The sequence below is a fragment of the Amblyomma americanum genome, chromosome 5 (genome assembly GCF_052857255.1).
Source record: "Amblyomma americanum isolate KBUSLIRL-KWMA chromosome 5, ASM5285725v1, whole genome shotgun sequence".
NCBI lineage: Eukaryota > Metazoa > Arthropoda > Arachnida > Ixodida > Ixodidae > Amblyomma > Amblyomma americanum.
In genome coordinates, this window is record NC_135501.1 from 57,385,549 (window position 1) to 57,457,637 (window position 72,089).

At 46.3% G+C, this 72,089-nt stretch overlaps 1 protein-coding gene across 1 annotated transcript; it reads right to left on the bottom strand.

Moving 5' to 3' along the window:
- Positions 1-6,414: 6,414 nt before the first annotated feature.
- LOC144134716 (uncharacterized) lies at positions 6,415-32,041 on the bottom strand. Its single transcript, XM_077667562.1, has 5 exons — positions 31,913-32,041; positions 17,426-17,577; positions 16,627-16,694; positions 8,995-9,081; positions 6,415-6,618 (listed from the first exon to the last, which is right to left on the bottom strand). Exons 1-5 carry the CDS (start codon positions 32,018-32,020, stop codon positions 6,485-6,487), a joined length of 549 nt encoding a protein of 182 aa, XP_077523688.1. The 5' UTR covers positions 32,021-32,041; the 3' UTR covers positions 6,415-6,484.
- Positions 32,042-72,089: the final 40,048 nt, after the last annotated feature.

Sequence of the window (72,089 nt, forward strand, 5' to 3'; positions counted from 1 at the left end):
CGCAAGCATGGCGTCCATGAGCTCCTCAAATTTTTCGTTGAGGGTGGTGGCAAGGTGATTCAATGTTCCCTAAAGGCGGGCGACTAGCTCTTTTAATTTTTCGTCAAATTTCGGTTCGACTGCGCCAATTTTAGCCTCTGTTTATGGGGGATAGGACAAGCGCGGAAGGTGATCAAAATGAAACGCATGGCGCCCATTCGGCGGGCGTCCACAATGCGCGTTTCCGGATTCCCGATGACGAGGTCATGAGGGAATGCTATCGGGGTCTTCGTCTAGTACGGATTGGCGATGATTCCGCGTACTGCTCTATCCGGCGGGGCTATTCAAGCTGTGACTGCGAAGTCCTAGGCCTAGTATTGGATGTGGATTACGCAAACCAGCGCGAGCACATCAGCTTGTAGGGGCGTGCGTATTGCGCATATATTGTTGAGCGGGTGTACCCTGACATCGGTACGCGTTGGTTCCTGAAGCCTGGACGCCGCTTGGAGGATGGCCTCCCGTAGCAGTCGAGGCAGAACCAGGTCCAGCTGCAGCCCTCCTCGGGATCTGACGATGATCTTGTAGTCAGCAGACGGTATCAGCGGCTGCTGCCGAGACTCTTGCGCAGCTATGCGCTTTGCTCGCAGGTGCACTGACTTGGCAAGGCATGAAGCAGGTGGTATGGTGGCACCGATTGCAGACGCTGCGGGTTCTCGAACGGTGGCCCTTAGAGTGGGCAGGTACACTAAGGATGTGAGTCCATTTCATTGGATTATAGTTAGGTGTAGAGTCTTCCTGCACCTGCACTTCCCTGCTGGCGTTGGTGGCAGAAGCCGCCGTCGGAGTATGCCTAGCTCAGTCAACGCAGTGATGCAGGGAGGAAAGGTTACTCTGAGTGTCTGAAAAACGGCGCAGGCGGACCAAAAATTGATAGGCGTGCGGCACTCACCTTCATAGATCAATGGGTGGAGAAAATTGGGCCGATAATGTGGGCGATTGGCGAATTCCGCCGTCTTTGTGGGGAGCTGATGAAGGGTTCATCCTCACTCTATGGCCTCCTAGCAGCCAATCTCTCCCTGGAGAGTTGAGAGGCGTGTTTTTAATAATTATTTATTGAAAAAATAATCAATGCTCTCATCTGGGCAAGGTTTTTATTTCTATTCCACCGTTTGCTTTGGAGTGTTATAGTGCACTGAAGCTCAACAACGTCATATTCTATCTTTCGCACCTTGCGAACCTATGATTCTGAAACCACGAAGCCGACATCACCATGTGGTCAGCCTTCAAGGCCAATTTTTCTGAAGTATTCGGCAGGCGTGCGGTGCACAAGCTGCGCGCGGGACAACGCCTGCGAAGTCGGGGGCAGCTGGCTGGCGAAATGTTCACCAGCTACATAGAGGACGTTGTGAACCTTTGCAGACGCGTGGATGCGTCTATGTCTGAGAGCGCAAAGTTGACCACATTATGAAAGGCATTGACGACGATGCTCTCCAGATGCTTGTGGCACGCAGTGGCACAATCGTCGCCGTCGTGACCCATTGCCAGAACTACGACGAACTTCGGAAGCGATGCATCCTCACCCATTCTCCGCTCTCGCAGCAGGAGTCTCTTGCTGCCCTCATGTCTGACACCGACATGGCGTAACTTTTAGCGCAGACCAAGCAGTTTATTCCGGAGGAAGTTAGGCGTCAGCTATTATTGATGCCCTTCAGTCCCGACACTGCGTCTCCTCTGGCGGCGCCATTGCAGGACGTCATCTGCCATAAAGTTGCCGAGGCTCTTCAAACTGCACATCAAGTCCCTTCGGTTACTTCATTCACCAACCACCTCCGATACCTGTCCGGATGACCTACGCAGAAGTGGCGGCGCCCTCTGTGCCCATGGCTATTCCGCCCCGTCAGCCTGTCCTGGGCCCGGCCCCGGCTCTACGACATTCGCCGGTTTCTCCTCCGTCCCCGCAGCGGCTTTACACCCCGTAGTGCACATCGGATAACTGCCCAATCTGTTACTCCTCTGGGATCCCGGGAGACATCGCCCGCCACTGTTGTCATCGCATAGTGGCCTAGCCAACCATCTCAACCACTGTGCATCCATCTCAGACGCTTCATTAGGCTCCTCCATCCTTGCCTCTGGACGCGTACACCAGCGACCGTCGTCCTTACGAGACCCGACGTTCTCGATCACCACGTCGCCGCTCACTCTCACCCCTGCGCCGTCGCCCTTCCTCCATTGAAGAGGGAAACTAAGTTCCGCAGTTCCGGAGGCATGAACTGCGGGCTGTTTGATAGGCTCAAGGCCTCGTTTTCCCCATGCAACATCCTTGAGATCATCGTCGACGGAATGCAGCTACATGCGCTTATCGAAACGGCTGCCTCTTGGTACAGTGATTCATGAAAAACTCTGCCGCTCTTTGCGCGAAGTCACGACCTCATTTCCGTGTCTCTTGCTCCGCACCGCTAGTGAACAGCGCATTTCCCCGCTGGCCTGATGCACAGCGCCGGTCGTAATTGACAATATATTATAAACAGTCGAATTCTTGCTGCTGTCCTCACGCTCACATGATGTAATTCTCGGGTGGACTTCCTGTCACAAAACAACGCTGTCAGCAATGCCGCCCGCGCCGAAGTTCGCAGACGTTCTGTTCCGTTTTCGAATGATTCCATGAGCCTTTAGGCCGTACTTCAACCGTGGCTCATCGCATTGAGACCGGCTCTCCCACCCACCTTTTCGGCAGCAGCCCTACCGCGTCTCTGCGGCTGAGCGTCAAATGATAAGTGAGCAAGTTGAGGACATGCTGCACGGTGGCGTCATTCGTCCCTCTCACAGTTCTTGGTCTTCTCTGGTTGTGCTGGTCAAGAAGCAAGACGGTTCTATCAGATTTTGCGTCGACTACCGGCGACTCAACAAAATTACCCACAAAGACAGTTATCCGCTCGCCCGCATCGACGACGCTCTTGATTGTCTCCAAGGCGCAGAGTACTTCTGCTCTCTTGGCTTGCGTTCGGGTAACTGGCTGGTACCGATGGCTGCCGCTGACCGAGAGAAGACCGCATCCGTTACACCTGACGGCCTTTACCAGTTCACCACTATGCCATTAGACCTGTGCAACGCGCCAGCCACATTAGATATAATGATGGATAAAGTCTTGTGCAAGCTAAAGTGGCACATGTGCCTCGGTTACTTGGATGACATCGTTGTATTTTCAGTCGATTTCTGCACTCACCTCACGAGCCTGCAGCAGGTTCTAACTTGTCTCACCAACGCCTGCAGCTTAGTCTGAAGAAGTGCCACTTCGGCGCCCGGGCTCTCACCATCTTGGGTCGCATTATGTCTAAAGAAGGTGTTCTCCCTTTCTTAAGCCTAAGGAGTTTCCTGAGCCGACATCAGTCATACACCTTAAGTGCTTTATCGGCCTGTGCTCCTACTTTCGGCGCTTCGCCCGAAATTTTGTGTTGATCTTTGCGCCACTCAAAAAACTGCTTTAAACAGACAAGCGCCTGTCCGTTTGGTCACTCGAATATGAAGACGCGTTCACCACGCTGCGCCATCTTCTCACCTTGCCGCACATACTTCGCCATTTCTTTGAAAGAGGTCAGCGCTAAAAAAAAGGCCAACACACAGCGAGAGAACGACCACACGACAGAGATTAGCGCTACTAACAACTGGTTTTATTTTTCGCTGCAGGGTACATATTTAAAGCCTTGTCACATCGCATCAGGCGCACAACCATGGGGCGTCAACTATTATCATATCAAAGGTTAAGATACATATGTTGAGCATCACGTAACAGCAACCCAAAAAGAATGATAAGGAACACCAGTAATCGACGCAATGAATCAGAGGAAAAAAGAAACGAAAAACAAAACATGCTCAGTTCTTTCTTGAACGCATCTCAAGAAATGCCCGCTCCGTGGAATATAACGTTAATGAAGCATTGCTTAGGCACTGCTCTCGTTCTTTATTTATGTGGAAGGTCTCCAGCAAGATTCTGGAAACTCTACTTGCGCTTATGCCTAGAACCTTAGCTTCGTTCAACCGTGGCCCACATTTGCACTCTAAAACATGCGAAACTAAGTTCGCAAGCTCGTCTTTCATACTGAAGTTTTTGCGTGCTCCCTTAAACGATCGTTAAGGCAACCCCCCGTCTGCCCGATATAGCACCTTCCGCAGAAAAGGGGGATCTTATACACCCCTCCTAGCGCACATCCGACATAGGCTACTTCATGTTGAGTTTTGCAACCTCTCTCATGTTAGCCGCATATGCGTGGACACAGTTTCGCCAGCTTATTGGCGCCGAGAACAAAAGTGGCAAGTTGTACCTGCTGACCACTTTTTTTAGGTTATGCGACACCTTATGTGCATAAGGCATCACCTCAGGCATCATCTTTGCGCGTTTCGTGACAGCCATTTTCTATCGGGGACCAAACTTCTTTAGGAGTGTTTCAGCAATAGCCATTAGGATCGAGCAAGGGAAGCCTGCAGCCAAAAGGCGGTTTACCTGATTATTAAAGCTAGCATGCATTTGGTGTGGACACGACCTACGAAGCGCAGCTTCCAGACAGAGCGAAGCAATAGGTCTTTTAACAGTCTTAGAACGGGATGAGTGAATGGGCAAAAGCTCTGTGTTAGCACGCAAGAAATAAGCCCAGCAGGTATGTCTTTTGCACAACCTTTGGCTCAGATCCAAGAAACGTATTTCGTTGTTGTTCAGAATTTCATTGGTAGAAAACAGGCCTTTACCATGTTTTTCAAATGTTCTTAGGACCTCTTGGACATAGTCTGAGAAAGTGCAGTCATTAGTGGCTTTTAAAAGGATTAAAAAATCGTCTACGTATTTAAAGACCTTTAAAACTGGGCCGCCGATAAAATATTGATCCAAAAGGATATCAATGTATGCTAAAAAATTGTGATGCAAAACGTGACACACAACAGTCTAACTGGGACGCTGTCTTTTTTGTTATGTACGAATACAATACCGCCACCCGGTCAACCACTGAATTTTTCCCTTTGTACCTGTTGTATGCGCGTGAGCCGTCCTCCACAATGGACACAATTTTTCCGTACGCTCTGGATGCCTCGGAATGCACGCCTCTTTCCGAACTCGCCTAGCACGCCGAGGAATGTCGCCAACTGGCCCGTTCTTTCACCTCGGAATTCCAAGGTCGCCGAAAGCATGAACACGATTCTCATCACACCCCGCATGTTTTCTCTCCTGGATAATTAGTTTGGCTATGGGTCCCTTCCGCTACACCGGGACAATCTTCGAAATTTCGCGCAGAATATCATGGCCCTTAGCGCGTTTTCAAGTAAACGTCCGCCGTGAATTATATTGTAGAGCCGCTCGCACCCTCTTCGTACCTGCGTCGTCGCAGTCGTGAGCTTGTCCATGTCAGTCGCCTCAAGACTTATTACGACCCCCGCCTCTTGCCATCGCCTTAGGTCGCCAGGATGGCTCCTCTTCATTCCCGGGCCATTGTAGTGAACTATGATGAATGCGCCTGATGTTGCCCACATGGCAGACGAAGTGCCGGCGCGCGGCTTCAGACCACTGCCTCTGTAGACGAACTTTCGCTTCTGCTGCCAGCTGCTCAGCTGTTTGTGAAGTGTATTGCCGGGTTCACTGGTGCGCGAAACCTCTTTCAGTGTATTTATTTTGGGCACAGGTGATAGCAGTCACTATATATCCCAGGTGCTTCGGGGAAGCGCGCCACTTTGACCCTACCTTGAGTCGAAGATACCTTATGCCATGGCACTCTTTCACCACAAGATGCCATTGCGACATGAATGTATATCGTCATTCTCATCATCGCTAGTTTTATAAATTGTTTTTTGGAGGAAAAGTGAAGCTTTCTGCGGTATAATAGTATCAGTGCTGGCGGACGTCAGGTGAATCCCGTTAACTAGCAAAGTGATTAACTTAGTTGTAATTGTTTTTAACTAACATATATGGTAACCTGAATTAAATTAGCGACTTGCAGCCAGCCGTTATTAATAGACGTATCTGTTTTTAAAAATTCCAAAAAGCCGCTGTGGCTCAACAAATTTGGGCCGTTTCTCCGAGGTCCATCAAATCAGCACATGCGTGACGCACGTGCCACGTGATATTATGCGTCCTACCCACAAAGTAATTTGTGAACGTAGAATGTTCGGGTAAAGAAACAGGCCGCTAAGACAGGTAAAGTGCAGTACTTTTTACTCTCGTTTCGCTTAATGACAGTTCGGCGTGATGGGACTGAATTTCGTTGCTGGGTGCTTGGATCTGCAGTAATAATAATCACGAAGCGTAAATATATTTCATGCTTCACAGGGCGTGTCGGATGATAAAATTATTTCCACTGCACTCAAGAGCACAGAAGCACAGCTCTTGAGCGAATGCTTCACAAAGGTCCCAGTCTAGCCATGGAAGCATTATAAAGTGTAGATATTTTGCCGCCAAATGTATTTATTACCCAAAATTTAGTGCTCATAGGCACACACATGCGCGAAATGGTTTTCAGCACAATGACTATTTGTCGGGGTCATCGATGCACGTATCACTTGTGTATTCCGGAACTTTAACATCGCAGGTATCCTCATACTGATCAATGCAGTCTTCAGGGATGTCGTCAACCACTTCTTTACTAACCCACAACATGCACACTGAAATTGCAAGAAAACGTAACTTGAAAATCTCTGACATAAACGATTGGAAGAGATGTTTTACCATTATTAATACTTCGAAGGCGACACGTCACATGCAATATTCTTATTATTTTAAAATAAATGCTACACTTTATAACGACAAAAAGCGCAGTTAATCAAAAGCTGATCCCCCGATAAGGACGAGGAAATGTTTCATGAATAACACTTTGACCTAACAGAAAACATTTCAGAAATGTACGATTCTTTCAATGTTTCTTGTAATTCATAGTGGCTATTGTTCATGCAGCTCATTCAAGGAATTCTACGTCAGCATAACCCTCCAATGCCTAGCAGCCCAATTCATGACATACAGATTCACGAGCGTCTGCTATTCTCTGCATGCGCGTCCAAACAATTGATGTTATTGGTTTCCAGTGGTCTTTGATTAGTTAGCAAATCGTTGGCAGACTGGGAAGAGGCTGTGGGAAGGCACATGAGGCAAGAATTGACGATATTCAACCACTGTTCAAACCTACTTTTCCTTGTTTCTTCGAGCGCTTCTGTAGGAAAAATCGGAGAAAAATCGTCACATTCTTGGGCCCTTCAAGCTTCCTTCCACTGAAAGCAGACGCTTCCATGTGGAAAAACAATAGAATTTTTTTTTTGTTGCAACAGCACACTTTCCTCTAGCTTATTGGGACCTGACATCATAAGTTCTTCTAAGTACAAGATTTTGTTTTGTATTCTGGAGTCCCCTGTCGTAACTAGAGAGCCAGCTCAGTCATGGCAAGAGATACCTTCTCAATAATACAGAAAAATTTATCGCGTAATCGGACCGGCTCTGTCGCATTTTTCGACTTGGTTAGAATGCCTTCAACAATGAATCGTTGATCTGCGTTGTTGCTAGTTCGCGACCACTGCGATTTAGGGAGCATTGTATCTGCCATATAATTAAACTCATTCCTCTCCAGAATTCGTGTTTCTCGGGTTCGCTGTGTTCATTAGGGGCTGTTTATTATCCAGCAGACTAAAGGCCACAATTGTTCTAAAAAATAATGAAACAGCGCCTCCATGAAGCGGAACATTTACACTGAGGATGGAGCGGTAAACCTGAATCGGCCCCTAATAGAACCTTTTTCACCTTGAAATTAGCAATTCGCGAGACGGCATGCCCTCTTCTCCACCTGTCACCCCCTTTCCCACAGAAGCCTCCCATTTTCTTCATTTCGCTCCAAATTGTATTTCTAGCAACGAGGCGCCTACCAGATCCCCAATAAAGTCAATTTTTGCTTACCGAGATAGAGACGAGTCTTATACCAAAACACTATCATTAGACTACGGTCTGCCCCTTTCTGCCCCTTGCGCTGCAGCTTGTTCTTGCAGGAGCATCTTCCATTCGGAGATGCTGCACTCGTGAACATGACAGTAAAGGCCCTGACGTCATGCTCGTTTCGGATAGTTTGCAATCACTGAACATATTTGGGAACATTTGCGGCCTAATGAAAAGTGCCAAATGCTCACTAAACTAGGACGATTCGAAAAAAATGAATTTTATGCGAATGCAACACACTTGTGCTGAAACGTGCGCTGGTTCAGCGATGCTTATTGAAGAGTGCACTCCTTTCTTACAACGCATAAATTGTGCTGTTTTAAATCTGCGGCGACGCGTTTGTTTTTCTGAAAGCAGAAAAGTACATTTCGTATAAATGAGAACAGACTGCCCTGAAAGTTTTGCACTTTAAACTTACAGGTTGATCACGACGCGACTGCCCTGGCAAAGGGGATTCCCATTACTACAAAGTACATAGCCATACTCTGTCCACGCAAGCACAGCTGCTTGTACGACAGATTTCGCGAATAAAAATCCTGGAGCTCGCTTTCCACTTATTTAAGGCTCACTCAATGAAATGAGCCGAATGGCTATCGTCGCGCATATTCTAAATAACATTTTCTGAAACTTCACTGCATTAATTATGATTTTACAAACAACATTTAAATGTAGACACATTAGTTAGATAATGCAGACGTGGTAATTTATTTCGTTTGATTTTTCTTTAATTTTATGGGCATTGAAGGGTTAATTGCTTTGCTAGCTAAAAAATGCACAACTATTATATCTGTGCATTAGAGCTCACCCTTAAAAAATGATATCAAGGAAAACTGCCGTTAAACGCAAGAAAACATAGGATGTCAAGAAGCTAGAGCATGATTTTATATTTCTTCAAATGCCTTTTTTCCCGCTTTTCTCGTAGATGTTTAGAACCATGTTAAATAAAACTGCTTTGCATGAACATTGATAGAATAGTCAAGAAGGCTTACATACACGTCTATACTATGGTCTACATAAGAATCAATGGAATTTAAGAGGCCAGCAATGCAACGCGGAATGCTTACGGTCTTCTCCATTGTAGGGTATTGTAGCCACGAGACAGTTTTTGTAGTTGCTGTAGTGGTAGTGTGCCGTGTACCAATCTTTATCGTCTGTAAAAGACAAACCCTTGTTATTGGGTCATGAAGACAATTGAAGCGAAGAGCACAAGGCGTAATACAGGAGAGAAACTGCATTGCAGAAAAGATTCCGAAATGTATCAAAATAATTAAACTCAGATACTGCCGTCTTTGTTTCCCGAAGCCCAGCAAACGATGTGCAGACGTTTGATCGTTAACCGTTTTTGGTGCAATTACAGCTTTATGACCCATGCCGATAGCCACAAGACCGATAATCTCCCGTTCACAGCAATAATTAATTTTTTTTCTTGGCCGCCGCGGTGGCTGAGTGGTTATGGCGCTCGGCTGCTGGCCCGAAAGACGCGGGTTCGATCCCGGCCGTGGCGGTCGAAATTCGATGGAGGCGAAATTCTAGAGGCCCGTGTGCTGTGCAATGTCAGTGCGCGTTAAAGAACCACACGTGGTCGAAATTTCCGGAGCCCTTCACTACGGCGTCTCTCATAGCCTGAGTCGCTTTGGGACGTTAAACCCCAATAAACCAACCCAAACCAAATCTTCTTTTAATTGGAATATAGAGTAGAACCAATGCGGAAAGCGCAACAATAATTTAAATTTTATGGATCGAAGGCGACTTCAGCCAGCCGGTGTGTTTTTAAAATGTGGGCCGGAGAGTGGTTGGCTCTCGCGTTTATGCAACTGCAGTTGCGACGCAACCGCGCCTTAGCTCTCGAGAATGTCTTTCACCATGCGTGCTGCAGAAGTGACGTGCATTAAGTGTTTATTAGGAGATGGGGGCCTCGTTGTTTGTGGTTCGCATGACGTTGGTGAGGGGTTGCATGACGGAATGCGTGCGGCGAATTGAATACCAGCGATGATGACGCCATAAATTTTCCCAAGGAGGCCGTATGCATACCTTCGCGAACAAACGTAAGTGATTATTAATTATCATGCGACATATTTCCTTTCTTTACACAAACATTCCGCTTCTTTCGGAAACGAAAAAGAGCAACACTGCTAATTTGTTTTCTTTATCTTCGGTGGCTTTTGCTGCTGTTCGAACAACACAACAGTTTCTATTCAACGCGGTCAACGTGTTACGTAAAGTAAGCGCTCGAAGTGGCCGCCATTAGCGCTCACTATACAGTTATGACAGCCTGTAAATGCGAGAAACAGCGTCGGCAGCTCTTCCAACATTTCGTGTTGTGCTCCAGATGGACTGCGAAGCTCGCGTTCACACAAGTGCATAAATAACCGCTTTGTTGTACACGACACCAGATGATGTACTCTGCCGACGTCCTAATTAGCAACCAAGAATACTCCGCACACCACATTCACAGTAATCAAGGTAGCATGTGATGGTTTATTGAATATTTATTATTGTCGGGTGACAAATGCGACAGAATAATTCGGAATATATTATCCTACGTTAATCGAATGCGCCACTTTCACTTTCCTCGGAATCACAAAAAGTGCGAGCCGCTGCTGATAGTAATGCCAGGCGTTTTGTGCAGCGTTAAAGCGCCGCCTGATATCACTCCATGCGCGCTTTGCAGTCCACCCGATGCTTCTCATCAGTTGGTCTCCTCTTTTATATGGATGCTTCCAGTAATTATCTCCATAAGCTGTCGAGTGGTGATGTTCATTTCGCCAGAAAATTATTCTTTATTTCTGGAAAAAAGTAGCTTGATTCAAAAACGATAATCCCATTATGCGGGCCAACGTGATTTACCCTTAGCGTCCTTATAGCCTTTGGAATGATCATCGCTCCAGCCAGTACTGTTCCGAAAGTTGAAAAGTTTTTAAAGAGCACACAATATTTATTAGAGCACAAAAAATGCTAAACTAAAATGTTTGTTGTTGCGTAACTAGATTCAGCGATTTACAGATTTCGAGAGCCCAGAGAGAGAACAGAACTTTAACTGGAGAAAGCAGTTTCGGACGGAGAGATGAAATCGTCAAAATTGCTGCGATATGATGAATTTGGCTGCGCCATGTAAGAGCTAATGCAGGAAAAGTCTTGCACTGCCAACCAAACAATTTATTTCGAATCAATCATGCTTTTGCTTAGATTAGAAAGAAAATCTGCTTGGTTCTACGCCCCTCGTCTATTGCTCGAGAAGAGGGCTCTGCCAAAGTGCTGAATTACAGTATGGGCCAATGCGAAGAAAGCATACGTCAAGCAGCACACAAAAGGGTTTTCACCGACGTTGTTCTCGCGATAGTAGATTTTATAGAAGAATAGAAGAACGCATAGGCACTATTAATATGCTGCAGTAACTTGCAAAAATGTATTTATTTATTTATTTATTTATTTATTTATTTATTTATTTATTTATTTATTTATTTATTTATTTATTTATTTATTTCAGTTACCCTCTTGGCCCAGAGGACATTACAGAGGGGAGTGATACAGTAAAAAAAAATCAGTGCAGCAGATGCAACGAACAGTGGGACAAAAATGTAACAGAGGCTAATGTCATGGTAAAGTATTTGGAGAAAGCGGGATAAAGAATGAAGAAAAAACGACATGTACAAAAAAAAAGAAATAGGCGAATCTGAATACGGGCAAGAACAGGGGATTTTTCTCGTTAGAAAAGCACATGGTAATGCGGGATAATAATCTAAATACTAAACAAGAAACCATAACATCGCATGGAAAACATAGCTAATAAGTCGCAACACTCGTCAGTTCGTCAGTGTCGTTAAAAACAGAGAAAAAAAGTAGAACACAATATCAAACCGCATAAAACACGCAACAATATAACACAAAACTGGAAAACTAAAAAAACGAAGAAAAACGTCTATACGTTATAATGCAAGCATTGATTTTTCTTGAATACTTCGATATTGTTTGTAAGCACTAGCGTGGCAGGCAGACACCACTCTGTTAGTGTTTTGGAAATGATGTAATGAATATTGACAGGATGTAGTGTGGAAGTGGGGGATTCCGACTTTGCACGGATTATCGACGCGCGACGACACGTATGTGGGTGACGTGGTCAGTGCATTTTTCAGAATTGGATTGGTGTGGTTAATTTTGAAGAAAAGACACAAGCGGGAAATTTTTCGGCGCAGCGATAAGGCTGCTATTGATAAAGTTTCTATCATGAGAGTTGCGCTTGATAAACAACCATAGTCACCAATAATAAATTGGGCCGAGCGATTTCGCATCGCTTCAAGGGCATTGGTTAATTCGTAGTTATGTGGGTACAATACTGATGCGGCGTATTCGAGTTTAGTGCGAATAATTTTTTTTATAAAAAATTAGTTACACAGATTGCGGTGCCATAGAAAAAAATCGCGTTTAATATAGCCTAGCATGCGGTTAGCGTTTGCTATAATAGAAATAATGTGCTCATTCCAGGTCTGGTTCGACTTTAGAATAACGCTGAGCTGCTTATAAGATCTTACTGATGTTAGTGAAGCATGACTAAGGCAGTAGGAGGGAGGTCATACTATTCCGCGGTGTGAAAAATGCATTAGTTTACATTTCGTCGCTTTAAGTGTCATATGCTATGCTAAGCACCAATCGGAAATAACATTAAGATGACTTTAAAGTACAGCCGTATCGTTACTAGTCCTTATTGCCCGGTAGATGACACAATCATCAGCAATAAGTCTGACTGAAGATTTAATATTGTTTTGTAGATCGTTAATGTGGATGAGAACTAAAAGAGGGACGAGCACGGAACCCTGTGGGACACTTGAGGTAACAGAAAGTGATGACGACATGTAACCATTAGCGCGCACGAAATAGGAGCGGTTATTTACAAAGCATTAAATTCAGGCTAGTATATTCTGGTCAATATTTAGTTTGCTCAGTTTATAAAGAAGTCTGTGGGACACTTTGTCATAAGCTGGACGAAAATCCATATATATGCAAATAATTTCGAACCCCTCACAGAGTAAATAATTAATCTGGTTTGTAAACGCCACTTATTAAGTTTCACTAGGAATGTTTTCTAGGACCATGCTGAGAGGAAGAGGAAAATGACATCGATTCTAGATAGCTTGCTATGTGAGAGAAGATGACGTGTTCCTTGATTTTGCATGATATAGAAGTTAAAAATATTGGTCGATAGTTAGCTGCAACGTGTTTATCAGCGGATTTATGAAGCAGTACAAAGCTGCCAATGTTACAGTCGTCAGGCAACATCCCAAGAAGAAGCAACTGTGCAAATATCTTGGATAATGCAATCACGGAATGTCTTTGTGCCTTTTAGCACGTTGCCACTGATATTTTTTGGGCCACAAGAAGAAGACAATTTTAAGCGGTCTATTACATTCAACAAATCATCATAGTCCAATATTATTGCATCCATCGGAAATTTAGAAGAACTGTTGCGGATGAGAATAGGGGAATTAGGGTCATAAGAAAAGGCTTCGGCGAAGGTTTCATTTGTACTATTTTGGACTGTGAGTCGAGCAGTGATAATGTCGGGTTGTGTGGTTGCTCGATAATGCTCCAGAATTTTTTGGTATTGCTTGATAGAAGCGATGGCAGTGTTATGTTAAAAAAATTTGTTTCGCCTCCTTCAGTGCTTTCTTATAATTACAGACGGCTGTCTTTAGAGCCGACCAGAGGTCCAGCCTTTTCGAATATTTTGCTTTCGAGAAGAGCCTTCTCACGTTTCAGCGTCTGGTTGTGCTATCGGGAGTGCCGGATAGTAACTATAATTTTACGAGAAATGTATATGTTTATTCGGTAAAGAAGCTTATTTTTGAATATCACCGAGTTCTAATTAAAAAATTTCTCTTCAAATTTGTCAACAGGGCCCAAAAAAAAAAACGTCGAGATCATGGTTAATTGCGGAAATATTCGCCTTAGAAAACTTGGAGATTGTCTTCTTTTTGTTTCGCGATGTAGCTACTTGGAGGTTTAGCGTAATATGCAAGAACATATGGTCACTTATTCCAGGCATATACCTTATACTAGAAACCAGATCGGGAGTAGTGGTAAGCTCAGTTTCTAAATGCCTGCATGAAATTTTGCATTACTCTACTTCAATCTAAAGAACATACGCGAAAATTTTTGGAGTGAGGCCACCAGGAAATAAACAAATTGTGTATGCAAAGCTTTTCCTTGTGCAAACAAATTGCGGGTCCGTAGTGCGCATGTAGAATTCGTTGTGAAAATCTTTACGGCTAGCGTGCTCACGTTATTCCAGACTTAAGTGTTAAAGCCTTTGCGGGCATTCCGTGGGTAGAGTTGGCAAGAAGGCTGTTGATCAAATACATCGTCATTCATTTGCTCGAGAGCAAACGTGCAGAGACATGTCAATGTCGAGAGACATTCAGACGTCTAGCTCAGAAGTAGTCATAACGTTTTAGACAGGTTAATGATTTTGTAGTTGAGAAGTGTAACGTTGGCATATCATCAACATAGGACCCATACCGAAAGATCCCAGATTGCTTTCTTTCTGTCTCACTTCATTTTTTTTTTGTTTTGAATATATCATCTTCGTAAAATAAAGCTTCCTAATTCACTCGTATTACCTCTAAATCATTGCTGAAAATGCTCTTCCGGACCATCCATGGTTCAGCTATTGAAGGTCACTGCCACTAGATGACGCCACAGAAGCTGGAGGGACGTTTCAGTTCTCACGATAAACTAAATGTGTCGCTGATATGACTAAAGGCAGGGTGCCTGTGCCTTTAAGTTGCGAAAGGAGAAGTTGACGATCTGCTGTGCACAAATGACTAAGGTTTTACAGCGAGAGCTGCTAAAGTCCCGGCGCCTATATTAAGCATCGGCGCTTGTAGCTGTAGTAGAAGTAGCTGGCGTGACCGGAGTGCGCTAACCGCCATAAGCACTCACCGGATCATCATCATCATCGTCATCACCAGCCTGACCACGCCCACTGCAAGGAAAAAGCTCTCCCATATCTCCCCAATTTATCCTGACTTAGGCCACCAGCGGGCACGTTACTCCATAAACTTCATAATTTTGTCCCACCACCTTACTTTCTGCCTTCCCATGCTGCGCTTTCCGTCGCTCGGAATTAATTCCTTTACGCTTAAAGAGCATCCGTTATCTTGCCTTCACATTACATGCCCTGCCCAAGCAAATTTCTTGCTCTTGATTTCAACTAGGATGTCGTTAACACGAGTCTGTTCTCTCACCCACCCTGCCCTCTTCCGGCCTCTTAACACTACACCTATCATTTTCCTTTCCATGCCTCGCTGAGTGTTCCTCAGTTTTGGACCAACTCTTTTCGTCATCAAGATGAGTTGTTGGCAGGTTGGTTCATTGTAGCGTAAAGATAAGTTTCGCAAAAGGAATATTCACATGAGAGAAGACGGGACAAGCGCAAACTAACAACTGATTTAGTCAAAGAACAAAAGCGCTAATTAAAGAACAGACTTTTTTTTAGTTTACACTCTTTATGCTTGTGTTACCTTTTTGTGCCTGCGTTCATATGCATGAATTTATATCTCTGTTATTTGAATAAATCACTTGTTTGGCCTTGTCCCGTCTTCTCTCTTGTGAATGTTCATTTTGCACAACCCTTCTTTTCGTTATTCTCCACGTTTCTACCCATAGGTGAGAACCGGTAAGGTACAGCTTTTATATACATTTTTCCGAAAAGATGTTGGTGAATTGCCCTTCTTGAGCAGAGAGAATATGCCAAATGCTCTACACCCCATACATGTTATTTCGTTCTCGTGATTGGTATCTGTAGTGACTACCTGTCCTAAGAATATATATTCCCTTATTACTTCCTGCCCATCGCTACCAATTGAAAACTGCTGATCACTTCTGAGGCCGTTGAACGTTACTTTGGTTTCCTGCATAATAGTTTTTACAGCTACCGTTCTGCTCTGCCTAACCCATTGGTCATGCTTTGCAGTTCATCTCTTGAGTGACTTAGCAAGGCGATGTCATCAGGAAATGGCAGATTAAAAAGGTATTCCCCATTAGTAATTATCCCCAACTTATCCCAATTTGGGGCTCTAATACCTAGTGTAAATACGGGGTGAATAGCGGTGGCAAGATCGTGTCCCCCTGCCAGACATCCTTAATGAAATTTTATTGCAGTGTTCGTGGAGGACTATGGTAGGTGCGGAGCCATTATACAGACATCATGAAATATACCTACATAATGTCTTTTACGCCCTGATTGCGCAATGCCTGCATGACTGCTGAGGTTTCGCCTGAGTGAGATGACTTCTGGGATAGCTACTGTGAAAGGATGAGGATTTTTGCCACGAGGTCATTGATAACGCTAGTGAAAGGAGCCGTGGGAACCAATCACGTTGAGTTTTACGAAGCTAGTGACGTCATTTGCGGCAGCGCAGTTCTTTTTCCTCGCAACTCTTCCACTCATTTGACGACGGCGCCAAACGTAAGCATAAACCGCTTATTTCCAAATCATGCATTTTCTCCCCCTCTTTTAACGCATCTTCACAATGTTCACTTCACAAAGTTTCCTTCATAACTGTCACGGACAGGTAGAGAAGCGGTACTTTCAGTGTGAGTGCACCTGGAAATTCATCTTAGCCTTGCAGAAACGAAAACATATGAAACCCATCTCAGTCCGACCGCAATAATATTCGTTATAAAATCCTTCTACTTACCGTCGTCCAGTGTAAACAACACGTCGTCCACGGTATTTCCAGGTATTATGTGGAACGCCGACTGCTTTCTGCAAAAAGTGAATTTTTTTATGCAGGCTTTAAAATTAACCAGCCCTTCTCAAACAATAATCCGTAGAAATCTGTCTATACCAACTAGCCCTAATGGCTTTTTCAGAAAACCTTTCCTGTGGGCTGAAAGGCCGTCCGTAGATGTAAAATGAATCTTATGATTGTTGTAGCGAACCCTAAATATTTATATATTAAATCCCGTTTTGCAAAATTTTCGTGCAAGGCCAGATGGAATTGCGATAAATAACATGAATGTGATGTCAGAATACCAAATGACCCACGAGTGCCTTTTTTTAGACAATTATAGAACATCAGCACGGTGATAATTACGGAATTTGAGATCATGTGTAACTTTATTTGCTCATCATCTTGTGTTATTTATGCACATCGTACTCCTTCTGCCAGCAGGAGTATATCGCCTAAGCGCTGCTGCCTGTTTCCTTCTGGCTTCAATCCTGAAGTAGCTCCTGTCTTCATCGTCATTTTTTATTGCATTTTAGCTCTCTTTTCGTAGTTTGTGCTACTCGACATAGAAAAGCATCTCGTTTTTCTATTCTAATTCAGACGATACTATTACGTGCTGAAGAAATAGAGACCAATTAGGGATTGACTGGTTACTTATCTGTGTTATGCGATGGCGATCTAGAGTATGCCCCTACACTTTAGACAGCATTCCTTTTTAGAACCATCGATATGAGTGTTACCCTGCGCAAGCCAGTAAGAGAATTACTTCTCTGATCCTGCAAGGCCTTTGAGATGCCAGACGTAGGTAGCCACCTTCTGTTCGTTGTCATAGCGGGTCCTCGTTGCACTGAGGCACTTGAAGATCGGACTGTCGCTGGACGTGTACATTGCCACAAGGCTTGGGAGTGAGCCAATCATCTGCATAAAGAAGGCACAGGATATTCCTTTTTGAATAAACAAGGTGTACACCCAAGCAACACAGATAATTGGCCCAATAGTGGATACGTATTGGCAAAGGCTGGTTCTACAGAGGCCCGCAGTGAAACCATTTATTTGCAATATTGGGTCGATGAACTGTGCTGCTTGGGCATTAAACTAAGAAAAGATTACGCCACTGCAGGAATAGTTACTTGCTCTATAATGTTTTCGCCTCGTCGATACACAAGAAACTACACGAGGAAGGATGTCACTAAAAAACCTTTATGCACTCTATTCGCTACGTAATTTCTAAGCATCAACGTGGAAGTAGCGATGACGTAGCGTATAATCTGTCTACATATGACTGTAGCCTGTTTTCAGCGACTCGGCGCAAATATTTCATTTTCTTAGCATTTAATTACCAATGCTGTCACGATATCCAGGTGATGCCTGCCAGAACGAACACACTACCGTTTGTCCTGGCATATTTACAAAAATGACGAGCCAAAGACACGCCACGAACAAAGTCATCACAAATGAACAGAGCTAATGGGCACGGTGCAAGCACTGGCAACAACACGTGCCACGGTGGCCACGTGCGCCTGCTCGAATGCGCAGAGAAAACATCAAAAAGATGCACACACTGTGCATTCCAAACAAATAAAAAGATAGAAAGTTTATGAAAGCAGTCCTTATGGTAATCTCGCAATGACATTGCCCATTCATGGGCGGATAAAATTTGTCTCTGGTAGGGTGCATTTATTCAAGTTCTTGCTTTCCTTATTTTGGCTCTCTGCGTACGGGATTAGCGCCAACGTTTAGCAATGCTGTTTTGTTTGGCGTTGCACTAATTGCAAGCTAATACACGAGCAATGACCCTTTCCGTTATCTTCCAGCCGCCGCTGTGGCTCAGTGGTTATGACGCTCGTCTGCTGACCCGAAAAACGCGGGTTAGAACGCGTCCCAAGTAGTCGAAATTCGGTGGAGGGAAAATTGGAGAGGCCCTTGTACTGTGCGATGTCCGTGCACGTTAAAGAACCTCAGCTGGCCCAAATTTCCGGAGTCCGTCACTATGGCGTGCTTCATAGCCTGAGTCGCTTTGGGATGTTAAACCCCTCTAAACCATGAAATGTAAACACAAGCTTCTAAGACCTGCGTGCCAGAGGGTATTTCTTGGTGCAACATCCGGCGTTATCGCTTAGGCAGATGTGGTTGGTGCGATGCGCTCCTATTCTTTCAAGCTATTTCGTGCTTTTTTTATTTCAGTATACTGTAGGACAGATTGGCTCAGGCAGGAGAGGCATAAAATAAAAACATCACACATACAAAATAATGATGCACACATTGCATGACACGCAAAGAAAGCAACAGATATGACTCAAAAACACCCAAATGACACAACAAAAAGCACAACAGCTTGAGAGATTTGACTACAAAGCGCTAGGTATATCTAATTTAGCAAATAATTTTTAATTCTCAACTGAGCGACAACGTTCTCACACTACTGGCTGGGATTAACGCAAAGCTAGAAATGCTTATGCCACTTGTGGAGACGGTTTGCTGCATTGAAGAATCTATTGAGCTATTTATTATCTACCAAATACGACGATGTGCTCAGGCAGGTGTCTAGGCACGACTTAGAACTACAATCCGTAAAGAAACGCCTCGAGGTTGTCGAAAAAGCTGAATTGTCTGCTTGTGTAATACAGCTCAAAGGCGAATTGAACAAATTTGAATGGCACAACCGGAAGCAAATTCTTGGAATTTATGCAATTCAGGAAACGGGAAACGAGAATCTTGTTGTGAAAGTTAATGAAGTTGAGTCAAAATTTGGTGTTACCTAACTCCAGGCTAGCGAAGTTGTTGCACTACACAGGCTTCCAGCGAAACAGGGAAAGCAGCGTGGCACAATAATTAGGTTCGCCAGCCAAGAAACTCGAGATAACTGGCTAAAGAATGCGAACAATTTCAAAGATCCGGAATGAAAGCTGTCTGTTGTTGTGAACATGGCGCGGGACAACAGAGACCTGCTATCAATGGCCAAAACGTGGACAACTGAGCACGATTATCGGTACGCCTAGAACAGAGATGGCCGCGTGTACACAGGGCGCCAAGATCGGGAACCGAAGTACGTTATCCATTGTGAGGGGTACTTGCGAGACCTTGTCCGATGATGATTGGTCGATGACAATGTTACAGTGGTTTTTTGGGGGCGATTGCTACAAAAAGGTACGAAGCTATAAGTGGGTTATAGAATGACCCTCTTTTGTCTTGGAACCTATTTTGTTTGTTTTCACGGCATCTTAGGTCTGCTGTGAGTAAGGCTGCTGCTCTAGAACTTATGTTTGAAGAGCTAAATGTGATAGAGGTCTTTATGCTGAAAGAAACGTGGTGTGCTAATGAACAAGTTGTGATTAACGTACGAAATAACAGCACGTATTCTGAGAACCGCTCATACAAGCGTGATGGTGGTGTCTGTATTTTAGTTAGTGAGTAAAAATATGGAGTTCAATATGAAGCAAAAGTTTTCTTTGGCAATACCGGACTATGAAATCGTTTGTTTGATATCTGGTAGTACCGTATTTGCTGCCTGTTATCGTCCTCCTAAACGGCTGTCTTGAGCCATTTTATGCTTTTTTTCAGCTGTTTTCTGAACTTCGTAAACAGAAATAAGCACGATGTGGAAATAGGAGGCGACTTTTACATACGCCTGCTGGCGGACGGCGCGACAGCTAAAATTTTTTGTCATTTCTGCAAATGGATGCTCAGTGCGATTAAAAAACCAGCGAGAGTTACTTCCACTATCCAATTTTTAGTTGATATTTTAATTAAAAAATTGGCAGTGACCAGTTCCATTCCACAGTTTTTTTTGCTACGAGATCAGTGACCATCTTCCAATTCTATTCGCGGTTAAAGCAAGTATGAACAGCGCCCTGCAATACCCCGTATGTTTAAAAACGTAACTTATAGAAACGTTGCGGCTTTCAAAGGAGCCATGATGTGAACTGGCATGATGTCAATTTTGACGATGCAGAAACGGCATACAACATATTTTTTTCAAGAACTTGTCCACATCTACGAAACACACTTTCTAAGTAGAAAGGATAATAGAGTAAGGAAAGCACGAAAAGAATAGATTACTCCAAAACTGCTGCGGTAGATTGGAACACAAAACAAGATCTTTAAGTTTTCTGGAAATACGTGAGTCAAACTCTTTCACAAAGCTTAAAACTTACAGAAACGAACTGAATAAAGAATTACGAGAGGCCAGGAATCGCTATTATTACGCCGCGTATGAATCTTGTTGTGGGGACTCGAGTAAGACGTGGGAAAAAATAAACGCACAATGATGTGCACGAGCCATGGTTCATCTCCGGCTGAGATCGTCATAGATAATGAAACTGTAGTAGTAAAGGACATGTGTGAAGGTTTCAATGCATTTTTTCGTGAAGCGAAACCTGCAATGCAATTCATCTATTCCGGAATACGCTGAAATTCCTTATAATCCCCGATCCATGTACATAAATCCAACTACTTGTACTGAAGTATGCTCAGTTTTCATGGCCATCAAAAATAGGCGTTCATGTGACTCTGATAATGCTCAGATGAGACCTGTGAAGTTTCCAATGAATATTTTAGCTCCTGTTCTGACTGCTATACACAACGCGTGCCTTCTAGTCGCTGTTTTTCCTCGGCGCATGCAGGTAGCGAAAGTTACTGCTCTAGTCAAGAAACGCGATATGTTTATCCAATTATAGGGCAGTGCCTCTTCTGCCAGTATTCTTGAAAGGACTTGGAAAGGTAACTCATAAACGAATGTCTTCATTCTGCGAAGGTCATAATCTAATGTCTGACGCTCAATACGGTTTCACAAAGAACAAATCCACAGAGCTAGCATTTCTACATCTGAAAGAACATATTTTACAAAATTTTGAAAATAGTGAACTCGTACTGGGATTATTTATTGATTTTACTCAGGCTTCTTACTGCACTAATCATAACCGGCTTTAGATTTAACTGGACAGGTATCGTTTCCAAGGGCCCGTTCACTCATTACTTACCTCTTACCCGTATCTTTTATACCGCAAACAGTATGTCAGTGTGAGAAACAAGGAATCCCCAGTTATGCAGATAATGGCGGGTGCATCGTAAGACAGCATCTTAGGACCTCTTTTTTAATTTGTATATTAATGGTGTTCTGAAATCATCTACCGATTTTTCCTTTGTATTTTATGCTGATGACGTGGCACTGCGCTTCTCTTTCATATCAACCGAAAAAAATAGTCCATCATGCAGACGCTGCATTTAGGGCACTTCAGTCCTGGTCTGTCGATATATATTTAATGGTACATGCAAAAAAAGCAAAAGCAGTTTTAATTAGAGCATGGAATAAAGACGTAGTGTTTGCACCCTATGTCTAGCTTCGAAGGTAAAGGATAGAAATTGTCGAAACCATAAAGGTAATGGGAGTTAATTTCAAATGTCTCCTGAGATGGGACAACCACGTAAATGATGTAATAACAAGGCTATCAAAAACTGTCGCCGTTATGAATCGGCATCGTTACTCGGTGCCGACTCAAGATAAATCGCTGCTGTATACATCATTATTTGTGTCGTATTTAAACTATGGCTTTTTTGTCTTGGGCATAACCACTACAGTAAATAAACGCATTTTTTTCGCTGCAGAAACGTGCATTACGTTCCATTCACAATCTTGGTTTTAGGCCTCACACTGCTCATTTGTTCCAAAAATAGAGCATGGTCAGAATGTTTCAACTTTATGATGTGAAACTAATACAGAGGTATGCAAAGGACACTATAAAAAATCTTGACAGCCTACTCAGCCTTGCTAATCTCACACGCAATGCGCCAATCTTTCGAAGTCGACAACCTCAACTTTGGGACGTTCCTACGTGTAGAACGAACTTTGCCTTACATAGCATACTAAATACATTACCGCGCCTTCTCAACATACTTGATGCACAAGTTGTTGGCGTATCGAAATTATCATTAAAACAGCTTAGAAGAATCATTTCCTGGACTTAATCTCCTGTTTGCATCTGATGTATGGGTTTTTGCGAATGAGCATGCTTATTTTTCAACGGGCGGCTCTCTGGCTTTTTTTTTCTCTATACAAGTGTTTCCTGCTTTTGAATGTACATTATAGCCAATGTATTTGAGCTCATTTTGTCATATATTTCCCCTGTGTACAGTTAAAAAAATTGCTGATCTAATGTGCGAATTATTCTGTGTTCTAGATAACTTGCTGCCCACAAATACTATATGTCTGTTTGCCGTTGCGGCCAGTGTAACAAGGGGTGGTGGGTGTCTTAAGCTCCAAGTTCAGCTTTTTTCACACCCCTTATTATGTAATTTATGGGAAATAAAATTCTTATTATGATTATATTAAAAATGTGGTCCTCGTACCTGAAAGCCTTGAGTATTTTAACCTCGTCAAACGTATCGGATAAATCCCTGTCAATGTGTGCAAGAAAAATGTTGCACAACGCTGGAACCACGCACAAACCTAAACATATTCCTTGTGGCTCTGCCGTTGCGCAGCATTTGCAAGTAGCGTCTGTCTCGTCATCTCTTCCTCTGTGCTGTCCCGTTTGGCTCTTTGTTTTTCTACAAACCACGCACCAACTCGCCCCTCAGCGTGTTTGCTGCAGTACCCTTCTGATCCGAGTCAACAGACCAAATGCAACTCACTGCCTAGCTGACATGATTGTAGCTCTGTTCGTGTATTTTTCCGCAAAAAGTTGTTTCAGGCAAAAAAAATTTTTGAAGTTGAATCCCATTACCGCCGACTTGTCGATTCATGTAAGTGCACTGCACGGCACGCTTTCGACACTTCTTAAGAGGCATAGGCACGCCGTTTTATGCTGTTCTTAGGAGGACACTGCGTAATGCAGAAGCAGGTTGTTTCCTTCGAGAATAAGTTAATGTATAAGCTCAATGTCAGCATACGCTCTCGATTTTGTCCCGCATGCTTACGCAACGCGCGCCAAAGCAGGCTTTGTTTTCGCGCGTTTTTACAGCAAGCTTGGCCATGTTTTGTAGCGATAGCTGCACTAAGCTAGCATTTCGAGCGTTCAGCGTGGCGGCGCCGCCACGCTGTCACGTGATTGGTCACGTGGTGCGGAGCAGCTGCTGGCGGCGCGGCGCGCCGAAGAACCCGAGTTGCGGGGGAGGAGAGAGGGAGGACGGAGTGAATCACGTCCGGAGGCGAAGATGAAGAAGGAACGCCCAGCGAAACCGAGCGGCGAAAGACGAACTTCGCAATTTCGACTGAGCGAGTTCTACTCAGCCAGCTGTACCTGTCGCGCAACTCCAGGTATAACCAGACATAAACCACTGCCATTTTTTTGTAGCGATAGCTACAGTAGGCTAGCTTTCGTGCCTTCAGCGTGGCCAGCCCGTGGCCCATGGCGGTGCCGTGGCTGGTCACGTGGTACGTGGTTGGTCACGTGGTACGGAGCAGCTGCCGGTTGAGCGGCGCGCCGGCGAAATCGAGTGGGGGGAGTGGAGAGGGGAGCGGGGGAGAGAGAGTGAATCACGTCCAGGTACGGAGACGAAGAAGGAACGCCCAGCGAAATGGCGCGGCGAAAGACTGACTTTGCAATTCGACTGAGCGAGTTCCACTGGGGCCAGCTGTTGCTATCGCGTCGCTCCAGGTTTAACCAGAGCTAAAGCACAGCCATTTTTGCAGCGATAGCTACATTACGGTAGCGTTTAGAGCCTTCAGCGTGGCAGCGCTGTGGCCAGCCTGGCGGCGCCGTCACGTGGTCACGTGATTGGTCACATGGTGCGGAGCAGCTGTCGGCGGCGCGGCGCGGCGGCGAATGAGTGGGGAGGGGGGGTGCGGGGAGTGGAGAGCAGGAGAGAGTGAAACACGTCCAGGGACGAATATGAAGAACGAACGCCCAGCGAAACGGATCGGCGAAAGGCTGACTTTGCAGTTCGACTGAGCGAGTTCCACTCGGCCAGCTGTAGCTATCGTGTCACTCCATGTTTAAATAGAGCTAAACCAAATCCTATTTTCTGACCTGTACAGTTCCAGCTAAGAAGTTATTTTCTGAGGCACCACTTATCAAGGTAAGTGCACTGCACCAATTATTTAACTGATAATTGCAGTTCACGGGCTCTGTTTCCGCTATAAGACACACGTGGAACAGCGGAACAGAAAATTGATTGACAAAGCCATGACAGGAGAGGCATCAGTTTGTTGCTTCAGCTCAGTAAATTTAACTTAGAAAGACGAAGTAAAGTTGGTACCACAGCTGTGTGAGCGCACCTCAGAATTTCGTCAAAAGCAACACCCTGGTAGTGGCAGCAGGTTCGGCTCTCGTACTATCCGAAGACGATTCAGAAAAATTGGCTTTCTTGCCTCGAAAGCCGTCACAATAACCAGCCAGTTCGCTTTTTCTGTGGATATCTGTAGCCGTCGACTACCTCGTTGTTTTTTTACAGAAAAAATTCAACAACAAGCTTGCTGGAGTATAATCTGTACACTCATAACATTGAACGCAATGCGTGGTTCACATTTACTTAAGCACAGTAAGAAACTGCGGCATAACTTTGTGGGGACCTGCCCCGCTGTCCCCTTTGTAGGCTTTCCCACGATACACCGTGCAGCAACAGCATAGCCTCAAGGGAGGGGCGCATTCGCTGGTTAGTTACCGTAACTAACAAGGCAGAGCGCCAGAGAGGTTGTTTGCGCACGCGCGCGGGACCTAGCTTACAGCATCACTCTCTTCGGCGGGGATCGTCGGCGCGAGGGGACGTTTCACACGAGGCTCCGCTCTTCGCCAGCGGGGCGGGGAAGCGGGGGGGGGGGGGGGGGGGAGACATGCTCCCGTATCTCGTCCTGTCCGGCCTCGGAGTATCCCTTGCCCTAGCGTGGGCGAACATTCGCTCGTAACCTTGCTGGTGAGTTGGACGGCCTCGATTTCTCAGCGTGTTTTGTTGCTAACTGGCGTTATTGTTGCCGCAGCAATAAATGCCTGTTTTTGTCCGCCAGAGCAAGGCCCGCTGTGGTCGAGATACGGTGGGTAGCGTACGCGATCACGGGGTGAGGTAGGGCGGTTTTGAACTCTGTCAAAACGCGGTTAAGAGGGGAGAAAGTGTTTATCTCCCTAAATAAAAACACCATATCTGGCAGCTCAACGTGGGGGCTGCTTTGGAACATCGGACGACTGTCTCTGGTGCGAGGAACGCTTTTTGTCCAGACTTGACAAGTGCTAGGCATAGAGTGAATTTTAATCGCTAGGAGCTGCGGCATGCTTTCTTGAGGGCGAGGTCTATTGCCCTACAGCGTGCTTGAAGTTTTAGACATGCTCAGCTTATTTTTCTTAGTTTTCCCTGGAGTTTATTCACGAGAACCATATGGGCTGCATCGTGGGAGCGCGAGGCCCAGCGCCCGCGGGGTTGCCGAGCCCGAAGCGAGGGAGTATGGAAAGCAAGTGGGTAGTCCCAGTTTTCTGTATATATTTTTCTCGGCCGTCTTTTTCGGCTCTGGGAGTAGCGGCTCTGGGAGCCGGGTGCCGTGGGGCCATGAATGCCGCTACGAGTTGGCTGGTGTTGCAGCTCGACACCGGGCGCTCCGACAACGTCCGATACGGTGGGCGCCGACCTCTCGGAAGCTGCTTCGTGCAGTAAGCAGAGTATGACCACCCCACAAAGCTGCTGTCTCCTCGCGGTTGCGCGCACGCAACCCGTCAAAGGTGTTTGTTTTGTTTATGATCGTTGTCAGTGGTAGTCGGGCCTAATGTTTTTCGGAGCTGCCTGCACCACGTCAGAAGAGGCACGACCACCGGACCGTGGTGTTGGGAGGGGTGCAATTTGCTGCCCTCCTGTTTTTTTAGCCTCGCATGAACTGAGCACTCTCGTTCAACTCATGAAAGGGCTTTGTTCACTCTAACTTTGCGTTTGCACAGCCGCCCGACAGATTTTTGCTAGCGATTTAGGCATTGTGCACGATCGAGGCCCTTGCGGATGCCGTTTCTCCTCCCGTGACCTACGTTGAAGGCATTCTGAGAGCGTTTCGGCAATGTTGCAGATCCGGTGCAGCCACCCTGGCTTGCTGTTCGGTGCACATTGTCTCGCTTCCACCTGCTGCGATGGAGCAGCCTGTATCCTCTTCGCCGCATACACCCGCGGCAGCTGTGGCGAGACCAGTCAGCATACACCTCCGGCTGCCGTTACCCTGGCGACTACTGAAGAAACCTGGCCGGCAGTTTTCAACTGGCCTTCTCCCCCCGGGCTTGCGGACACGGAGTCCACGGGCCGTGCGAGTCGTCCCAGCGGAGACCTTCACGATACCTTCGGAACACCGCGGAAGTCTGCGTGGACGCTGTTGGCGTGACCTCCGTCGCAAGACCTGCCTCGAGTGCGCGAAAGCAAGAAGACTGCTCCATAGCATTTACTTTCAGGCGCATGGGTCTATTTAAGGTTGGGGGGATGTGGAGACCTGCCCTGCAGGCCCCTTTGTAGGCTTTCCCGCAATGCACCCTGCAGCAACAGCATCGCCTCAAGGGAAGAGCGCATTCCCTGGTTAGTTACCGTAACTAACAAGGGAGGGCGCCACAGAGACTGCGCTCGCGCTCGTGGGACCTAGCTTACACTCTCTTCGGGTGGAATCGTCGGCGCGAGCGGATGTTGCGCAAGGGGGTGCGCTCTTCATCAACGGGGCGAAGAAGTGGCGGGAAGACTGGCTCCCGTATCTCGTCCCGTCCGGCTTCGGAGTATCCCTTGCCCTAGCGTGGGCGAACATTCGCTCGTAACCTTGCTGGTGAGTTGGACTACCTCGATTCCTCAGCGTATTTGGTTGCTAGCTGGAGTTATTGTTGTTGTAGCAATAAATGCCTGTTTGTGTCAGCGAATGTGCCGTTTCTTTGTTCCGTGAGAGCAAGGCCCGCCGTGAACGACGTGTGCTCCGTAGCGTACGCGATCACGGGGTGGGGTGTGGCGGTTTTGGATTGTGTCAGCCGCGGTTAAGCGGGGGGAACGTATTTATCTCCACAATTAAAAACCCCATAACCTATAGCATAAATCAAGTTTTATTATTAACACCTACACCAAAAACACATGCCGTGTACTTGACTGCGCTGAATTCTCCGCTCGTAGGCCAAATTCATTTTTCTGTATATGGGATAAGGGCAGTAATGCATCAGCTCTTTTAAGGGAAATAAGTGCTGTTACATATTTCGGGAGCCAAATGAATAGTCGCTCCGGGCGAGAGGTGGGAGAGAACAAGACAAGGCAGAGAGGAGCGGAGGCCAAATACACTCTTCTACGCGCTGCACCGAATTCCACAGCACGAGAGAAGCGCTGGTGTCGGTTACGATGAGAGCAAGGCAGCATGAAGTCCTTGACCAAACAGTGCACGGAAAGTTACGATTTTGTGTGCGCCGCCCTCGTGTTGTGCAAGTCAGTGGTATTGTGGGAAAACCACCATGATGGGTCATTGCATTCAAATTTAAAGGGACACTGAGGAGAACCCTATCAAAATTTTTTTGTTAGCAATATCTGATAGTTCGGCATTTCATGGCTTTGTTGACGCTTGTCCGGGAGCGAAAGATGCATTTATTTCAAAGAAATTTGGATTCGAAGTTGAAAAATTTTTTCCCGCCGCTCCGATTCAAACTCGAGAACTCTTATGACGACACAGAACGGAGTGACGTGAAACGTGACGTAAACGGAGACTCCGTGATTTCTGGTGGGTAGCGGTGCGGTGCGCAACCTTCCTTTGCAAGCCTCAGACATTCGTGACTTCCATGAAGTAAGGAAAATTCCTCCATGGTGGCGCCTCTTGTCCTAGGAAGTCATGACGCTTGTACTTGCGAGATTGGCCTGTGGCGGCGATACCTGTATTTTGGTTCTTGCTATTTTCTACATTACAAGAGCTCTGTTTTCAGGAAGAGTGGCGTTTTTGTGATCAGAAGCTGGTATTCTATGGATGCAAGCCAACTTCAATTTCTCCTCAGTGTCCCTTTAAAGCATGTTTTTGGTCTCTAAAACAAAGATATCGATTAAACTGGCTGAGCGGTATTACAGTCATAATGGCTATGTAAGGAGCGCATTGTGCACTGTTACTTGAATCACCTTAGTATGAAATATAAGGCTGAATACGTGGCAAGCCGACTTCTCTTCAAGTTTGGAAATTTCTCAATCCTTTATTCTATTTATTAGACTTCATATATATTTTCGAGTAGTACAGGCCCCTGACATAAAGACGCAAAAAAAAGGGATGTGACTGGAGGTCAGTCAGTATCCGAAGACTGAGTTCTAGATGTCATTATCATCGTTGACTCTCCATGAAAAGCCTCGTTCCAAGCACTAGAAACCAAACGCGTCCCCATTGCCACGAAGGAATCCTGTCCAGAGCAGAAGTTTTGTCATTCAAACGAACACAATTCATTGGAAATTTACGAATAGATAAATGAGAATGCCCCAGGCAGCTTAAAGCCTTCCACTCTGTGATGTAATACTTAGTGCGCGTCTCTGTGCCGGAACGGTGCACTAAGTGTGTTGGCTGCCCAGGGCAGTACTTTCAATGGTGGGTAAGCTTCTTTACCACGGGTTCGAACTTGCCCAGAAATATTAAACACTTTTGTATGCTAACGTGACAGACCTGGAGTTCAGTATTTATGTGCCGTGCAAAAAAAATTCTAGAAGCTAATAATTTTTTAAAATCTTTTTAACTACCACCGCCCTCCTGTAATGCCCTTTGTGGCGTTGTGGAGAAAGTGATAAATCAAGTTACATATAGCTATGGGTTGGATGTTTTGGTTTGCACTGGAAGGAAATGACAACTCACGCCGATTTCAGTTTTGTAAGTTTTGGTATTAACCGAGAATGTCAGTATTCTAGGCGTGCAAGATATGGCTCTTGACTACAAGCCACACTCAAAGTTAAACACTGAATTCGGACTGAAGCCAGGGTCGTGATGAGATGATATTGTCGGATAAGAAGTGCAGTTGTCCGATTTGAGGCATTGCTCATCTTGCTTGCAGAGTGCGAACCGCCTCCTCGGCGCCTGCTAGCTAAGCACTCATTGTTCACTATCATCACCCGCTGAGAGCAGTTAGTCAAGTATTTTTACCGACAGCAAGTAGGACACTGATACGAAACCATCCATGGGCGTCTTGAAAATGTAACTTTTCCTTGGTACAGCGGCAACTGATCAGTTGCTCCATGGCTGCCATTATCACCTAGACCAGGGAATGCTCGGCATTCTCATTCAGCCCAGTACAGTAACTCAACGATATGTCCACCTACTTCTTAGGCGCAAGCTTCCACGCGCCATCTTCTCTGCTGGCTATTTATTTAACTTGTGTTGGCTTTTTAAATTGTGATAGTAATTCCATCCAGAAGGAAAGCATGAAGTGGTACCTTTCTAAGTTCATTACTGGTAAACAAAAATTCTGTGCTGACAAACACGCCGAGATAAACTATCAATGACATTTCACCACACAGGTTTGCCACAGAAATAACCGAAAAAGCTAATAGGACATTCGTAGAAGATAACATTGGCCAAAAAGAAACCGAAGCCTTCGTCCTTAGATAAAGACCTAAAAATTCTGTCTAAGTATAAAAAATAAAAAACGAAAAGTTCTAACCCTAAATACAGCTTTTGTGGGAACACTGGAATTGATTATTAGAAACTCCTGGCTTGTTGGTTCTATTTGTGCATCACATCTAACGGGAAACCAGCGTAAAATGATGTACCACGAGAGAAGTGGAAGCGTCGGTGCAACACTCAACATTTCTTTGTTTGAAAATTTTTGAGGGATAAGCACACGCGTGTGTCAGATCCAAATTATCTACGGCGAAGTGCATATCAAATAACACTAGTATGCCCAGAGCTTTATAATTCAAGAGCTTAAACTCCTTATCTGTTACCAGAGTAGGCGAGTGACTAACCCAGTAGGTGACTTTTTTATACTATCACAGACTGCAAGCAAATCATGCTGCTGCTTTTTTGTCCAGGTATTCAGAAAACGCACAGCGAGATGACTCCTTTAGCAATCATAAAAATGGCGCAGGAGGCAGTGCTCTCGTATGCTTTCAGAGCTTTCCAACCGAGATCACATAACACAGCCCGAAAAGTGTTAGTGAGCCGTCTATTCTTCTCACAGAAAAGGGATCGTTTTTTTATGTATTAGGCATTGCAGCTGTCAGCGATATTTAATGTGCATTGCGACTGAACTGTTTTGTTGTCGACATGCGTTTGTTTATCGCAGACCAACTTTGTCGGAATATGAAGGTTACGAGAACATACTTTTCTTTTATTTTTGAGCTGGCTTCGATAATTTAACATTGGCACTATACACTTGAACTCATGCCTAGAAACCAACACCTCAATATTTGCGCGCTTGGTATAACCTTTATCAAAATACTTCACCTACATAAGGAGCTCTCATGGCAATGCGATTTGTATATTAAAATGAGGCAGGAACACCTGTCATGTCTAACAAGGGTAAAAGCAGCGCTAAATTTAACAGAAAACACACAGAAAGACGGAGAGGACTGGCGCTGTGAGGGAAAGAAAGAATGCAGGGGGAGAGTTAGTGAGAGCGGTGTCGGGCGTTTGGGTTATTCTATGATCTTCTTGATTCACTCTCAGGTTTGGAAGACATATTTGATGCAGCGGTTTCGAGAGGTGGTGACGATGCCTTCGTGTGTGCAAAGGCGTCAAGGCGTTGGCTACTAGAGCCATCGGCAGTGAATCTGGTCCGTGGACTCCCATCTGCGTCGAGATCGTAATGATACTTGGGGTGCCATCTGGTGGATTTAAAATAGGTTTTGGGTGGCCATTTGTAAACGGGATGTATTCGGTAGCTTCCTGAAGAACAGTGGTAGTTGTTTAACTGCGCCATCCAGTTGAGGTAAGAGCTAACCGCAGCTGTCATCATCATCAGCCTGGCTACGCCCACTGCAGAGAAAAGGCCTCTCCTATGTCTCTCCCATTAACCCTGTCCTATGCCAGCTGCGCCCACCGTATTCCCGCAGACTTCTTAATCTCATCCGCCTGCCTAACCTTTTGTCGGGCTCATTTTGCCTTCGCATTACATGCGCTGCCCAAGACCATTTATTCCTCTTTATTTCGACTAGGATGTCATTAACCGGCATTTTTTCCATCACCCACTCTGCCCGCTTCCGGTCCCTTAACGTTACACCTATCATTTTTCGTTCCATTGCTCGCTGCGTTGTCTTTAGCTTAAGCTAAATCCTTTTCATAAGCCTCCACGTTCCTGCCCCGTAGGTGAGCACTGGTAAGAAACAGTTGTTGTATACTTAGGAGCTCAACTGACAATTCAGACATACTTACCTTAAAGCTGTCAACCGGCTCGTGAGGATGCCTTAGACGCTTTGCCGAAAACTTGCCAACGTACAGAATCAGGACGAGAAGGCATGGCTGCACCTTGAGCCATGCCATACTGGAACGCAGGTATAGAGAGCACAATATTAGTGGCTGCAGTACTTTCGGCGCTATTTATTGCGCGTGGCCGGAAGGCTTCTGATCTAGACTTCAAATATCAGCTCCACTTCACGTGTCAACGTTTGCGGTATGAGTGGTTGTATTAAATGAAAGAGTGCCTATTTTAAGCGGCGAGGTAAAAACAGCTGGTGGACTGTTCCGCGTTGCATGCAAGCGCTGCAATTCGATTTCAAATATTTTTGGAACGCAGGATGTAGCAGTGGATCTGAAGACCAATTATAAGCTGTCAGTTGCAAGTGGACATTGATATACGTTTATAGAGAGACAAACGGAGATTGGGAACGCTACATGCGGGACAATTTTTTATAGTTTTGCTTTATTTTATTTAACTGAGTTGTATTCTGCTTTCGCAGAGCTTGCGCGAATAGCCAAAGTTGTTTTTAGTGCGAGCTCAATTTATAATAGTGGACAACAGCGATAAAGGGAGTACCTCTTAAACGCGATGGTTCGGCTAATTGGTTCGGGCTTCCAAAAGTAGCTACAGACAGGGGAGTAAAAGACAGACGTGAGAGCGAAAAACAGCAGAAATGTCAGAGTCATTGCGCTGCTTGTGAAACAACAATCTCTGAAGCCATACACGCCGTGTGCCGGGATGGGTGAAATTGCCAGGCAAGAATTTTGCAGAAGGGAGAAAGGCATGCATTGTTGCTTCAGTTTCATCAAAGAAATGTGGGGCCGATGTCCTCCGAAAGAACAATTCGCACTGATTTGAACATTTCCCATATATTTGAGTGACATCTCTGTCTTTTCAACCACAAGCACTCATGATTTTAGGTTGCGTATTTTTCAGCAGCCGCATCACAGCAGCGGGCCGACCGCTGACTGTGGTAAGCAAGCAGAACTGTATGGAAGGCATTGGCTGTCCATGAATGACTGTTCCGAAGTGTACATATTGTGCGTCTTATGGTCACTCCGTTTCAGCTTGTGCTGTTCGTAATAACCTATTAAGATTCGATAAGTGCGGTAGTTCTCAATTGGCTCATTCTTGTACAGGCCCTTTTGGAGACTCGGCGCTATCGTGAGCATAATGCCGGCCTCGGGTAGCGATCCTGTTCATCATGCTATAGGCAGTCTGCTGGGAATAACAGCGCTGAGACGAGGGACAAGGAAAGAAGAAGACAACAGGACCGGCGCTGACTAACTCAAGGGAGTGATTAAAGTGACTGATTTATCACTGTGGCTTTTGGTTTTGCGCACGCGCCCGTGGTTGGCAAAGGAGTATATTTTGCATGTTTTTTCTAATAAACGTTCAGTTGTTAGTCAGCGCCGGTCCTGTTGTCTTCTTCTTTCTTTGTCCCTCGTCTCAGTGCTGTTATTCTCAGCAGTATGTACCAACTCGCTCAACTCTCCGTTCTATTGATGCTATAGACATCAACATTATTTTGTTTTCCAGTCACGCTTCGAGCTCATGCGCGGCGCACAAATTATAATATCCTAAACTTGGAGTCGTTACACCTACTGCGACCAAACTGTGGCGCCGTTTCTTCCCGTTTTATCTACTGGCCTCGCTGGGCTTGTTTTGCCGGCGGTGCTCATTTCCTGGATTTAATTCTCTTTTTTTCCAAACATACTTCTGTCCCTTTTCCTCTTGGCTTGTTCATTGCTTACGGCTCGTTGATTTCTACGTGTTCTTTACCTTGCCCTTAATTATACTAACAAGTATCCCTTCTCGTGCTTTTCCTTCCCAGACTTTCGCACACCAATTTGTGTCCGGCAGGTTTCTTTATACCGCTTTCTTCCACTTTCAATCCCTTTTCCAGGGAAAAGCACATTTTAGGAAACTAAGCCACGGGGAAAGTTCGCTACCGTCACAGGCCCGCTCTGCCTGCTGTTCCGCCCGTCTTACGTGCCGAATTGGCGAATGCGAAAGGTAGAACACGGACGTCGCAGTAACTGACATCTTGACACAGGCTTTCCCTACAAACAGACCGCAGTCGTGCGATCGGTCAGGCTCCGTAGCTGTGTTTCGAGAGAACAGCGCGCCAGACGAGGTGGCATACTCTCACTGGTTGTCAAAAAGCACGGATAAAACGACAAAAGAAAGTATAACATGGAGACGAACGAGCTGACTACTTAGAAGCGAGGTCACTTAGAAGCGATCAAGAAGAAATTAGTCAGCAGCCAAAATCAGATCTGCGTTCTATGAGGCAAGCAGGGAAATCTCTTTACCAATATGAATATAACGGTAAATGAGCCAAGGAATTCTACAGAGACCGCTATCGTAGCTGAAATATATAGTATGCTTATGATGGAACCACAGAGAAAAATTGAAGATTCTACAAAAAAGCGGGAGCATTTAAAGCTATGCGCAGGTGGGCGGTGGGGAGATTGTGCTAGAATGACTTGCCACCAAGTATGCACAGTGCCTCACGAATTCGAGAGCAAAGGAATCCTTAATGAGCGCTAAACCCACTTTAATCTGAAAGAAACGGGATGTCAGTGAGTTGAAAAAATTGGGACAGATTAGCCTGCTATTGGGTATGCAACAGGAATTTACTATAATAATCGATAACAGAATTAGGGAAACTATGAGCTTCAGCAACGAAAAGACAAGGTTGGCGTTCGTAAATGCCGCTTGACAGTTAAGAACATTTGCACCATCAATTAGGTGATAGAGAAATGCTTATAGTATATGCGAGCGCAATATATTGCCTTCATAGATGAGGGGAAACCAATTCGCTGCGTCGAAACATAAGCTGTCATGCAGACATTGCATAAATAGGATCGATAAGGACCATGTGTAAAATAGTAGTAGTAAAGACTTTTATTCGACCATCATTTATAGGCCGAGCATGTCGACCGCCTGGGCGACCAGAAGCCGCTGTTCTTCTTCCCCTTCAGCGCCAAGCCAGTCGAGCCAGGTGGTGATGGATAGAAAGGGTGGGGGGAAGGAACCCGACTGCTGAGCAGCCGGGCAATAGAAGAGGCAATGGGCCAGGTCCGCATAGATGCAGGGGCAGTTGGGACAGGAAGGGTCCGATCGATAGCGATAGTGGAAGAGGCGGGACGGGGTGATAACTGCATTCATCTGAATGTGCCGAAGAAGGCGAGACTCCGGCACCGTGAGTGATGGATGAGGAGGAGGGTAAAGGCGTTTGTCGAGGCGGAGCTCAAGGTAGACCTCTTTTATGGTGCGGCGAAGGGTGAGCCTCCCACCGTCCTCCAAGGGCTTGGGCCAGGGGATCAACGATGCCCGGAAAAGTGTGTCGCGGGCGAGCTGATGGGCCAGCTCATTGCCGTCAATCCCTGAATGCCCAGGGACCCAGCGGAGGAAAACGATGGAAGGCTGCAGTGCGGAGACCGCTCGCTCGACCTCCTGTTGGAGAGAAGGGGTCAGGGTGCGTTTCTGTATGTGGTGTATAGCGGCTTGTGAGTCTGAATAGACTGTGTACTCTTGGAGAGAGAGAAGGAGGGCAAATGACTGGAGGGCATGCGCAATGGCGAGGACCTCGAGGGACAATGCGTCTGGAGGGTGTAGATACGGGCCGCTGGTGTGGGTTTCAGGAGAAGGGAGGTGTGGATGGTACAGGGCGTAGCCGCAGGAACCTCGAGGAGCCACGAAGGAGGCATCCGTGTAAGCTACACCCTGGGTATCAAAGAGAGGGGAATGGTACTTCTAAAACATCTATGGCTGTTGTAAAGCGAACATACTTCTCAGGAAAAGACAACAGGGAATTTCTTTATTCGAAACGTTCGCAACCGAACCTAGGTTCCGCAATTTGTCAAGTGTTGTCAAGAATCCCGTCTTCCCACCCGCTGTTTATAATCAACCAGGAAGGGTGCCAGGCAAGGATGCATGATCTCTCAGTACTATTCATGGGTTGTTCATAGGGGAACTCCAGATGACTGGATTGCGAAATCTCAGGATAAAAACTATTATGAAATATATTAGCAATCGCGGATATACTGTTGACATTGCCTTACTAAGCATTTCACGGCGGAATTCTAAAGCATGATCGAGAACCTACCGATGCACAGCAGAGTAGCGATTATAAAAAATACGATGAAGGTATCCAGAGTAATATTCAACAGCTTAGAGAGGAAGCAATAGTATACTGTAGACAGCGCACACAGGAAGAGGTGATGGAATTTAAGGCAGGTAGTGACGCACAGATCCGGCCCACGGCAAGAAAATAACTTTGAGAATAAGAATTGCTGGGTAGCATTCGCAGGCACTATGAGTTGATGAATGGCTGTTTCACAATATTCATCAAGGGAAAATTGCTTAGAAGCTATGTCTAACCTGCAGTAATTCTGGTTAGACAACAAACGCCACTTAATACATTCTAGTCGAGAAAGAAAGAGAGGGAGAGAAAGACAGAAAGGCAGGGAGGTTAACTAGGCAGCGCCAGGAATGCTATCCTACACGTGGGAAGGGGAACGGAGGGAGAGATAGAAAAGAGAGAGAACAAAGGGATATGATCACTTTTCCACATGTCCGTTGGCCGTTACTTGCAGGGTACACAGGGCACACACTGATAGTTCACAATCTTGCACTCAGTCCTTAGTCCTTCAAGAACTTGAAAAGTGCCTTCAAAGCGGTCCTCTGCGATGAAGGCTTACTCCAAGGACCCAGAATCTTGGCTTCTGTAAGGGGCCGAGGATCTGAACGACGGATTGTTGCAGCCAGGAGTGCACACTCACGCAGAAACCGAGGGCAGTTACAAAGAAGATGTTCTATAGTCTCGTCGCACCCACAGATCTCACACGCAGGAGAGTCTGCCCTTGCGAATAAGTGGGAATAGACATTTGTGAACGCCACTCCCAGCCACAGGCGACACAAAAGCGTAGCATCGCAGCGGGAGAGACCAGACGGAGGACTGAGTTGGAGAAAGGGGTCTAGGCGGTGCAGACGGCATGTGGAGTTGCTAGTAGAGGACCATGACACTGAAAGCTCTCTTCGGCCAAGCATTCGCAGATGTCTTGCTGCGTCGGCTCTTGTCAACGGTATCTAGACGAAGTTGGCACTGCCGTGAGCCGCTCGAGCTGCAACGTCAGCTACGTCGTTTTCAACAATGCCAGAATGTCCCGGTATCCACTGCAAGACAATGTCATGGCTCTCTTCCTGCGCCTGATGTTGGATATGTCTTAATTCGGCTACGAGTTCATCGTGATCGCCATGGCGTAAAGCAGAATTAAGCCACTGTAAGGCTGGTTTTGAGTCACAGAACACAGCCCATTTGTGGGGTGTTTGTGCACCGATGTACTGCACAGCCACCCGAAGAGCGACCAATTTTGACCCGGTGAAGGTTGTCCGATGCGAAGTTTGCTAGATAATACTGGTCTGTCTCGCAGGAATGACCACGACGTAGGTTGAACTTGTACCTGAGACCGAACCATCTGTATACGCAGGAGTACGATCACTATATGCGGCGTGGAGTATGCGGAGTGTCAACTGTTTAAGGGCCGGTGTCGATAAGTTCGATTTTTTCGTTATGCCCGGAATTGTAAGGCGCACGCATGGCTCCCGCAGACACCAAAGCGCAGAGGAAGGCCGGGCTGCCGGGGTGAACTGTGATGGGATGGACGACTGGTGAGCTGCTATAACCTTTCAAAACGCTTCGTGTGGTCTTTGATTCGCCACTGACACAAGGTTGTGCTGGGGAATCTTTGTTAGGTGCCGTTGTGGATCCGCAGGGTGCCAATTATATACGTCGAGAGTGGGTAGTCCTGGGCGATTGCAATGGTAGCAACTGCTGATGCGCTGCGAGGGAGACCCAAGCATGTGCGAAGTGCCTGACCTTGTATAGCTTGCAGGGCACGCAAATTAGTCTTGCATGTGCTTGGAAGCACTGGTGCACTATGCTGCAAAAATCCCAAAAAGCGTGCTCTGTAGAGTTGCAGCATTGATAGAATCGACAATCCCCATGGTTTTCCGCCAAGAAATCTGAGCATGTGTGTGATAGAGATTAGTTTTCACTTTACAGTACTGCAATGCGGGCTCCATGATAAATTCCGATCTATAACAAAACGATGAGACGCACAATAGTCAATGACATAGCCATCAATAGTTAGCGGATAACGAGTCATACTTTTGCGCGTGAATGCCACTATAGCGCACTTCTTGGCTGACACGCTCAGACCTTGATCTCGGAGGTAGGAGGAAGTTATGGTTGCTGCCCTCTGAAGTCTTGCTCGCACCTGGAGACGCGTCACAGAGGAGGCCCAGATGCAGATGTCATCGGCATACATAGAGATATGGACGGTATTAGGTAGGTACTCCCGGAGTCTTATAAGTGTTAGATTAAACAAAGTAGGACTGAGCGCTCCGCCCTGGGGCATGCCCCGGTAGGTATAATGCACGGGTGTGGAGCCATCTTCACTCATAACAAAAAAATGTCCTTTTGGTCAGATAGCTTTGTATCCACCTATACATCCGTCCACCGATTCCAACAGCCTCTAGCGCATTAAGGATGACCTCATGTGTCACGTTATCGTATGCACCTTTAATATCAAGAAAAAGTGCCGCGCACATGTGCTTCTGGCGTTTCTGTTGCTGTACTGTGGACACGAGATCAATGACATTGTCTATAGAGGAGCGACCCCGTCGGAAACCCGCCATGGCATTAGGATACACGTTACTGTACTCAAGGTACCACTCAAGACGCGTAAGAAGCATTCTTTCCATGAATTTTCCCATATAACTGGCCAAAGCTCTTGGCCTGTATGATGACAGGTCGAGCGGGGATTTCCCTGTTTTTAGTAATGGTATTATGCGACTGGATTTCCACTGGGGAGGGACAACTCCGTCTTGCCACGAGTGGTTATAAAGGCTGAGTAGCTCTCTACGCCCGTTGTGGCCAAGGTTGCACAGCGCAGCATAATTAATGCCGTCTGGACCTGGTGCAGACGAACGCTTACATTCTGCAAGGGCAGCATCAAGTTCCTCACGAGTAAAGACAACATCCATCGCTGAATCCCGTGAGGCAGGAGGAACACGCTGGGAACCCGACGTAGTCACTCCACCCGCGATCGTCCTGCAGAAGTCAGTTGCAACTTCAATCTGATGACGGTTTTAAAGTAGAGCCAACGCGTAGAAAGGCTGTCTTTGCTGTGGAAGCGTTCGAAGCCCCGCACTGTCTGCCAAATGAGGGGCATGGGCTTTCGAGGATCCAGAGATTACCAGAAGGACCTCCAGTGCTGCTCCGCCAGCGTGCCCATTCGTCGCTTGATTTTACTCTGCACAGGACGCGCCTCTCTCAGGTCCCTTACGCGTTTGGTCCGTCTGTAACGTCTTTCTGCACGCCGACGAATAGCACGTAGGCGGTCTAATTCTACGTCAAATTCGGTGCGCATTCTAGTTGACGTGAGGAAGCCTCTAGCAGCCTTCATTGCTGTTGCTATAATGACCTCCAAACTGCAAGTGAGAGCTTCTTTGCACGCCTCTTCCATTCGAGTTTTAAATGCCGTCCAATCGATGTGCGCGTCTTTAGCTGCGCTGGACCTCCAAGACCTGGAATCTTGAGGTAGGTGGATATGTGGCCACTCCCGTGGGTCTCCACATCACAAAACCACTGGACACGCCGGCGCAGAGACCGCGAATAAGCGTCAGGTCTGGGCAACTGCTGCGTGAACTGCCTCGCAGGTATGTCGGGCTGCCGTCATTCATTAGGTAAAGTTCATTTTCTGAAGCAAATAAGGCCAGATTCCCCCCTCTGGCGTACACTATAGGACTTCCTCACAGTTGGTGGTGGGCGTTGAAATCGCTAATGATAAAAGAGGCCTGTGTTGCCTCCATAATTGTATTCAACCTCTCGCAGTCCAATTGAGAGGATGGGGAGACATACGTCGCAATCAATGTGAACTCTATGGACCCCTTTTTGACTATGAAACACACGTACTGATTGTCATTGTGGGGTTGAACTGGGCAGCAAACGTACGTTATGTCATTGCGGATGTATACCAGAACTTTGCTGCGCTCCCGCATGTCGGAGCAAAGAATGGCTCGTAGCCGGAAAGCCTGATTGCTTGAGATAAGTTAGGTTCACAGATGGCTAATATCGGGAAGTGGTTGTTGAAAACATATTGCCAAAAACTTGCGATTCGTGATTTTAGGCCTCTTGCGTTCCACTGGAAGACCGCAGCGCTCCTGACTTCCTCACGAAACGTGGGAAGCTGGCCAGCTATTCTGTTTTAAAGATCTTGTAGTGCTGGAACCAGTGAGTCTAGCACCAGTAAGGCGCTTCGGGCGGTTGACGATTCCAGGGCCTGTATCACACTGTATCAGAGGGCAAATGGCGTTGACCACCGTCCTGAGGATCACGAGGGCTTGGCGATCTTGCTCTGGGAGCCCTTCTCTAACGACAGGTGAGCTCGGCGATGAGAGCTTGCGCTGAGGAGGCTCAGCAGAAAGTAACGGCGGAAGCGCTGGCCAGACATCAGCACACGAAGAGGTCTGATTATCCTTGGCGATATTTCGCGGACTAACACACTCGTACGTGGCGGCACGGGAGAAGGTTGAGGAGGAGGTACCGTGGGCGCGTCGATGTGGTTGCTTTTTGCAATAGACTTTCTTGAGTTATTCTTGCGGCGAGAACGCCTTTTCCGAAAAGTCGCGGCAGCTTCACGGTGCGTAGAACTGTCTCGAACCATTTGCTTTAGAACGGCACGCTCGTTTTTAAGCGCGGACAATTCTTAACTGAGGCGTCATGAGGCCCGTTGCAGTTGGAACACTTAAGCACTTGTGCATTACAGGACACAGCGCTGTGAGCTCCGGCACAACAAGAGCACACTCTCGTGTTGCCGCAGATCCCGCTCACATGACCCCGTTTCAAACATTTGTGGCACTGCAGGGTTTCGGAATAAATGGCCGCACGGCATGACGGAAATGGCCCACCTTCACGTGCGATGGAAGGCTGTGGCCTTGGAACAAAATCTTCACACAACAGGAATTGCCCAGACGTGATACCCGTAGAATTACGGTGCCATCATTTGCCGGCTTCACGAATGTGGCCAAATCATCTCGCGTGATAGCCTCGTCGACATCATAAATTACGCCGGAAGAGGACTCGTTCCCGCCGAGGGGGATAACATTACGTACTGATAATCCGCCGAGTTGAGTTATGGCCCGCAGTGGTTCTACCGCAGCCGCATGGTCGACATCAACGGCTACAATGTTCTTCCGCGCATTCACTCGAACGTCTTTCATTTATTTAGGCACGAGGGCCTCGAGTTCTACGAAGACGACTTGCCTGTTAAGCCGCATCATGTTGTCGGCTGGCTGCACAGGAAGGACGAGGATGGTGTGTTCCGCTGTGTTGCCACTTGTTTTTACAGTGGACTCACTGGATGACGACCCGGCTCTTAAAAGTCTTCTCTTGGTCCTCCGCCTGAGGTAAGTCTTAAAGCCGTCCTCACTGCTGGGCTCACTGAGGGACTCGATGGTGTCATCGCTGTCGGGGTCGATCGGACGGCTGCACCACCGCTTCCTCGACGAGCTCGAGGAGGGGGCCGCCAGGTCATTCGGATGCCCCGGAGGGTTCATATCCATCGCCGTATGATGGGGGATGGTGTCCCCGCAGTATACTCGCAAAAACGCAGAAAAAAGCTGGAGACTGACTGACAGCGTTCCACAAGGATGCACTTCGCCGTCTTCTTTCCCATTCTAGTGGAAATCAAGGAAAAGTAATGGGCATGGGCATGTGTTGCGAAAACAAGATAACTGATGGTTCGCAACACATGCCCATGCCCATTACATTCTAGTCGAAATCAAGCAAAAGTAATTTGCATGGGAATGTGTTGCGAAGACAAGATAACTGATGGTCGTAAAGGGCAATGGAGTGGATTGCAAGAGAAGAGAAATGAAGCACGGGTGGTATAAATTCAGGCGCTCAGATGAAAGTTTGAGCCCTGCAGGAACAAGATTGCTGCAGCTGGCAAAGCGGGGGTAAATTGGAGGGGTATGGGCTGCTGCTTATACAGCCTGGCAATATAGCCGTTAAAACACTTCTTGCCTTTCACCCCGTTCCATGCGTACCCGTTTACATCGTTATTCCCGTGTTTTATGACGCACGTTTTACTCAATATTCCTACCAATCGTCTACATAAGATTCCTATCAAAACTTTACTTTCTGGGCATCGTAGATTCCCGTTCTGTTAAAAAAAATCTCTGTCTTCCTCTTCTTCGTTTGGAATGTTGTGTGATAGCGTGCGTTGCTACTCCCAGGATTGTTCCCTTACTGCTCCTTTCGTTTCCAGTTTAGAGTCCCATTGCTAGTTAAACATTGCTCCATCTACTTATCCTCTATTCTGAGAGACCTTGCGAATCGTGATGTTCTACTTCAAATGGTTCACCTCGTAAGCAGCACAATTCCTAATTATATGCGGTGATTCCTTCTTCATTCTCTTTTATCCTGCACAATCTGCACAGAGGAGGTCTGAGTTCTCGTTTGTTCGGCATGGGTACGTCTTGCGGCGTGCACACTGGGCTTTGGCTGTTTGACTGCGTTTGGGACTGTTATTTTGCTTTTCTTTTTTGTTGTTTTACTGCCCTGCTTTTCTATTTAGATTGTGCTTTTTCAATTTTGAGTGTTTAGTTCTTTTTCGTTCATCTCTAATTGGCTTTAAGCCCTGCAAAGCGCTGCTGGTTCGGGCTCGATCCTTCTTTCTTTTATGTTGTTTTTAATATTTTTCTGAGAGGGCAAATAAAAGAATAACAGGGTACCGTAGTGCCCTTTTGTCCTCCAGTGGGCGTGGTTAGACTGCTGATGATGACCACGAATCAGTCGTAAGCAATATTTTCCAGAGGATAGGAACTGCGCTGCTTTGCAGTGCAGTTGTGGTCAGCGGTTGTTGTCAGTGCGGAGGGCAGAGTGCAGGGCAGAGAGCAGTTGCGGTAAGCGAGAAGTATTGGAGTTTTTCAAGTGAATTACGCTGACATGCACTTGAACGTAGATATTTATTCTGTGCATTGTATTTGCCCACAGATGCGCTGGAAACAATACTTTCCAAAATAGTTGGGGCGGCTTGTGGCTTGTGTTGAAGCAAAGTTTGGTGGAAAGCGGTTCACAAAATTGAAAAATTGATAACGCGTACTGACAGGACAGACATCGAGGAAGAATTGCGAGAAAAGAGGGAGGCAAATTTACAACATTTTTATTTTGCGTGTCCTTGCGTGCGTTACTTTGCGTGCGGGTTGAACGAGATATCAAAAAAGCATATACATACCTCGAGGTCACGAGGGGAACAGTGAGGAAGGCTTCAAAAATATCTCACACTCTGTATCAAGGTTTCACGCGTGATGTACCCTGCTCAGGTCCCTAGAATGCCCAAACACAAGCGAAACGTAAATTCTGCTGAAGGAGCCCTTCCCTTTGTCTAGGCGGCGCCAATGTAACAGAAGCAGTTCCCTCCGCATCCAAAGAAACCGATAACACGTGCCGAACGCCGGCTTGCCCGAAAGGGCTATAAAAATATGTTTTTGTGACCTCCACTGGAAGAAACGAATTATTACCATAAAAAGCGGACGACCGGCTACGCATAACTGGCTCCGGTTGCGCCAGGTTGCCACCGCCACTTGCCCGCAGATGTGTCGCATTAAATTCGAGAGATTTGAATGACTTAGTGCTTTGCTGATTGTGCGGATGCCTGAGGCGGCGCAGAACTCAGTGAAGAGGGGAAGAGGATACGAACGACAAAGGGAAATGGGAACAGACACTTGTCTTTATAGTTTTACTTTTGGAAGCGGGCAGCTCTAGGGTGCCTATATGGCTAAGCATGGGTTGATGCTAATCAGTAATTGCACCCGTATAAAAATAAAAGGTTATGTTAGAAACAGGCTTCCACATGTGAATAGCGTTTTCTTTCCTTGCTTTGCTTCAATCTAGCGCGTGCAAGTGCCACGGAACCGTATGTATGTACCTTGTGATGACGTAAAATTTAATTTTTGTTTTTGGCTTCTCCTGTCTTTTTCCTAGTTCTTCGTTCACGTCCTAAGCGCTACTCTTGCCAACTAATAAGGAACCACGCAATAGCCCAGCTTTCTCCCTTGACAGTGTTACACCGATCATTCTTTTTCATACCTTGCTGTGCTGCGATAAATGTAAACTTAAGTGTTTTGCTAGCCTCTACCTTTATGCTCCTATGTGAGCATGTTTTCCCACCTGCGGCATTTGATTGATTTTTCTTCTGCTCTTATAATCAGTTATCTTTAAGCGATAAAATATTTACTAATATTCTCTGTTGATCAAGACTACAAATATAAAAAATAAACACCTTCCCCTATGCTCCTTGGTTTCTCTGGCTGTTGGCTTCTCTCATATGTATAACGCGCCCCTCATTTCCCTTCCCTTCTCTGGTTGTTTTACCAGGGACTCGGTTCTGGCAGCCTTGATGCGATTGGGAGCAAACAGGGTTCTCACATAGCTTCCGCCCTGGCTGTTCAATAATGTTCGACGCCACGCTAGTGGTAACACAGGACGTTCTACGACCGCCATTTATGAATGAGGGTGGCGCTGGTTAACACTCTCGAGGGTAGGTCAAGTATAAACTTGGATACTCCCCGAAATCAAGAGATTTGACAGCCGTCGCCGTAGCTAAGTTGGTAGAGCACCGGACGCGTAATTCGGAGGTTGTGGGTTCAGTTACACCAGCGGCATGTGGTTGTTTTTTCTTCTTTTCTAATAAATTACCTTTAGGCGAAAAAATATTCACTAATAATCTCTATTCCTCAACACCATAAATAAAAACATCCACTGTGCTCCTTGGTTTCTGTGCCTGCTGGCTTCTCTCATGGGTGAGCATCAGTAAGATAACATCTTTGTATATCTTCCTCGTGACGGTTGTTCGTAAACTGCCGTTCAAGTTCTGATAGAACCTGGTAACGCTCTCCCCCATTGTTATTCTTCAAGTTATTTAACTCTCGCCATCCGCATGTACGGTGGTGGTGGCGGTGGTTGGGGTGGTGCTGGTCGCTGTGGTTGTGGTGGTGGTGGTGGAAGACATTTATTCAAGGCTTTTTAGAGGATAGAGGGAGGACTGGCCCCAACGGCCAGCTGGAGAGGCTCTAGGAGGGGTCCCTAGGAGGGGTCCCTAGACCGGGACACCTGTGACTTCCACGGCAGCTCGGGCCCTAGCCACGAGAGCTCGGTGGCTCTGTAAGGTAGAGCAGTCGAGATAACTGACTGCTCTTAGTAGTCATATTCCTGTACCACTTCCAGCGTCTCACTACCAATGCTAAACTGCTGTTCCCTTCCGAGAATGCCGAGCAATACTGTGGTTTTCTGCATGTTATTTTTAATACCGACCATTCAGCTCTGCCTGTCTAAGTCGTCAATCACGCATTGCGAGTCATCCCCTGAGTTACGCAGCAAGGCAATGCCACCAGCCAGTCGCAGACTACTAAGGTATTCTCCGTTAACTCTTATTCCTAACAATTCCCAATTCAGGCCTCTTAATACTTCTTGTAAACAGGCGGTGAATATCTATTTGCAAAATTCTGCTTGTCTGACTGAGACAATTTTTTGGCATCTTATTGCTCACTTTATGCAGAACTATGGTGTCGTGTAGCCGCTATAGATATCTTCCAGTACTTTTATATATATAAACTTCATCTACAGCATTCTTTCCTAATGCCTGTTTCACTACTGAGGTTTCGGCTAAGTCAAATTCTTCTTCGTAATCTGTGAGGGGTTGATTATATTCTGCGCATTTCTCTAGGACTTTACTGATACTGTGAATATGGTCTTTTGTCGAGTAGCCTTTAAGAAATCCCAGATTATTAGGTTCAGTGAAGTATAAGGCTGTCCTGATTCTGCTATCGACTATCTTAGTAAATATTTGTAGGCAACGGATATAATATGGGCATCGCTGTGTAATTCTTTAATTCATTCACGTCCCCTTTCCAATGAATAAGAGCGATGTTGGCGTTCTTCCAAGCTTCTGGTATGCTCGAGTTCATAAAGCATTTCGTAAAACGTTGAAGAGTTCTTTTGGCAAAACCTGTCCACAGTCCTTAAACAGATATGCTGCTAGCCGTTTCTCAATAGCAGCTTTCCCCCTTTGCACTGCTCCCTTGGGTTTCTTTATTACTCTGAGATCATGATTGCCAGTTTAGCGGTATCCCTCAAGAGAAAAGTATACTAGAGCAGTATCTTACGGTACTCACCTACGGGGCGGAAACGTGGAAGCTAACGAAAGGATTTAAGCTCAAATTAAGGACAAACCACTGAGATATCGAAAGAAAAATTATAAGTATAATGTTTAGAGACCCGAAGGGGGCAGAGTGCGTGAGAGAACAAATGCGGGTTAATTAAATCCTAGCCGAATTCACGTGGAAGGTCAAATTAAGGACAAAACGCCGAGGTATGGAAAGAAAATGATAGGCGTAACGTTAAGAGAATGGGAGCGGGCAATGTGCGTCGGAGAACAAACGCGGGTTAATTACATCGTAGTCGAATGCACTACGATGCACTATTCTCCATGAAAGAACTTGGTGCTCCGCTTGCTTGTTGTAGAAGGTCATCTTCACCAGGGCCCGATGGTGTGACGTACTCCGCAATTGCCAACTTTGGCCAAGAAGCTCAACGGGCTCTTTTGGACACTTACAACAAGTCATGGACTGCTGACATAGTTCCCTATGATTGGAAGACCAGTCGTCTGGTTCCACTTCTTAAACCGGGGAAATCACCGCTCGACCTTTCGTCATACCGTCCAATTGCACTCGCCAGCTGCGTCGGCAAAGTCATAGAAAGAATGCTGCTCACACGCGTGGAATGGTACTTGGAGCGATATCAGATTTATCCAACCTTCATGTCTGGGTTCCGACGGGGCCGCTCTTCTATCGACAACGTGGTTGACCTTGTAACGTTGGTGCAACGCAGCAAAAGTTTGAAAGATTGACCGTGGCATTGTTTTTGGATATCAAGGGCGCGTACGAGAACGTAACCCATCAGGCCATTTTGGACGCAATGGAAGCTGCTGAGATCGGAGGCCGCACGTTCAGCTGGATACGCAGCTATTTATCAGAGAGGTCATTTTTTGTCCTAATTGCGGACGGACCAACGTCCTTACACCGAAATTCGCGCGGAGTCCCTCAGGGTGGAGTGCTGAGCCCAGTTATCTTCAACCTTGCTCTCATCGGCCTGGTCGACGTATTGCCTCAATCTGCTCAGATCTCTGTATATGCAGATGATATCTGTTTTTGAGCATCAGAGGTTACCCGTCCTCAAGTTCGTGCAAGACTTCAAAAGGCGGCATCGATATTGACATCTTATCTTCGATTGCAGGGCCTGAACACTTCGACCGAAAAGTGTTCGCTTGTGGCGTTCACACGCAAAATAATGTCACGCTACACCATTCGCATTAATGGTGAAGCCATTCCCTATGAGAGAAGCCACAGATTCCTTGGTGTTGTCATCGACTGGAACCTCTCGTGGAGTCCACATGTTTACGACATGAGAAAGAGACTAATTGCGATTGTCCACGTCCTCTCCTTCCTCGGGAAAAAGTCCTGGGGCGCATCAGTGCGCTCTATGCTGCAACTGTACCGTTCTCTATTTCTGGGCTACATGCGGTACAGTCTTCCGATATTGAGTTCCATTAGAAAGACAAATATCAAGGCTCTTCAAAGTGTGCAAGCGCAAGCTCTCCGTATCTGCCTTGGACTGCCTAAATGTACATCAACAGCAGCAACTGTTCTTGTTGCCCGGGAACGTCCTGTTACTACATACATTGCTGTTGACACCATGAGAACACATATTCGGAACCTCACACGGGTTCCCTGTCATCACCTCGCAACACTCCCAATAATTAGGCCGCGTACTGCATTCGCCAAAGTCACTGAAGCTCATCGCGCATATCTTCCATCGGAGTTCACTCCTGCGTCAAGACCGTGCTCACACTTATGGAGTCTTCATGAACCTCGGGTTCACCTCTATATTGCTGGAATTACGAAGAAAGCTGGTGTATCACTACCCGCTCTAAAGCAACTGACATTGATTCACCTGCAATCTTACCACAGTCACCGCATACATGTTTACAGAGATGGATCAGTTCACTCGACCAGTTCTGCGGGTTCGGTGGTGATACCGGCCAGATCCATCTTCGTGAAAGTGAAGACGACCTATCCAACATCTTCAATTGGTGCGGAACTCGCAGCCTTACGGGCTGCGGTAGAGTTCATCAGTCAAGAACCTCCAAATGACTGGACGGTTTTCACCGACTCTAAAGCAGCCCTTCAAGCCCTGCAAGCTGCGCTACGCCGCGGGTCGCAGGAACAACTTGTTGCTGAGATCTGTCTACTGTACCACGGCACCGTTTCCAAAGGTCATGACATCATTTTTCAATGGCTGCCAGGACACTGTGGTATTAACGGTAATCACCAGGCCGATGCGGCTGCGTGTTCTGCTCACAACGACGGACTTCCAGTGAGGATCCCAATATCAAGACCTGACGCAGCGTGTGGGCTTCGCCCTTTGGCGCTGGAGCTCACGCTTTCAGCGTGGAACACGGGAGAGTTTTGCAACCTCCGCCTCGAGGCACTGGACCCTGGACTGCGCCTTCGTATTCCACGTAACTTAGCACGTCGCGACGCAACATTGTTATGCCGTTTATGTATCGCTCTTGCTTTTACCAACCACTATGCTTTCCGGATGGGGATGGCCGACAGTCTTGCCTGTGAAAGCTGCGGTTGTGAGGAGACCATCGCTCATCTTCTCAGTGAGTGCCCTGCATTTGCGAGTGCAAGACATACACTGTGTTGTGCCCTGGACCGCCTCGATCCTCGCCCATTAGCAGAGCAAAAGATCCTCGGTCCGTGGCCACAGCAGTCGACAGCCCTCAAGGCATACAAGGCACTCTTTGCCTACTTGAGATCGACTGGATTGAGTGACAAATTGTGACAGCGTTGTGCGTGTGTGTGTGTGTTATGCCTTTTTCTCCTTCCCTCTTCCTCCTTTTAGCCCCCTAATCCCTCTTCCCCAGTGCAGGGCAGCCAACCGGAACCCCTTTCTGGTTAACATACCTGTCTTCGCCTCCTCCTCTTTATCTATCTATCTAGTCGAATTCACGAGGAAATTCACGAGGATTGAAAGTCGGCCACTTACTCCAATTTGTTGCTTAATTATGAGCGGCCGTTGTGACAGTCTACGTCTACCTTTGCGCATATGAAAACGACTGCTGCAGTGCTGTCGCAAGGCTTCCCAGGTCGGGTCATGCGTACCCGTTCTATGTATAGTTTCCATACAAGCCAAAATCGGCGCCTTTTCTGTGAGGTTCAGAGGGTGTCATCATACACTGCGCTGACTCTGACACTGACACTGACTACTATCTGAGCTTCGTTTCCGGTATAGAGAGGACCCCAACCTGCGACCGGCCTTCATCACTGCGCCCGTTTTTCGACAAGGCCGAGCAGCGCGCTAACCAGCGCAGCTTCGCGTCCGGAGTGCTTTGCTGCTTGCGGCAATCCCACGAGATGAGTAGCGGCCGAATGTCCTATGCACGTGGATTCCGAGCGGCAATCTGACTTCAACACCGGAACAAACATGCTTGCGGAGCAGGAGTCTGCTTCGTGCACCCCGAGCACGGGGACTAGCTGCGTCGCACCGCAGAGTTTCGGCGCGGCTCTGGGCCAGTGCGTACATCCTATAGAAACAAGGCATAATGGTGAACCTGTGGGTATGACATGTCAAAGAAGAAATAAATCAGCCAAAAAAAGAACACACAAGAGAACAACGAGGGACAACGGCTGGACTAACAACTGAATTCTTTATTGAGGACAGACCGCAGAATAATCTCTGCGCATGCGCCAAGGCAAGATAGACACTCAAACATGGTGATTCAAATAATCAAATACCTTTGTCGTCAGCACGATCGATGGCGAACTGACGCCAGAATCACCTTGTTTAGCTATTTGAACTTCCTCAAAGATTTGACGAGCCTTCCGTGTTTTTCCATAGCCGAGAATGGTAACATCATCGAAAATAGGGAAACATTTGCCGGGACAGCTACTGCACTGCCAAGCAAGACTGCCATCTTCACCGGCGCCAACTTTTCTTCTGTGCTTGCGCTTCCTCTCGTTCGCACATTCACCCGTATGACCTATGTAAAATTTTCAACCGGTCACCGTAATGTTGTAAATCGCTTCGGTCCGGCACTTTGCGTGCATAGTTCTATGTGTGTTCGTGCAACGCCTCTTATTTTCTCCGAGAATAATTCTTGTACGAAGACCTGAAAGCTTCACGGGACCAGAAAAAACCAAATTGACCCCTTGGCACTTGGCGGCTTTCTTAACATTGTGCGCCTCGTTTTGCCAATAAGGCATTACTTGAACTCTTTTCTTTCGTCAGAGGCATCATTGTTTTCCTTCTTGACCACACTGTTCATCTCCTTTGATACAGATTCAGTGACCGCTCTGAACCTTTCTGCTGGGAAACCTGCATAAGACAGGCGTTTGGCTTGCGTTGCGACACTGGTTGACACTGTGTGGCAGCAAGTTTTTTTCACAGCGTTCTGAAAACAAGCCTTAGGAATACCTCGCTTGACTAGTTTCGAATGATTAGAGTCAAAGGGTAAGAGCCATTTTCTTTCTTGGTGAGTACTTCCAGCACACATGGCCTTCTCAAAAAACAGTTTAGTAGCAATTCCAAAAAACGGATGGAGTCGTTAGTGACTAATCTGTGAGTAAATTTCAATCTGGATGAGCAGCGCCTAAAGACACCCAAAACATGTTTAACTATCATCTGCTTGTACTCATTAGGTACGAATTTTAACAGCACTTAAAAGTCATCAACATACCTGACAAATTGCGGAACACAGCAGTCATCCAAAAAACTTAGAAGCGAGCGGTCAAACTTTGCTAACAAAATATTGCAAAGCACTGGGGCTACGCAAGCACCTATACAAATCCCATTCTTCTGAATATAAAACTTGTTGTTAAACTCGACAATAGTCGAAGAGATGTACATTGCAAGGAACTCCGAAAACTTTCGCTCTGGATTCCACGCCTTGTTTGAAAGGCCAATTCACCAGACTCTTTGCTAAGTTCTCTCACCGTATGAAACTGTTCGTCGTGAGGGATAGAGTAGAAACGTACTTCCTCGATGTCCACAGAGAAGGCCACGTTTGCTCCTAGTAGGGCTTACTGAGGCTCCTGCACGAGAGCTGCAGAGCTCCTAATCCCGAAAGGGTCTTTTGGCATAAGGCTATTGAGATGCCGTTGAAGAAAGTGTCCAACCACCTTTTGCTATGAGCCCTCCTCCGTAACGATGGCCCTCAACGGCATCGAAAAATTCACCGAAAACTTTCAGAGGGCAAAACGCTTGTCTTGAACACGCTCTGGGCGTGTTTAGGGTGAGCACGCGGCACCTAGCGATACCTTTTGGTTAAAAATGGTCTGCATGTAAGCATGTGCAGTTTAACTCAAAGGATTTCAGCGTAATGTTTTGCCTTTCTGGTCGCAGCGGCTTTGCGTGCTGCGGAACACACAGTTCGATCGCTCTAGAGAAGTGTTTTGCCCTCTGTACTTCGGAACTCCCTTATTCGGGATATCTGTTATTTCAAGCTCATAATTAAATTGTTCATACATGCCTCAATGAATGTCTGGATGACACTTTTCTAAGACATATGTTTAAGACATCACCAGACGTGCCTTCATTCACTTCGAAGATCGAACAGCCGTTCCTTTGTGGAAGTATCCCCGTCACGCATGCCGGAGGCCTTGGTTCGATTCCCGCGTGCAGCGTAATTTTCTTCTTTTGTTAATAGAGGTCGCTTGAAGGTCATATCTGGGCCGTTCAAGGTCATTCGTGCAGACAGAGCGAAAGCGGCACCGCTAAGCTACTAAAACTTGCCCCTTAGAGGTGCAGCCCTCCCGGATGCGGCTCGTTATTGATGCATAAGCGTTATACATTATGGCACATGCGAACGAAAAGCCGTCACCGGAAGCTGTTCACCACAGGAAGTGGCACCACTCACGTGAGCTCATACGTCAGAGTCAGATAAGTTTACTCATTAAGGCTCAAAGTTGAAGGTGTAGATAAATCCCAACGAAGGCATCAGTGGCAGTATTCCCGACTACATTCGCAACAAAATTTTGAGCAACCATTCGTCGTACAGCGCTCCGGGAGGTGTCACGTCATTTGTATTAGCATATAGCTTGCATATCTTTGTGAAATTAGAGGATAGCTTGTGACAGCGGTTCATATCGATGTCATATGCACCTTTAATGCATTTTTTTCTGAGAATTTACCATTTCTCCTAAGGTGCAGCTGAGCTGCCCACCGAGATATCCGCATGTGAGAGCTACTGCGCCCTTTCCAAAACAATTAATATTGTTACACAACCGAAATTTTCTGACTGGTGTAGCATTTCGTAACTAGAGTGCCGACTATACATTTCCGGTCGTAACCTCAAATGTACAGTCCGGCCGTAATCGGAAATGTAGTGTCGTAAAATGTCATCGAAAATGTTGAGGTGGTGTAGTATGTCGTAACCGGAAATCATGAACTGGCGTATTTCCTTGTAACCGAAAAGGACGAAATATCACGCTCCACGTTAAAAGTAAAAGAAATCAAAGCCAAAGACACGCTTTCGCATTCCTCCACGTAAACAGACTTAGGTGCCCTCAATATTTCCTCAACGTGTAATTACGCCGCTCGTTTCCTGCCAGCTGAGCAAAAAATCGACTCAGCATCGACACGCTGTCTTGAAATAAGGTCATACGTGCTGGCTGCTCCGAGGAAGCTATCCTCGTCGGTTATGTATTTCGCAGGGGGTGCGGCAGGAGCGCGCGGTAGACCATCGGAGTCGTAATTCCCCCGGCCGGACTTAAAGGTAACGGCGACATTGATCTCACGCATGCGTAAAGCGCAACATACAAAGCGCTGCAAGGATCCTTTAATACATTCAGGCAGCACAACAAGCAATGATCGGGACGGCATGAAGCGGCCTGCCATACAGTAATGGACGGGACCTAGTGGCCGCGCATACTACCGCCGAAAATTCTTTTTTCGTTAGTACTGCAGTACGAAAAAACGCCCGGAAGTGCGCGGATGGAGATTTCGATTATTTTACCGACATCGTCCTGCCGCTGAAGAAGAACGACGCTAAGGCCGCCGTTGCTCGCATCCGTGCGTACCTCCGTGTCGCCATCGAAATTTGCCAGGTAGGGGGTGTCTGGCACCAGCGTCGTAACTCACCGAACGCCGTCCGCTCTTCACTGCCCTATGACAATGATGCGCTATTCACAATTAGGAGCATTAGAGGTCTGACGAGCTGAGCGCACTTTTTAATGAAGCGGCGGTAGCAGCAGCAGATGCCCAGAAACCATTGGGCTACCCTTCTGTGAGCGGAGACTGGAAAGGCAGCAACGACAAGTTCTGCAAGGTCAGCTCGGATTCCATCAGCACTCATGGCGTGAGCCGAGAAGCTTCAATTCTGTGAATACGAATTAGCATTTTCGTGTTTTAAGGGAGTGGTTGGCCAACCGAACGAATTAGAGGACTATATTGAGGCGGTGCAGATGTTCCATGAACGTTGTTGTGGAGTTCACTGACCTTTCCGCGAACTGGTCGGTCTTGTGTTCTCAAGGAAGGCCGCTCCAGTGGGGTCGGAAGGCGCCAACAAAGTGACCCGTCCCATCCCTGCCTCCCTTTCGTGCGGCGGACGTCCTTGTTTACTCCGCGCCGTCACGGGCACACCCTCCGCTGTGGCTCAGTGGTTAGGGCGCTCGACTACTGATCCGGAGTTCCCGGGTTCGAACCCGACCGCGGCGGCTGCGTTTTTATGGAGGAAAAACGCAAAGGCGCCCGTGTGCTGTGCGATGTCAGTGCACGTTAAAGATCCCCAGGTGGTCGAAATTATTCCGTTGCCCTCCACTACGGCTCCTCCTTCTTCCTTTCTTCTTTCACTCCCTCCCTTATCCCTTCCCTAACGGCGCGGTTCAGGTGTCCAACGATATATGAGACAGATACTGCGCCATTTCCTTTCCCCAAACAACCAATTATTATTATCACGGGCACAGCCCGTCTTAAGAAGCCTAACCATGTACAGGTGTCGACATGTGTGCGTTGTCAAGGGGTCGTCAAGGTTTTGGGAATGCAAGAGATACGGCTGAGTATTAGCCGAGTTACCGGAAACCCATTATTCCCGTAACGACTGTCTTGTTCACTTTCGGTGTGTTCTGTAAAGAACTTTGGTGATCGTTTCGTCGGCATATGTTTGTCGCGTGTGCGAAAGAGAAAACAAATGTTAGGAATGTGGTAACGGCTGGGCCGTGGGTGCCGTGGAAGAGGATGGTCGCGTTTGTGCTGTTTGTGTATTTGATTGCGACCTCTCCTTTCCAAACTACTTAATCAGCACTCTTACTCCAATCTGTGATTATTTGGCGAAAACCTTATTTTCCTTTCCTTAACCACTGATTGGTGAGGTGTGTCGCTTGTAATATTATTGGCGGCTGTCTCCGCTAAGGGCGGAGGCAGAGGGTTTAAAAACAAGCGCGCAGGGTTGAACGAAGACTGAATTCGTCTGTTCAACGGTTTAGTCATGTAAATAGTTTGGTCCTTGCTTTGTTTCTTCTCGTCTTATTTATGTTGTAAATAAATAGCTTCCTTCTTTTTTCTTCGAGTAACGTGAATGTTTGCGAGTTAGAACCACCGGGTCATCAAGAAACCCCGATTTCATCATCATAAGGTGTTTCCTTCTCATAACCACCTGAAAGGGGAGACTCAACTGTTGTCGAAAAAATCATCAAGTTTTCAATATACACAAGGCAAATCCGCCACTTCAGACCTGTCAGTGCAGTGTCCATCATTCTCTGGAAGGTTGCAAGAGCAAATCTGAGCCCGAAGTGGCGTACGAAGAATCTGCATAGCCCGTCCAGTGTGAAAAAGGAGGTTTTCTCACGGTGCCTGTCGGCAACTTCTATTCGCCGATAACAACTCCTTAGGTCAAACGGACAGAACAATTTGGCTTGGTGAAGTCGTTCGATGGAGTCACCTATACGCGGCAATGAATAGACGTCTTTCTTTGTCCCACAGTTCAGCCTCCTCTAGACGACGCAAAGCCACACTTTTCCCTCCTCGCGAGGACGACAGGAGACATCTATGGACTGCCTGACGGTTGAATGTCGCCATCTACGAGCATTCTCAACCAAGATATCCTGCAGCTTCCTCTCATCCGCACGCGGAAGGCTTGGATGTACGTGGATGTTGTGTACCGCATCCGGCTCCACGCTAGGCGTAGTTTTCGCGTGAGCAAAACATGAAGCCACTCTTTGAACATGGTCGATGAAAGCTATGGCTGTGCCACGGAACAGATGGCGATGCCCATTGCAGAAACCGGTGACAAGCACCTCTGTCCACCCTTCGTGAAGGAAGCCAGGACCTCGGGCCGCAGAAATCTCCAGAATAATTTATGGTTTAACGTCCCAAAGCGACTCAAGCTATAAGGGACGCCGTAGTGGAGGGCTCCGGAAATTCGACGACTAGTGGTTCTTTGACGTGCACTCACAGAGCGCACTGCACAGCCCCCAGAATGTGACCTTCATTGTAATTCGACCGCCACGGCTACGATCGAACCTGCGTCTTTCCGGTCAGTAGCCGATTGCCATAACCACTGAGCTCCGCGGTGGCGAATCCTAAGAGGAAGTAAGTTAAAGACATTAGGCTCTACCACACGGAATGACTGATGTGGCTCGTTGCTGGTAACCCTAACGAGACTGCTGGCATGTGAATGCCTGGGGCGTTACCATCGGCCACTCGCAGTACGGCTAGCAAATCATTGTGCTCAGGGTTTTCTGCAGCCATTTAGGCAGAAAACATCACCAAGCCATTCGGGAGGTCTATAATGGCGCCGTACTCGCGAGGGAAGTCGATGCCATGGGCAACACCGCGAGAGCGTTGACGCAGAACTAGGAAAGGGGCGATAAATGTGCAGTCTCGCACAGTAAATTGGGCTCCACACATACCGATTGGTCTGATATGTCCACCGGCCATACTTATGTTTGACCCTTCCCAGGGGGCCGTCACTTTTTCAGTGTCGTCATAGGTCTTAAGCTAAGGATGCAGTAATCCGCCCTTCTATCGACTAAGGCTCGGACCTCCTTTGTGTGAATGTGGACCTGGATGTTCAAGGACACCCGGCCAGGGCCAGGGCCTGACAATGTGTGGTGAGAGCGACTCGATCAGAGTGGCGGCGAAAGCTATTCGGTGATTTGGTGTTCGGCGTCCGGCTGATTCAATTGCCGCGTTGCTGAAAACAGTGCGACGATGCGGTGCTCTACGTAGGGGCGATCTCACCGTTGCGACGGTGAAAACTGCTCGAAGATTCGGTGTTCGACATTAGGGCGATTGGATAAGTGCGGCGGTGCAAGCTTTCGGCGATTCAGCTTTCGGTAGTCTCGCCCCCAAACGTCGCCGGATCAGATTTTCCAGACGAGGGCTCCAGGACCCACGTTGTTCTGTGTCATAATGGGACCCAGAAGGCGAAGAGCCGCGCACCGAAGGCGATTGTGACTCGCGGTTTGACGAATGCGGAGGGCTGCGCTGGCGGGTGGTGTACTCTGCAATGTCCTGAGGCCGCTCGCCAGACGTAGAGGAGGACTGCCGGGGAAAACCCTCGAAGTCGCAGTTGGTGATACGGGCACCGCCGGTAGATATGATCTGCCTCGACACGGTGGTAGCAGAGAAGTCCTTCATATGGAACGCGCCAGAGATCAATCTTACTTAGCGCCTGGTACCGATCCGTCCACTAGGAAAGCGCTTAGGCTGCTGGCACCGCAACCACCACATGAGTGAAACTACAGGGGCTAGGAGGTCAGTATGGGTGGTCCTCTTGGATCACGGAGCGGATTAGCTCGCGAAAGGAGCTCGAATTTGTCCCGGGGTCGTAGTCGACACGGTCCATCGTGGACAGCATGAAAACTGGATGAGGTTGGTGTCCGGTTGTACTGGCTGGACCTCGCTGCAGGATTTTCTCCATAAGCTCAGCGTCGGCCAGAAACTGCGCGGTAGTTTCTTATGGGTTCCGTATGAGTCCGGGAAATAGTTGGTATTTTTCGCTGCGCAACAGTTGCCGCAGCTTTTTTATTCATTCATGGCCTAGTGTGCACGGTGGCAACGACGCGTCTAATCCTCAACATACATTGTGGCCCACTCCTCTGGAAGTTGGATGCGAAAGGTCAGGGCACACTACGCACTCCCCCGGTGGTCACTACAGGCGTACGTACTCAAGAGCTGAGCTATAGGAAGGCCGGCCGCGTGGACAATGTGGCTTTGCGATTCTCAGTTCACGTCAGGGCAGTGTCTTCAAGGCTGAAGCACACGATTTTCATTTTCGCCTCCATTAGAGTGAATACTTTTTTACCTCACCGGTGTGTCATGCAAGCTTGAATTTTTTTAAATGCGTTCAAAATGCCAGGTGATGCAACTAACCACTCTTGTTTTGCTGTGCCTCTGATATAATAGGTGCGACCCTGCGGTGCGGCGCCACGTAACTTACGATAAATTAGAAAAGTGGGTCAGGCATAGAAACTGCTTTTACAGCACAGTATATGGTTAGATATTTAACGCATAGTATATGGTTAAAAAGCATATATACAGCAGGTGGCTCAAAAGTCAAAACTGCAAATAGGGCCTCATGTAGCTACAGGAGCACTGTACAGTATTGTGCGTTTTTATCGCTGACACATTCAAAAATTTCTCCGCCTCAACCGCTGGCTCATTTGCGGTGAAACTGCACACAGAGCTTGCGTATTATGGTAACTTTTGTATCGTAGAAAGTTTGACAATGGTACTTACTTAGTTCAGGCGCACATGATGCGAAAACGTAAGCGTCTACGAGAGATCGGCGAGCCAAAACCCGCAGACGACGCTTTTTCGCTGAGAACCGGCAGTGGCGCCATCTGTTTTCGGCAGCGAAAAGCGTCACGACTAGGCCGCCGAGGCGAGCGTTGCAAGGAGCGCGGGCCCTTTGAATATGCCGTTCGGCATTTGCTTCATCTTAAGTATTTTCAAATTATAGCACTGAAAAACAAACCAATTCCAGGCGTATCTCATCATTTGCCCTATTAAAACGATATACACACATTAAGCCGGAAGAACGGCTCTTTTTCTCGCAGGACGCTCCGTCGTCGGAAGGGAATGGTGTGAGCTGTTGAAAGAAACAATACTAATTTATTGGCAGTACACGTCGTACGCTCGTGTGTACGTTCCGTCCATGTGTCCGTATCTTTCTGAACTGTTTTAAGAATGATCTGCCCCCGACTCACCCTTGCAGCTGCATTGGTTGGAAAGCTGGCAAGTAAAAGACGTTCAGGCTGCAAAGCAATCAATCCTCAAAGTGGCCTCCTGCAGCGTCTATGCATCGCTGCAACCGGTGAGCGTATTCGCTGAACACTGCAGCTCTCATGTCGTCGCTTATCGTGTCGAATTCTTTTTTTATATGCTCCTGAAGACGCTCAACACTGTGAAGGCTTCCAGCCCTGTAGACGCACGATTTTATGTATCCCCACACGAAAAAATCGCACGGCGTCAAGTCTGGCGATCGCGGTGGCCAAGACATATTGGGCGACCCACGCCCCATCCACCGGCCCGGAAATTCTTCATTGAGCCATTGTCTAACTTTGCTTGCGCAGTGAGCAGGGGCGCCATCTTGCTGGAAGATGCCTAGCTGCTGCTGCATGTGGTACTCCACCAGCTCCGGCAGAAATCGTTCCTTCAACAGTCAGCAGTCACAGTGTCCTCAAAGAAGAACGGGCCGACCACTCCCTCTCGCCAAATTGCGCACCAGACAACAGTCCGTGGCGAGTTCACGGCCCTGGTGTGAGTGAAATGCGGGTTGTTTTTCGACCAGAAACGTGTGCACTGCCGGTTTACTTGACCGTCCAGGTGAAAAACAGCCTCGTCGCTGAACATAAAAAAAATCGAGGCGTCCAGGATCTGCTGCCAGTCTCTGCTGCTCTCAGCGACAGAATGAGACCCGCTGGGCTTTGTCTGCTGGGCTTAAGTGCTGGTGTACACGCACCCTGTACGGACGCCATCCTTTAATCTGAAGTGCCCGGCTCACCGTCGATGGGGCTACGCCGAAAAGAAGCCCAGCACGGGTGCATGTCATACGAGGGTTGGTTTCAATGACCCCCTCAACCGCATCACCGATTCCACGGTGTCCCTTTCCTTTATCTTTTCTTGCTTGCCTATTCACGGATCCAGTGTCATCAAACTTATGGCGCCATTCCGAAACGGCTGTGTGAGACGGTGGCCGCCGACGAAACCGCACCATAAATTGTTTGCGCACGTAGTGCATTGAGTTTCTCTCAATTAGCCACACCACTGCCGCAGCTTTCTCTTTCGCACTGTAAGTTGGCATACCGCAGCTCAACACACTACACAGTGCTACGAAGACGTCTAAACAGCAGGGAAGAATAAAAAGTTCGCACCACACAACGAAATTAAACGAGAACAGCAGCTCAGGACTTCGTGGTGTCACCCTCCGATGCTTTCAGAGTCCCGAAAGCAGACGAAATGAGCTGAATTGGATAAGTCACTCGGCAGAAGAAGAGATCAAACAATATTCTTATTAAGATAAAGCCTCTTTAAATCAGTTGTTTTGATATTTTTACGCTCAATTAGCCGAAAATGTTGTAAGCGCTTCAGTTGAAGCAGACGCAAATGCCGAACGGCATATTCAAAGGGCCCGCGCTCCTTGCAAGGCTCGCCTCGGCGGCGGCCTAGTCGTGACGCTTTCCGCTGCCGAAAACAGATGGCGCCAGTGCCGGTTCTCAGCGAAAAAGCTTCGTCTACGGGTTTTGGCTCGCCGATCTCTCGTAGACGCTTACGTTTTCGCATCATGTGCGCCTGAACTAAGTACCATTGTCAAACTTGCTACGATACAAAAGTTACCATAATACGCAAGCTCTGTGTGCAGTTTCACCGCAAACGAGCCAGCGGTTGAGGCGGGGAAATTTTTGAAAGTGTCAGCGATAAAAACGCACAATACTGTATAATAAACTAGCGCATGCACAACATTGCGAAACGAAATGAATAGAAAGAAACAGGAAACGAAAAGCAAACGTACAGTAAATAATTGTCACAGAGAAATTTTAAGGACATGAAAGTATTAAATATCTAAAAACTGAAGCATGCGCTGTTTTAACGTTTTTTTTTTTAACTTTCACAATGACGTTGGTGATTTTCAGTGAATTGAGCAAGTTACTCAAAGCAGATGTGGCAAATAAATATGTTTGCTTGCCATAGTTAGTCCGATGTTTTTTGTAAAAAGAAAATTTTCAAGAAAGCGAAACATCGAATATTATTATCAGTAATTAAATTTTCAAGGAAGAAATTAACGCAAACATATTTATTGATTATTATAAAAAGGAAACCAAGGACGTGAAATTTGTGTAGTTCAAGGAGCAGGATATGCAGTGACTGGAACAAGGGTGCAGATTCTTGGGTAAAATAAAATAAAGTGATGATTCTAAGCGCTTGTTTTTCGATCGAAATAAGTCTATAAAGATAGGTTCTGTATGTGCTATCCCATAAAGTGATACAGCAATTAATATAGAAGTGTTATAAATGCTTAATAAATGAACAGCAACGTATCTGAACTGAAAAATGGTCGAGTTCTGATGAGAGCCTTTATTCCAAGACCAATTATATTGACAACGTAGGCAGCATAATGACTAAAATTTAAGTTCGAGCCACCAATCACGTCTAGAAATGTACCACAATGTGTCGCATGGCGATAGTATTGACATGTATTGACAGCTATGAACTCATTTTTCTATGAGGGGCGTGGCAAGCTACAATACTGGTTTTGGACGCAATATTTCTAATAACAGTTAACCCTACTCCAGTTCTCTAAGGATCGTAGCAATAAATCAACATTTGTAATTAATTCAGAAGACGGGTTACCAGAAGCCATAATGGTTGTATCGTCGGGGTTCAAGTGACATTGGGTTATATTTAAATCGAAATTCGGTGCCTAGTTCTTTCAATCCCGTTTATTCCGTTAGTTTGACACGTGAACACGGTCGATTGACAATGATGAGCAAAGCATAATAAACACCGACAAGAAATGAACATCGCGAATACCAAGAAGCGAATGCTCTACAGATGCCCTCGAACTACTCCCTCGCCAACATCGTGCGCCAACTGGCCCTCCCTGTGGAGCGACGTGGAACATTACGGCTATGTGTTTCCCGTTGCGACCACGTCAAGCTGTTTTCCTATTACACGGTATCAATCACGACGCAGGTTAGGCCCAAAGTTTACCATATGAACGTTGTAGGTACTTCATTATAATTACATATGACTTTTTTACTGTTCTCATTATTTTACAAAGGAAGAATATAATTATCAATGATAATGCTAGATAATTTCGCTCCGCAACGCAGCTTTTAAAGAATATAATGCTTCCGATAAATGCACTTCCAGAGACAAACACTGCTTTTTGTGTTAGAAGTGAATTTATTCACTACCGCTGCTTTTCTGATTTGCTTTACAATGAGCAGTCTCAATTGCTAGCCTCTGCATATCATTTTTCTACTTTGTATGTTTTACAGCGGTTTTTTAAAGAAATTATAGCTTATGGGAACACAGCTCTACCAAACACGCAAAAATGCGTTCATAGATAATAGAAAAGGTCAAAAATGCATAGAGTCAGAAAAGAGAATACGGCGGCAAGCTAATCAACCCCAATAAGTTTAGATGCTGCTCAAATGAGATAGATTGACTTCCGCATGACATCGTCACCAATGAGATTGTTCCATTGAGCAACGGTCCTCGAAATGTTGGAGTGTTGAAAGATGCAACCCGCGAATTTCATGTTGTTCTTGCTAAGTATACTGGCACGTGCCGATGTATACCTAGGATAATCGTTAAAATATTGCAGTTCTTCTGCAGTGGTTATTTTTTAGATCTGGAGAGTTCGACCAATGAGCACAATTCGTGCTTCGTTACCTGAGGACCTCGCTTTTGCGACACATTGTGACTGGGCTTCTCGCCAGCCATCGAGCGCCACTCATAGTCCTCCGGGACTGCTCTATTGTGGTCAGTTCGCCACGTAGTCCGTCGTTGACTGTAGCGACCTATCGGTCTTTGTGGTGTCTCCTGCCATCATCTGCTACCGGGACAGAGATTCATTGGTCAAAGACTACTTGAGCCACGTCCAGAACTCGTACAGCTATTAATCGCTGTGATCGAAACCGTCATCCACATTCTTTACGTCTGCTGGCCGCACTTATCATCTGCCGTGCGGGCAAGGTCCTCCAGACAGTACATAAAAAAAAGACCGCAACCATTGTAAGGAAGGGTGGTCCAGGTTGAAAAGTCACGGGTCCTCAATGGACAACTACACACCGCCACGGTGCATCCGCAACGATGACGCAGCACACGACGAAAAGAGCTTGTCGAGAGCCTGATCAACATTAAAATGACGCCGCCGTCCAGGAAAACATAGTCAAGAGGAGGATGAATAAGCCTACATTCCAGTGTCAAGGCCAACGAAGTAATTTTTATTGCACACATTATTTCGAAATATAGCGACAGAATAATGTCAATACACGAAACATGTGCAGATTCAAGCAAGTGCTGCCAGGGAAATAACTACCTTTATTTACTATCGAAAGCAGCATTTCAATATTGCTGTAAACACTAGTGTCGATTCGCCATTCGACACAGGCTTGGTATTAGCGTTCCGCAGGTATTTTCTTGCACATATATTGATCTCTTAAAACAGTGATACCCCTTCCTGAGTAATCCTTCAATGCTTGATTACATGTACAGTCGTCTGGTTGGGCCGGGATAAACTTGAACAGGTAAAGGGCTGAAATGAAAAACAACCAGAATAATGGCTTTCCATCTTATGCTTCAGTCCTCTTAAAAAAAAAAATCGGTGCGCTGAAAAAATGCGCGCCTGCAAAAGTTTTGGGTATGCTTCAATATAATGACAAACTGCAAGTAACTTACAGTTAGCGCTTCGTTTACCCAAAGTCATCGCGCTCCAGTCATCCACATGTTCCCATGCGCTGGCGACTCTAACATGGTACGTCTACAGGAATGTCGTGTAGACTGCTGTTTTGGGGGGCGGTAGCTTATTGGACTCATAGCCTGTTCCTGTGAGCACTGCAGGCGGTCCGCTGGGCGCACTCATACCACATTGGAGCTTGTTCGTTATAGATATTCCCTCGCTAGTGACTGTTCTGTTTGACCCCGTAGACCGCTGTAGGTCTCCATTAGCATGGCGGCTTTCCTGGAAACATAATAATGCAGGGTACCACGAAGAAATGCTAAGATGGGTGATGCCAAGCTGCGATTCCTGCTTCATAAAACATCCACGTTTAGCTCTTGAGTGAGCTAATGAAGGTTATGAGCTTCAATTGCGTTTATTTTTGTCGAATTGGAACCCCAGTCGTTGATATGCAGAACTGCCGAAACATGGCCACGGCTGCTGTATTCCTTCAACATTGTTCCTTTTACATTGACTAATATATATTTATCCAACCTATTAAGCACCCAAGGTAACACTGCTTGCTCATAAGAGAGCCCTTTTGCATTCCATGCAATGTACGGGCACGCTTATGCCCCTGCATCGTCTGCTGATAGCTATACTAGCAGATGAAATGCGGAGATCGTTGAAAGCAGCAATGGGCATTTAGCACTCTAAGGAATGAGGCGGTGGACGCGCAACGCTACGAATGCTTTTCTTTCTTGATTGCAGTGCCGAATAATTTATTGCAAAAAAAATCAAAATTGTGCGTGACTTTCAACGCCCCGCTAGACCTATAATATATTCTATTCAGTGGTATATATGCTGCGTTCCTTACCTTATCTTAGAAATAAAATTGCCGAAAACCCAGTTGGTATAGTGTCTGTGTTTTATTAGTGCCGAATATTTCTGTTCATTCGCGTATCTGGTGCATGCATCTACAACCAGCTACAGTCTTTGTTGTTTGTTCAGCTCAGTAACGTGGGACCTAGACTGACGGAGGGCTATATAGATTCTTCGGTGTGCTTCCTTGGCTTCACTCACAAGGGACGTTTTCCAGCCTTATCCATGCTGAATAGACTGTTCAAATGTTTCCAGCTCCTGAGACAACAGGAGGTATTCTCGCTGAAAAAGTATATCATTTAAAGTTAAATCGCCTATATTTCGCATTGAGGAAATACGATTACGATCAAAAGTATCCGGCCGATTGGTGCTCTGATCTGTGTCCGTTGCGGTTTCATTGTAACGTTTTACACCTATATACAGGCCACCTAGAATAATATGGGTTTTTCGCTGGGTTATACGCCAGCAGATATCACGAGCACTAACATACACACACGCTTATTGGCATGGCAGCTAGGGTGCATACATTAGGTCCTGGTAGGTCGTTTGTGTCTACAACCACCGGCGAGCTTCACCCTGTGCACAGCCGCGGAGTGTGAAGACCTTGTTTTTGGAATTCTATGGAATCGGCAGTCCAAAATTTGTCGACAGTGTACTTTTACTTTTTAAATTCTTGGATGAAGCTTCATATTTCTTCGCTATAAAAGCACTGTCTAGTTCACTCATTCATTCAACCATCCAATCTTCTGGGCCACATCAAGTTGAACCGGACGGCCACATCGCTTAGGCTGCTCTTGTGCGCTTGGCTCTGTATTACTGTTTACAGAATATAGGTTGGAAAAAAATATTGCAGTCGTGCCTGACGATTTAGTCGCCTGGACATTTAACCGGCAGATGGAGCACGTAAGTCCCCTCATACAGGCAGAATTTTAATATATTTTCTTTTTTGATGGCGCCAGAATAGTTTTTGGCGGAGCCACCGGCCGAACGTCTGTCTGCCGATCGTTTTCGGCATCGGAAAACTTGAAAGCCGAAACCGACTAAGCGCAAGCAAGAAGCGGCAGCCAACCGAATGCTTTTAAGATGTGAAACGTACGCTTAATGGCTGACCAGCACAAGTAAATAAACTACAGGAAGGTGTGAAAGCACTTTCCAAGGACAATTAGAGCTGTTTATAGCACAGGACAATTGCAGAAAGGTCGCCGAGCAGTCGAACAAGTTGTGAATTACTTTCGGACCCCTTCATAAAGCCGCTCACGACTCCATTGCCTTTAAGGTGTGATAGCCGGAATCTTATTTTTGCTATGTGCTCTCCACAGCGACTATGAACACCCACCGCCTATGTGTGCAAACTGCGCACAGAACATGACTATACTTGCAGCCGCACCGTAGATGATCTGGCCATGGTCTGAGGACGGTTGGGTCAGGGTTGATGTTGAGAATTGTAGGAATCCTCGCGGTCGGGGCGCACTGGAGAGAGGCCGTTGTTCTGAAGCGGGTGAATGCGTGAGCAACGATCAGCGTCTTGCCCAGTATGGTTCTCGCGCTTGCCATTCAGCTCACCATTGCAACGTAAAATGACACGTAGTTTACTAGAAAAGAGTCCGCTGTGATTTATAGGAGGAATAATAGACCGCTTATTCTACGCCGTGTAGGAGCCGGAATCGAACAGAGTGGCTCAAAGTGCCGCCGAAACAGTTAAAGGCGGTCTGCAGAACAATAGTCGATGACCCATTGGAAGACAACCTGGATCGACTTCATTTACATTACCGGATGATTCTTGTAAGGCCGCTCTAGCGAGCGCGAGTCAATGCCAGCGCGCGCGCCGAAAAAAGAAAAGGAAAACATCATTGGGCATTCCCGAAGGCGCGCGCGGCTGCAAGCGCATCGGAGCACAGGGGCCAGGGCCTCTCCCCCCCCACCCCCCCCCCCCCCCCGCGATCTCGGCGAAGCAGGGCGCGCGCGGACATGTGTTCTAGATGGTTCTAGCGCTTTCGAGAAGGACATGAAGGAAGACGTAGTTTAACGTTTGCTGCGACGCTTTCTCTATCTTCCAGTGCCCGCTCCCGTTTCTGGAAGTTTCGAACAGGGCTATTTAAGAGCGCGTTGCACCATACTATGCGGTTCTTGGTCAGGCTTCGCTCAGCGGAGTTGTCACACCCCGACTTTCGGCCAGCCTTGAAGAGCGAGCTGGGAGCTCGAACGTTACCTTGAGAGAGCTTTGGTAGCTGAGAGCATAGAGCCTGTTTCTTCTGTGCATTGTTGCTTCAGTACCGTTTTTTTTGTTTCAAGTGTTATAGAAGTCAGGTGTCTTTGTTCGAATGTGTGTCACCGATCGTCTATCATCTGGCTGTCGGCTACAAGTCCAACGCCAAATAAGCTAGCACCTCGAAAGAAGCGAGGTGAGACGAAGGAAGAATCTATTGGCATCTTTACTAATCTTCTCAGATGGTCTAAATGTCCATTTGAACTACTAAAGGGTTCTGGACGCGGTCCCGTTTGGCTCACTCCTTCCCCCAATGATGCAGGCGCCACACAAACGTATGAAGAGTGGACGCTCTGAGAAAACTTTGCAGTATACACCCGTGGTTGCGGCATTGGAGATAGATGGACATTGGGAGTCACGAGAAGCGTGTTTGGAACCCGCATGGTGAGGTTCGATAAGCCACATGCGCCAATAGAGCGGTGCGTTGGCCAGGTATGCACAAGTCTTAAATGCGACGTGGGGTGAATCTTTTGGTGAGAAAAATGGTTTGGTTTGTTTTATAGGGGTTTAACGTCTCAAAGCGACTCAGGCTGTGAGGGACGCCGTAGTGAAGGGCTCCAGAAATTTCAACCACCCGGGGTTCTTTAACGTGCACTGACATCGCACAGCACACAGGCATTTAGAATTTCGCCTCCATCGAAATTCGACCGCCGCGGCCGGGATCGAACCCGCGCCTTTCGGGCCAGCAGCCGAGTGCTATAACCACTCAACCACCGCGGCGGCTGTGAGCAAAATTGAACGACAGAGACCACCACCACAACAGTTGGGGTCAGCATCGGCCACTACAACATGACAGGCGAACACGAGACATATGTCCAGCGGAAACAGACCAAGTTAAGCTAAGTCGTTCGAGGTGAGAGTGCAAAGCTATCAAGCGCGTAGAATACTACTGAGAGAATAATGTAACCGCTAGCGGTTACTATGTCAATCGTTTATCATTTCCTGCCCGTCTGGCGGTTCATTTCTTGCTCTCAACTTTTTTGCCGATGTATAGGCCTTGATGTAGTAGTAAACGTTCACTGGGTTTTCACGCTTGACTTCTGTGGCTTTGAAGGCGAAACACATTCACGGTGTGTGACTGCGATGTAAAAGCTTCTATGCTGGCTCCTTTCGCCACACATTTTCCAATTTTCCCGCACATTTTTCAATGAGGCGTGAAGTCCGAGTCAACCAACGCGTGGTACTGCCAACTAGTTTAGGATTGGTACTTACTCAGGCTTGTACGATTGGACTGTCCAACGAAGCAGTTTCCTTGCTCAACATAAAGGATGGTTAGAATATCAGCCACTGAATCTGAGTACAGAGAAATACAAGACCATGGACAATATTAATCGGGCCACAATGCTACAGTGAAAGGAGAAACTGGTGTTCTGGCTTCGAAAAGTCTAAGCACGGAAAGTAACTATAACATGTTGTAACTCACAACGCCATGTCACCGGAGGCATAAAAAAATGACCACAAGTCCGTTCGGTGCCCTTTGCTGTCATGAATTATGCTACAAAATATTTTACATAAGTGCTGTGCACCAGGCAACCGGTTGCAAGTAGAACTGATCAGTTCCTTAGCATTATCACGTGGACATCAAACAGAGTAGCAGGATGGTGTTTGGCAAAATCGATTTGTGCAACAGGTTACCTGAGTGGCGGACTTTGTCGCCTGCCACGTATTCTCACCCGTCGCAGCACGTATTCCGTTACAGCGCGATGTGAAACAGTTTTTTTGTTCAAAATTCGTGTTATGGTGTTAATAATCGGCCGCCCGTATTAACTTCTAGACACGACGCATGACCACTTGTGTCTCTGCGAAGAAATTTGCACATCAGTAATTCTTGTCTGATAAACCTTATGTAGTTTTTGCTTTCTAGAATTGTGGTCACTGCTAACCTCAGCTCCATATTTGTTGTGGGCTATAACAATTTATCTTCTACAAGTATTAACTAAACTCAAGCTAGGGCAAGAAGCAGTAAATGTCCGTTGTTTGACCAGACTCACTTCCGCAGGATTTACAGTTCTAGTCCAGTGTACTTTGTGAACTCTTAAATAGAATTTGTTTGACAAAGGTTAAATGATTACATCAATTACTGCCTCGATGTAATTTCTGTTAAATATCTTTGCGCTATTATAAAGATTTGTGTTTAAAAATTTAAACCTGCCCACAGGGTTGTCAGACGCTATAAAATTTCCTCAGGCGTGTTGTTCTTAGACTAACAAAGATGCGCCGCCTCCTAATGCACATTTGCGCAAACACGTTCATACTCTGACTGGCACATCACGTACCTTTGAAATCAAACCGTTAACCCTCCTCGTGCTATATATAGTACGTGGAATGAATTTTTTAATATCAAGTGTACTGAATATTCCTTTGAGACAGCATCAACTCGTGTCACAAGTCGGTTAGACTACCACGCCCCTTTTAGCCTACATCTACTCCTATCTTGGCTGCATCGAAGGAGGGTCATTTTCCTCCAAATTGTGCCTAGCCGGAAGCAGGGTCGCATCTACTGCAAGTATCTGCGTTTCATTTTACGCAGCCTTCTCGGGCGTCGTGGCCAAACCTATCTTAATATAATACATATAAAAATTATTAGGAGCGACAGAATTAAATCTTGTGTCCATTTTTTTGCTAGTCTATGTATTGCACTGTTAATTTACTTCCCTCTCGCCTTATGTGCTGTCACCTTGTAGAGGGCCTGCTGGCTTTGTCAAGCTACCGTTTTCGTGTAGCTTTTGCTTGAAGCCTCCTCTGTGTACAAATCTCCACGTTGCGATTCCGCATGCATTCCAGCTGGCGCACCTAATTCCGTTCTTCTTGACGAGAAGTTAGTAATTGAGAGTCTTAAGTGTTTGAAACCATCTTTGTCCCCTGGACCTGATAATAAAAGCCTTCAATAGTACCTTCGTCCCTGTTTTAACCACGATATTTATTAACTGTTTGAAAAATTCTGCATTTGCCCGCGTGTGGAAAACGGCGCGTGTTTTCCCTGTCTTCAAATCAGGAAAGAAATCTGATGTTTCGAACTACCGCCCCATTTCTCTTCTTTGTGCAACCTCTAAGCTTTTTGAACTGGCTTTGCACAAAGTGCTTTCCTTCCACCTCAAACATGTAATCATACATAATCAGCATGGTTTCATAAAAGGTCGTTCTACTACAACTAACCTTGTGACTTTTATGACGTATACATCAGCTGAAGTCCTTCAGAGGAGTCAGGTAGACGCTATGTACTGTGATTTGAGCAAAGCTTTCGACGTTGTTACTCACTCATTACTTCTTCAAAAGCTTCTGCTGTTTGAGATCGACGTTTCATGTAGCCCTCCTACGCAACTATCTTCTTGATCGGTCCTGCTTTGTCAGTGTAAATGGACAGACCTCATTTGTTTACACTCCAACCAGCGGAGTTCCTCAGGGCTCGGTATTAGGCCCGCCTCTGTTCTCTGTTTTTATCAATGACGTTTCCTCCGTGGTCAAAAACTCCTCGTTTCTCCTTTATGCGGACGATATAAAAATGTTCAAGGCAATACATACTCTCCATGATTGCTTGTCAATGCAATCGGACATATCCGCCTTCTCTGATTGGTGCTTGAAGAATGGGCTCACTCTCAATTCATCTAAAACCAAGGTTGCCTCATTTACGCTTAAAACGCACAGTCTTCTCTACTCTTATTCTGTGAATGATAGGCCGCTGCCCAGGGTTGATGAAATTAATGACCTCGGCGTACTTTTCGACCGTAGCCTCAGCTTCTCCTCTCATACAAAACGCATTCCTCTACGGGCTATGCGTACACTCGCCTTCATCTGCAGGCTTTCGAGAGGGTTTCGAGCCAGCATTTCCTTTCTTAAAGCTCTACCTCTCCATATGCTTGCCGCTTTTGGAATATGCGTCTGTTGTTTGGAACGGCACTTGACAGTAGAACTGTGAAAAAATCGACAGAGTTCAGCTAAAGTTTTTGCGCATATTTCAACATCGGTTTTCTTGCAAAACTTCCACCTCTCGTCTCAGACGGAGTAACTCACTGCAGCTTCCTTCTCTTAGCTGCCGTCGCTTGAGGGCAGATATAATTTTCTTGTATAAACTTCTTCATGGTCACATTCTATACCCTCAGCTCCGAACGCGTATCCTTTTGCGTGTACCACGAAAGAGCATAAGGGAATTGAGACCATTCCAAGTTTCTGCGCTCCTGCACTCCCTATCCCCTCTGGACAGAATGCACAAGTTGTTTAATTCTATTTGTCTTCACGTTGATATATTCCAAAATTCTCTCCCTTCCTTTATATTGGATCTCCGTGACGTTCCACTTTGAGCACTCTTTCTCATACATAACTTCCCCTTTCATGCATTTTGTCTTTACTACACTTGTGCATTTGCACCGGTATTATATTGTTTTTTTTTCTCCTTAATTGTTCATCACGTCTACTTGTTTTCATTAATATTGATTCTTTAATACTGTGTACTTACGCCTGATTGTCTGTAACGCGTTCACTAATTGCACTTCTTATTGTGTGTGATTGTATTTCTAGCTTGTATTTCAGAGGTTTCTGATTCGTTCATATTAGTATAGGCTTTCTTCTTGTTTGTATTTTGCTATATGCTGTACTTAGGTGTTATCGTCCGTTCTTGTGTTCATTCTCTTTGTTTATTGTTTCATTAGTTATTTATATGTCTGTTGCCTGTTCTAGCTGTTTTCATTTACCGCTGTTCTCGCTGTTTTCTTGTTTTCGCTTTTTTGCTTCATGCTTGCTGTCACGCCTAGTTTATAAGTCTTTTTTTTTCTACCGCCTTGACTGCTGCATTACCTCCCCAGAGTGTCTTCCTTTGTGGTGAAATAAATTTACATTTTGTGCGTGTGAATGGTGTACCAGCACCAAGACCTTTGGGTTGTTCCTGGGCACCGAAAAATTAAGATTGATTGATTGATTAATTAATTATTATTATTATTATTCGGTCTCAATTGAAGAGTTTGGTACGCATGTTGTAATGCACATGTATGCTCTTATTTTCCTTTTGCTTGTCGCAGTTTGTAGTGATCATGCTTTTGTTTCGATGCCTGGAGACTTGATCTATGCTTATCACTCTGATTTTCTTTTCTTTGCTGGTTTTAAATATGTAAATATATACTGTAACCACATCGCTTAGCTGACGATGCCGGGCCACGTCACACAAGCCACCATTGGCTTAGATGGGCCCGTTTTTCTGTACTGATTTTTGGGTGCTTAATAAAGATTAATATTATTATTATTATTATTATTATTATTAATATTATTATTATTATTATTATTATTATTATTATTATTATTATTATTATTATTATTATTATTATTATTATTATTATTATTATTATTATTATTATTATTATTATTATTGACATCGACGTTTTCATTGTAGCCCTCCTACGCAACTATCTTCTTTATCGGTCCTGCTTTGTCAATGTAAACGGACAGATTTCATATGTTTACACTGCAACCTGCGGAGTTCCTCAGGGCTCTGCATCAGGCCCGCTTCTGTTTTCTGTTTTTATTAATGATGTTTCCTCCGTGGTCAAAAACTCCTCTTTTCTCATTTATGCTGACGATGTAAAAATGTTCAAGGTAACACATTCTTTTCAAGATTGCTTGTCATTGTAATCAGACATATCTGCCTTCTCTAACTGGTGCTTGAAGAATGGGCTCACTCTAAATTCATCTAAAACCAATGTTGTCTCATTTACGCGTAAGACACACAGTCTTCTCTACTCTTATTTTGTAAATAGTATGCTGTTGTCCAGGGTTGATGAAATTAATGACATCGGCGTACTTTTCGACCGTAGCCTCCGCTTCTCCTCCCATACTAAACGCATTGCTCTACGGGCTATGCGAACACTCGGTTTAATCTGCAGGCGTTCGAGGTTGTTCCGAGCCCCACTTCCTTTCTTAAAGTTCTACCTGTCCATATTCTTGACGTTTTTGGAGTATGCGTCTGTTGTTTGGAGCGGCACTTGCAAT

Excerpts from the sequence above, each read along its gene's own strand:
- LOC144134716 (XM_077667562.1), bottom strand. The coding sequence starts at position 32,020 with ATGGCATGGCTCAAGGTGCAGCCATGCCTTCTCGTCCTGATTCTGTAC. Across the intron at positions 17,578-31,912 it reads AGCCGGTTGACAGCTTTAAG|ATGATTGGCTCACTCCCAAG; the intron begins GTAAGTATGTCT and ends TTCTTTATGCAG. Across the intron at positions 6,619-8,994 it reads ACCCTACAATGGAGAAGACC|TGTGCATGTTGTGGGTTAGT; the intron begins GTAAGCATTCCG and ends TTGCAATTTCAG.